Source organism: Hydra vulgaris, chromosome 01, assembly GCF_038396675.1.
Source record: "Hydra vulgaris chromosome 01, alternate assembly HydraT2T_AEP".
Lineage (NCBI taxonomy): Eukaryota > Metazoa > Cnidaria > Hydrozoa > Anthoathecata > Hydridae > Hydra > Hydra vulgaris.
In genome coordinates this window covers 44954389-45026477 of record NC_088920.1, presented here as the reverse complement: position 1 = coordinate 45026477, position 72089 = coordinate 44954389, and the positions used below count along the sequence as shown (strand labels likewise).

The window sequence follows — 72089 nt, the reverse complement described above, 5'->3', positions numbered from 1 at the left end:
CTTGTACTGTTTTTCTTCTAACCAAAACACCACATTGGTGAAGAAGTATTATTGCCCGCACACAGAATGCGCTGGTTGTTCGAAAAATCACTTGTATTATTTTTCCTCTAAACACAACCGTGCTTTAGCTATCCGATGATGCATTTAGATCGCTTTGGGAAAAAATGTCACTTGTATGCTTTTTCCTCTGAGCCCCTCAATTCATATTACTGCAAGCACAAGAAAAGCAGCTCATTTATTAAATGGTATGACTATACATGCTTTTGCAGGAATAAAAACTGGAGTGAAAGGTTTAGATTATTATATGCAACATATGCATCCTGATGTTAAAAAACGTTGGTTGGAAACTGATGTTTTAATTATTGACAAAATTTCAATGATTAACGCTCAAACATTTGATATGTTACTTTGGATAGCTTGTAGAGTTAAACAATGCAACGATGAACTTTTTGGAGGAATACAAGTTATTGCTTGTAGAGATTTTCTTCAATTGTCTCCAGTCAAAGGTGAATTTGTTTTTAAATCCTTAATATGGCAACAATACATGATATAGGTTCTTGTTTTAACAGAATGTTTTAGACAAAAAAAAGATGCAAAATTTTTTGAAGCTTTAAACGAAATACGTTTTGTTAAAGTATCAGATCAAACTATTGATTATTTCATAACTCGTCATTTTAATAAAGATGAAAATAATAAAATTAAATACACAAGATTATTTTTTTTAAATATAGAAGTTGATGTTTATAATGCCATAAAAATGACTGATATAAGAAACGAAGAATGCTGGTTTCATGCTAAAGATGTTATTAAAAATCCAAACAATCAATTTACATTTCAAATTCCTGCAGCTATTCATCGTAAAATAAATGCTGTTGTTATGCTTTGAGAAATATCAATGTAGAAGAAGGTTTGTGTAATGGTACAGTGGGTACAATCACTTTAATAGAAAATAATGCTGCTTGAGTTAATATGAATGGAATATGTTAATATGTTAGTTAATATGAGAAGTTAAAATTGAAACCGTAAAAGAATTTAGATTGTTCTCACGCCATTGTAGCTTCAAGAGTATGGTTACCTTTACGATTAGCTTTTTCTTTTACAGTTCATAAAGCTCAAGGAAGTACAATGAACAAAGCAGTTATTAATTTTGATTCTAATGCTTTTAATAATACTCTTTATTATGTATCTTTATCACAAGTTTGTAATATTAACGATGTTTATATATTCATAATAACGAATAAGAATTACAAAAAATATTTAAAAATATAACTATTAATTTAAATGTATAAGAATTTTATAAAAAATACATGTAATTTTTTTTTTTTTTGCTATAAAAAATGAATTTCAAGTACAAAACTGAGGAAAGTAAATTTAGTAACAACAGTGTGTATAGAAAACAATTTTATTACATCGAAGATGGTTGTAAAGATGAAGATATAGTTGAAGAATTGGAACTTAATGCAAAAATTCAAAGTTCTGATGAAATTGTTTTTCATGTGGAACAAAAAACATTATAAGAGTTTGAAGTGAAAATGAAAAATACTACTACTTTTGGGATGTGTTTCAAACTTTTTTAATTGGTTATGACATTGTTAGTTTATGTTCAAAATCGATTGAAGATGGCTATTGTAAAATAATGAAACGTTGTTACAATTCTTCTGTTTATTTTATAAAACCTTTAGAAGGTCAAACCAATTTACGTTTTATTCAAGATGCAAATCTTCGTGGAGTTTTAAATATTTTGGAAAACGATAGCGGATGGAGACTCATACAATTATGTAATTTTAAAGTCAAATCACTGAGCAATTTAATCGAAAGATCAATGATGAAATTACGAAATTATAAATTGTTTGGTTATAAAAGAAAAATGGAACTGAGTGAAGACGCAATTAAAAAAAGAGAGAATACAATAAAAAAAGATATGGAAAACTTAAAAATAACGAAGAGTGGTTACAAAAAAGAAGAGAAAATGAGAAAAAGAATTATGAAAAAAATCAAAAAATAATTTTGTACAAAAAATATCTAAAAAATATTAAATAAAATTGATGTAGACGAATGGTTTGGAGAATTGTATAGACCTCATTCTCTAAAGCCATGGAAAAAGTCAGAAAAAAATCTTTCTTATACCAAATTGTCTTATGAACAAAAATAAAAAATGTTTCCGGATAATAGTATTTTATTTAAACCTGGTTTATGCTTTTATTCTGCTTTTCTTATATATTTGTTGGTTCGAGAATGGAATGTGTGCACGATTAAAGAATGGAATCAAAAATTTTTGTAAAAAAATATCACCGATTTGCAATCTAAGGAAAATATTTTACAACTCCTTTTTAAAAATTAAGACGAAGAAAATATTATAGCTTGGAAAAATGTTTTGCGAGATATAAAAGAAAAATCTGAAAATATGTCTTTTCAAACTTTGTTAGATTTGTGTCACACTTTTGCTTACAAAAATACTTTTGATTGCATCAATATTAAAATTTTTTCTATCAATCAAAATTATAGAAAAATTCGTTTATTACATTCTAAATTAAAATCTCAATATAAAAGTACTCTTACTAAATTGTTAAAAGTAGTATATGAAAGTGCAAACATTACTAAAGACGATCAAGATTCTCAAAGAGTTTTTATCAATGATGACGAAAAAAATAAAGCAGTTATTAATTTAAAAAGTTAAAATCCTTTATGCACCATTTGTAGATATCTAGCAGATAAAATTCGCTTTTATGATATTTATAAAAATAAATTTTCTTGTATGACTCCTCAAGAAAATGAACGATTAAATCATAGTCAATTTTTTTATGAATACAATGATAAACGAATTCAAGTTGTTAATATGATGTTTCAAAGAGTAAATCACTTGGAATTGTTTATGCTGCTCCCCGACGTACAAAATTATTTACTTTCAAATGATTCTGAAAAAATAAAACAAGATTTATTAAAAGTATCGAGTTTATAGTATATCTGTTGTAGATGGTGGGAAAAATTTGAATACATGTCAGCTTTAAATGGTTTATTAAGTGATTATGTCAGATTAAACAGTGATGATCTTATTGAATATGAAACAATTCGGTTCACTAATCATGAATGAAAATCAATTACAAATATGGTTTGAAAATGACAACATTGAATTGTTAGAAGATCATTACTTTCTAATAAAACTATTTATCAACGAAATATCAATACCTAGTCAATATAAATATGGTCAAATCAATGATCCTATTATTTTTTTCTATCCAATGAAAAAATTTAAACAACCTTCACACGAGTTATGGTTTTATTGCATGTTGGTCACCTTTAATAAAAAATTTGAAAAAAAAGACATTGTTAAAAGACCTAATTCTAGATGAAAAAAATAGACAAGATGTTTTAAAAGAATGCGATACTTTACTCCATTGTTTTGAAGATTATCTAGTCATTGACCATGATCATTTTTCAGGACAAGTATTCGGTTTAGCTCATGATTATTGCAATAAAAATATAGGAAGATATAGTCATCAATTGTCTTGTCCTGTTTTCGCTCACAATGCTTCTTTTGACAACGGTATTATGATTGTAGAAGGTTTAAAAAAAAATTAGATGAATTAGAAATATCGCAGCATGGAAGATGTTTTTGTTATATCTAAAAATGTCAGCAAAGTCAATATTATTTGTATTGGTAAACAAATTATAATTGTTGACAGTTTGAAAATTTTAAATTATTCTTCAGAACAAGCGAGTATCATGTTGTCTAAAAAAGCTCAAAATCAAATTGTCAACACCATGTTGCATTATTTACGACGTTTTTATCCTGAAATTAATAATTTAACTAACTATCAAGAGTTTAAAAGTTGCTTTATTAAAAAAACATTATTTCCTTCCTCACAATTAACAGATGAACTTTTAAATATTGAATATAAAACTATTCCACCTATTGAATTATTTGCTCAAAAGAGTTTAATGAAATCAAAAAATTTACAAGAGGAAATTAAAAAAATAAAAGACGCTTATGAAGGTGGTCAAAAATTGTGGAATTTTTTAAATTTGAAAATTTTAAAATCTTTATTACATATTTTTACTATGTAAGATATAGTGGTTTTGGGATCTGTAATGGTGGATTTTGATGAAAGAACATTTGAATTTAATAAATTTCATATTATTGATCATGTTAGCATTTTTAGTTATACAAGCAAATTAAATTCTACAAAAAGTTTGATTCGAATTCAATATCCTCCAACAGACGAACATCAAAAAATGATTGATAAAAGTATTCGAGGTGGCATGTCAACCAAGGGTACACAAAAATACGCCATTGATACAGATTACTTTGAAGCTAAAATAAAAGAACTTGAATTAAACAATAACATATTAAGAGGTTGCTTGTTTTTTATGTATGAAAGCGGGCAATATGGAGGAGCTCAATTAAAACCTTTACCTTTTCATATGATATATTCTTTTGATTTGGAATGCATCACTTTTGATGATGTTGTTCAAAAATATCATCGTGTAAATTTAAACGGTTTTTCAACAAGCGCTTTAGTTCGTTGTCAAATTACTCTGAGACCAGAATATCAAGATCGAGTAGGAGGCTTTTGACCTATGGTAGAAAAAGAAATAATATCATTACAAGATTGTTCTCCTACTGAAATTGTATCTAAACGTTATTTAAAAAATAATGGAAAATATAATATAAAAAAAGACAAAACGATTAAAGTAGCCATGAAATTAAGTTCACATGAAACATGTGGATTTTTCGACACTTTAATATGGTTAACTACATGTTGCGGGTGTGTTGTTAAAAAAATTTACGAAGTATTACCTCTTTGGCGATATCTATTAGCTCGAAAAATGGTAAAAGAAAATATGGAAAAAAGAAAAGAAGCTATTAAAAAGGGAGACAAAGTAGTAGATGCTTCTTGCAAATTACAAATTAACGGACATTACGGGACATTAAGTCAGCAAATTGCACAAAAGCTAAATATTGTTTTTATGAACACGAAGAAAAAGCTTTTCAAAACATCATTGGAAATTTTCAAAATATTCGCAACGTTTTAATTCGAGAAGGGCAAAGTGATGAAAATATCAAATTATTATTTTCTTTTTATTTTCAAAATTTATTATACAACGGACAAGTGTATAGCGGTGTTGAACCCGAAAGGTATAAATTGGACGTTTTTAAAGTAAAGTATGTTTAGATTATTACGAGTCTGCTGATTTTAATTATGATGATTCTTTTAAAGAAAATCTTCTCAATTTGATTAGCGATGTCAAAACTAAAAGTATTTTATTTCATGATGAAAACAATCATCAAGAAATGAAAGATGTCTTTTAACTTTTGAAAACAAAAGATTAAACAAAAAATTTAACAAAATAATTAACAAATCTTTACGTATAGTGGCTTCGCAAATTTTATCTTATGCTAAACTCAACGTAGGGCGTTTTAGTTGGGAATTGGGTGAAGTATTACTAAATCATGGACCTGAAAAACATTTAATAGTGACAGATACTGATTCTGGTTGCTTTTTTATTACACAAAAAAAGACATTACTGATTTTAATTTTCGTAATAAAGTAAAAAAATTGGATTTATTTTTCAAAAATGGGTCAACAATGGATGAATTATTCCAATTACAAAAAGACTCATTGTTTTTATTCGATTCTTTATGCTAAAGAAACGGATCATTTTCAAAACGAAATACCACCTTACTATTACATTGTTCAAGCCTTTGCTATGGGACCAATATGTTTTAGCGTTCACAGTAGAAACGGTGATGAAGAAAAAGAAGTTAATTGTAAAAACAGAGCTAAAGGAGTGCCTAATTCTAAATTGTTATTTTCAAATTATGTTAACGGTTTTAATACTTTTGCAGCTGAAAGATTATTTAGAGAATTGCCTTATCCATTGGTTAAAGAAAAACAACCCATTCAACAAAATAGAATGAGTGTTAATTTTAAACAAGTCAAAATAGAGACACATGTTATTGATTTTTTAAAAAAGTTTACACTAAAAAATTATGTCTTTAACGATAGTATCATGACAGAAAGTAAGGATCATTATCGTTTACAGGCGATACGTGAAGCTAATTTAAAAGTGTTACCTGATTTTGAAAAATTTTGTAGTGATGAACACAAACAAACATTATTTCAAATTGAAAAAAATATTATAAAAGAATATCATAAAATTTTTTTATCGTTATCATACAATGACATGGTTTAATTGTAAAGTTTTGATACCTTTATTATACGATATTAAAAATAATATAAGTTTGTAAAATTTTTTTTGTAAATAAAAAAAATGGAGTTTTGTTTTTTTGATCAAAAATTAACAACCATACAACTCGAAAACAAGTTAAAAGAAGTAGGTTTAAAAAACTTTTATTTAGTAGAAAATACAGAAAACGAAGTTCGATATTTTCAGGATAAAGAAGGATTTTATACTTCTCGTTTAATTTTATTCACTCTTCATAACTCGCGTCCGTTAATCCCTGAAGAATTTTTAAGTTGTTGTACTGAATGTTTACTTGAATATTTAAGTCTTGTATGTCATCTAGACTGTTATGAAGAGGATTGTGAATATTGTGAAGATTTTAATAGAATACATTATAGTTGATCTTGTCTTATAGAGAGAAAAAAAAAGAATCATAATTTAATAGAAGACACTATGTTCGTAACAGAAACAGCAAGATGATTAGGTCGAGATTGGAAACCCTGTGGAAGACATTTGAAAAGTGGACGAATATCAACTCGATCATATTGATGAAGATTATAGATATGTCGAAAAAAAATGTTTTCAAATGTTAAAAAAATGGAGTCGTAACGGAACAATGGAACAATTACTTTACGCTATGGAAAGCATACCAAGAATGGATATTAAAAAAGTCATTTTAGACTGCTTTTTAAAAAAAAAAATTTTTTAATAAATAGATATAAATAAAAGTTTTTTTTTATTTCAATAAAAAAATGAAAGAAAAAGAAGAAAAAACAGTTGAACAAAAACTAGAATCTACAGAAAAACCTTTAGAAACACCTTTAGAAAAAAAAGTTGACAGATCCATAACTGAAATATTAAACGAAAGAGGTTTTCATAGTTTTTATTTAAAAGGAAAATCAAATGAACCTGAATTAAAAGACGAAGAAACTAATTCACAAGTCAAATTTAATACTTTTAAACCTACTCAAGATGTGTATCCTGAAATTACAATTATTACAGGACCTACTAAAAGCGGATAATCTACTATGGCGAGAGAATTATTACAATACGGAAAATTTCCTGATGCTGAAATGTTATTTGTAATACAAATGAGAGAACCTAGAGAATTTCAACACAAAACATGGCGTGATATTATTAATTCCACTAAAAATAATTTGGAAGCTTATGATATCTTAACAGTAAACATTCCAGAAAACTTAGATTCAGTTATACAGAGAGCTAGTAGTTTTTCAAAAGATAAATATGGTGTTCAAAATAGTGATCATCGATTATTAAAAACGATACTTTTGTTTGACGACATTAGTGCTTTTTGTTTAAAAAGTCAACAATATACTAGCGCATGTTCTAGCGGATCTCATTACGGAGTGGGCACTATTACCGTTTTTCATTCAGTTCCTTCTAAAGCGAGTCAATGTTGGAACAATTTAGTCTCCCATTACAAACGTATTATTTCTTTTGACAACAATAGCGAAATTGAAAAGTTATTTAAAAGTGATTTTCCTTCTGCTGGTAAAATGCATCACGTCATAAGCGATTTGGTAAATAAAGAAACATCTAATCAACACGGTCATTTGGCTTTACTTAAAAGAAATTGTTCGGTTGCACGCTTAAGAACACAGATTACAAGTAAAAAGCAAGAAGTGTTTATCCCAGTAGACGCTCAAGGTAAATATGACTCTGATTATAAAGACATAAGCGTTAACAAAAAAATTGTTAGTTTTCAATCATTTACCTATGTCAAAGCTCAAAATTTGAAAAACTATTATTATCTAAAATCTCATCATAACAATTATAATCAAGAGAAGGAGAATAAACCCAACGAAGAAGATAAAAACAATATAAATAAGGAAAAAGAAAATCCGATAAAAAAAAGAAAATAGCGTGAAAAGGAAAGAGCTACACTTTTACTCGAAGAAATTAAAAGACAAAAAAGATATGGATTGTGCGAATCTACAGACGAATCTTCAGATAGCCGAAGAGAATTCATTTTAGATTCTGAATGATTGGAAAAGCGAGGAACTTTTACGCATTTTACAAAATGATGACGAGTTATGCAATCAAATAAACAAAACAAGTAAACGTCAAGCTATGAGACAAAAGTTGGCTGTTTGAGGGCAAATTTTAATTCCTGAAATGAACAGAAGAAATGATGATGATGAAAATGAAATAAAATATGGATCAAAGAAACTTTGACGCGTTTTAAAGCTGTAAAATGTTAAAATGCGAACTTTTATCAGGTCACGAAAGATTACAAATAAAAAATGCTTTTCAAGAATATGTTTGCATAGAAAATAAACTCTTTGTCAAAGAATATTTATACCCATATTCAAATTTTAACGAAAACGGTAATGTCATCATGAAAAAAAAAAAATTGAAAGATAAAAATCAAGCTATATCTGACTTCGTTTATCACAATTACAACGTTTTAAAAGAATATTTCAATTCTACTCGTTTTAAACTTTATCACGAAATTATAAATTATTATTCTAATAAATTCATCTCATTTGACACTTATCATTCTACAAAAACTGGTAATGATTTGTTAAGGCAACAATTTGATGTTGATTATTATCAAAAAGAATTATATTATCAAAATAATTTGTCTTTTTTTGAAACATGAATAGATATAAACCTTATCACTTAAATGATTCTCCTTTAATAACTTTGCGAAAATTGTTATCCCAAAATGCTTTTTAATATAGATATTTATAATAAAAAATTATTGCAATTGGATGAACAATAAAACGCAGAAACAAACCCTGAATCTGAAAAAACAAAGAGAACAGATTTGTCTCAACTCATCGAAAGATATGATATACCATCCTCTCTTGTTTATGCAGATCCCACCAATGTTGAAAATCAAATTGCAAGCGAAATCAGCTTTCAACAATATTCAAATTGTTTACTACCTCTAGATACTATGCTCAACAGCGAAATAGCTGCTAGTTTAATAAGTGATCAAGAAAAATGGAAAACTTATCTCAACGTTGGAGGAGATGCATACGCTTTTAAAACCATTTAAATGTAAATAAACAAAGCGAATTCAACAATCAAGTAGATCAAAGAAATATAAGCGAATCATTAAGAATGATGAGAAATTTAAAAAAGTTTCCTATTTAAGATAATACTCTAGATGCAACACCTCCTTTCTCTATTCCATCTACATAAAACGCCTTACCACGCTCTGCCACTTTAAACACGATTCAATCGCCTCATTAAAAAATTAATAATTTGACGCCTCTCAGTAAATTTTTTAATTTTAACGAAACACCCAACACAGCTAAAGTTTTACAAGAACTTTAAAAAAAATGAACCACTGAAAAAAATCCCCAATTTAGGTAAACAATTAGTCGATATGTGTAAAAATCAAGTCAATTATCAATTTAGATCTCATCAAATTTCTTTACGCGTTTATAAACCTAGAAACAAAAAAGCCACTTTGAACCATTTAAAAATTTATATTTTATATTTAGCCAATGTTGTGGATGTAGAGGAATCCTTAGCAAGTATTATTAACAACGTAGCCCAGTTTGATTTTGAAAAAATAAATGATCCAAAACAATATTCTTTTTACACTAACGAATTTTTATTTCATAGGCAACATGAGAATAGTAGCCGATTATTATCAAATAAGACAACTTACTTTTGCCAAATTATGAAATTTTATTAAAAAATACAACATTCCCCTTCGAAACGAAACTAAATTAACAGCTGATGGTGTTTATGCTAGCGCTCTATCTCGCGCTTCTTACACTGTTATGACTTCTGGTTATATAGAAAGCGAATCACTCTCTGATAAAAGTTTCGCAGGAGAGAGATCTTTTGATACATTATTAGAAACAAAAGACATTATTAATCAAAGATGTATACAATATGGTGAAATGTTTCGAGGATTCAAATACGATATCTTAAGAGAATATATTCAAAATAATAGTTATTTATTATCCAATAAATACGTTTACGATCGAATGAAAAATAATTATGACATGAACGCTGTATCTAACAGAGCCAATGGTGAAAATATGCTGTACTTGACATCTAAAACTATTTTTAATAATGTACCCTGCCCAGTAGGCACAGCGACGTGACAAAAACGTGAATTTCACGTTATTTTGGCACGTGACAATTAGGTGACTTTTAGGTCCCCATGAAATGACCAATTCACGTGATTTATGGACGTGTTTTTCACGTTACTTTTGGCACATGATATTTAGGTGACTTTTTGGTCCCCATAAACTGTCCAAAAGACGTGCTTTTTACGTTAGTTTTGGCACGTAATATTTAAGCAATAATTATGCTTTATAATTACAATTATAAGTGTTGGGATTCGTGTAAAGAAAAAAAATTTATCGTCGAGGAAATATTTAATACGTATTAAAATACATGGTTATATTAGTCAGTATATTAGTTCTTGACATAAAAATTTTTAATTTGTAATAAAAGCTGCACTTTTGTTAAAATATCCTCCTTATATCCAATAAGTAATAAGTACGAAGTCGTAGATCTGCAACTTACGAAGAGCACGCTTCAAACTTATATATCTATTCTTCCATAAAAGCACGCTTCAAACATAATCTAACGAATCAGTCGATATTTTCTTCTATAAGAGCACGCATCAAACTTTATCTAATAAATCAGATTTAGCTGAAAAGAAACGAATAAAATTTTAAATAATAATATGATTATTTAATAATTATCTTAAATCACAAACTTTTAAAACAAACCTTACTTTGAGAGTTGCTAGCTACTTTTGGCAACAAGATTTTCTAGTGTGTTATTTGTTTTCTTTTATCTAAATCATTCAATAATTTTAAGAAAACAATACTACATACAGTGTAAAAAAATAAAAGTCATTTGCCTTCTAATTTTATACTCTGATTGCTAAAAAAGTAAATAAGTATTTAATAAAAAAAGATGTAACAAAAAAGTCGACAGATGATTATAAAAAAAGAAGTACATAATAAAAAATACAAGTTTAAAAAAATATTTTTTATCTATATATATCTAATATCTATCTATAGATTTATCTATATCTATATCTATATAAAGTTAATAACTGATGGGCGTGATTAGAAAAAGACCTGTACTCACCTTATGTGATAACATCTGTGTACTATGTGATAACATGATAATTTGTTTTCTTTGTTTTCCATCTTCTTATATTTGCATCTGTTTCTGCATTAACTTGTTCATACATTAACTCACTAGATGCAAAGGTGACAGCCCACAAAGTTGCTTTAAATGAGTAATCTACAAAGTTTTGAACAGCATTAAATGTCATTTTAGAATGCACACAAAAATTAAAACAATTTATAAAAATGTAATAGTTATCACATAACCACAAAGCATTATAGTGGGGATTTTATATCATGATTTTCCTTATCCATGGTCAGATTTTCACCTTGAGGCTCCTTTTGCAGTGGAAACATTCACCACAGCTAAGGAGCCTGATCTACCCCTAATTATATATAATATATTAAGTATAAAACTAAAAATATGTATAATAAAGTATTGTCAAATTAGGTCACCAATAAATACAGAGTGCTAAAAATTCAACTCAGAATCAAGTTGCATTCACCAACAAGATATGAATTAAATCAAATTCTTGCTACAGAGTGCGATCACAAAGAAGACAAAGAGAGGGAAAAGTGAAATTTCTCAAACTTTATAAGTTAAAAGGTTATTGGGTCTTACTACAGAATGATATTCCTAGGCAATAACATAACAATACCATTGGGTCTTCCTAGTCAATAATATTTTATGCAGAACTTATTATTTGTCATGTAGCTAAATAAATTTAATATTAAATAAGTTATAATAACTTATTTATTATCAAATTAATTACATTGACAAATTTGACAGTCTAAAATAATATACAATATGGTAGAAAGTATACCTTGTAGTAGGGTTTGATCTTTTGTGTGTTGCAATATGAGAATTATCTGCCATAACGTTACACAATTTTGAACTAAGCTTTATAATATATTTATTAAACCTAAATTGATAAAACTTAGTTATAAGATAATATGTTTGGATAAAATATTATATATGTGACATTTTGTTCTTGTCAAAAATGCATTGCGACGTTATAAAATATCTTACGCCCTACTTTTTAAATTAATTATTATAAAATTACAATGCAAAATAATTACATTATTATAAAAGTAAAAATTAAAAGTAATTACAATAATGAATATATAAACTACATATTTCATGTAATCATTATATTTAAAATATCCGGAAAATTGTTTACGGAAAATATCCTGAAAAAATTCAGAATATTTCCCCCCTCATTTTCCCCTTAATTTTGCATTCAGCCAAGTTGTTTCTCAACTTTTTAAAAACTTTTCTTAATTTTTGTATGAATGATGACTAAAACAACATAATAACAAATAGATGAATAATATATACTTGTTATATGTTGTAATAAAAGTTGTATGTATGGAACTTGTAATATAAGTTGTATGTATGGAAAACATTTCGGATATTTGGAAAATAAATAGATAAATTTCAGAATAATATCTGGTATTCCGGGAATATCCCGAATAAGATAATCCCTGAAACTAAATTATAAAAAAATAGTAAATAAAGAATATCTTTCCAAGTTTCTAATCACAGGTTTTTATTATGAATAAAAAAAGTTCCAAAATACACAATATTTTGGCAACGTAACATTCACATTTTAATCAAGTAAAATTGTCACCTGGACAAGGTCACCTAAAATATACATGATTGAAACATGAAGAAGGAAACGGGGTAAGAGCAGGCATCAAACTTTATCTAATGAATAAGTCGATATTTTCTCCAATAATAGCTTACAACACCAAATTTAGCTCAAAAGAAACAAATAATAACTTAAATAATAGTATGAATATTAAATAATCATCTTAAATCACAAATTTTTAACACAAATCTTACATGGTGAGTCACCAACTGTTTTGGCAACAAGATGTTCTGGTGCTATTTCTTTGATCTAAATCATTAAACAATTTTTAAAAAAGCAATGCTATACTTGAGAGAAACTTGCTTTACATATTGGAAGGTCGTCAACATTGAAAGATAAGTAAAATGCAGTTGCAAATACAATAGCATCATAATCATCTTTTTGTGGGGAAAACATCGAACAAATCCGCGTTAATAACCTGTTTTATATTGTACATAATAACAATAGTAATAAAAGTCATATAATATATATAATTATAATTTCATATAACTCGAATATATATATATATTAATCATATAATATTTAAATAATATAAAAAAAGGAAATAAATAAGTATAAACCCTTTTTAACAAGTAAGCACGAGATCAAGATGTCATATATTTTAAAAAGATAAAGTATTTAATAATAATATATACATATATCAATAATAAATAACATAACACATTTATTTATTGATATTATCTTGGATAAATTCTTTAACCTTGTTGATAAAAACCAAATAAAGAAAGAAAATCTATTTTGGGTTTTTATCTAAACGACTCTTGAGTAATAATGCAGAAGTTCTAGAGACATTATTATTGCTCAAGAATCAAGAATAAGTTCTGCTAGAACTTATAATTTGTCCATGTAGCTTACTTAATTTGATATTAAATTCGTTATAACATAACTTATTTCGTACTAAATTAAGTAAGCAAAATGGACAAATTCGCCAGTCTTAAATATTATATCATAAAGTAGAAAAAAGGCATACCTTGTATTTGAGTTTAATCTTATTTGTGTGGCAAATAGGGACGGCAAATAGGGTACTAATTTATTTAACTTAATTTGATATAATTTAGATATTAGATATTACAACTTAGAATATATTGTTCTTTTTAGTTCTGTTTTAAATGCATTGCGTTAAAAGATATTATATAGACCAATTTTTTTTTTTTTAATTATGATAATACTACAATAAAAATTAATTATATTATCATAGAAGTAACTAATTATAACTAATATAATGAATACAAAAACTATACTATAAAAAAATAATTAATATAATAAAAAATATTATTTCACATTTCTTATGCCAGTTTTTTTTTTTAAAATAAAAAAAGTTCCGAAAGACGAGATATTTTAGCACGTAACTTTCACGTGACTTTCAAGTAAAATAGAAACCTGGACGAAGTCACCTAAAATACACGTGATTGAAACGTGAATAAAACGTTGCGTGCCTACTGGGTGGCTACCTTTAAGAGATGTAACATTAGTAGTCATTTTAAAAGAAGATATAGAACAAACTTGTGCTAAAAGGGGTTTGTCTGCTTTTTAAGAAAGCATTAAATCCAATTCAAATCAGTTTTAAAATAAGGAAAATACAATCAAAGAAAAAGTTTTACTTGACGTGTTAATGATAATGCGTGCAATGTATAATTCTCAACTTGCTCGTTTAAATTCTCTTTTATTATCTGATAAAAAATGTTTTGAAATGGATTCTAATAATATAAAAATTTTGCCATTTCTTTAAATTTACTTACCAATTTTAAAAAACGAAAATTATTAACTCATCCATTAACAATCGCCTCGTTATTACATATTCCTACACCCAAAAAAGAACCACGAGCATCTACTTCATATACACGATTGGAAACGAAAAAAGAAGAAGAAAACACTACACTGCCTGAAATTAGTAAACCTGAAACTACTACTACTACTACTCCTGAATTATTAGGCGCAACTGCCTTACCTGAATCAACAGATACTACAGCTAAACCAATAGGTGCTTGCACTTCAACTGATACTAACGAAACTCCAATATTGACTACAAAAGCTCGTTAAGAATTCAGAAAAAAAACAATAGAGACTAGATCAATAGCGAAAGAAAGAAGAAATAAAATATCCCGACTTTTAAAAAATGGACAACGTCTTTTGATAACCTTATAGAAGATCAACTGACCAGAATATCAGGTCGTTTGTTTGGTTTAACAGACGTACACAAAATTAAAAAAGTCTTACTTCAATTTGACGCTTTTAAAAAAAATTCCAACAGATTTAAAATTTTATGAACAAATAAAAGACTTTTATAAAGTTCCTTCTATGCCAAATGGAATATTTCAATAATAGCTTGGTCACATGTCACTTTACTTTTTAAAAAAACAACAGATGCCAACGTTTAAAAACAAGCACCTAGAAAACCCAATGTTTAAGAGAATCATTAATTTTCATACGACAGTCCTCGTCAATATTTTCAAGCTGGTATGGCTGAAATGGGTAGTTTTAAGTGAAATTTTGCTCCCCATTGTCCTGAATTTTGTTTAGTTGGGTTTTTTAATAACAAAATGGACCAATGGTGTAAAGAGCAAAATATTTATCATTTTTCGTTCTAAAAGTTATGGAAAAGCTTATTTGGCTGAATCGGCGATCAGACGTTTAAAATTACTTTATCAAAAGTTAAGAAAGCAAGGCGAACGGCAAAAAAACAATTGGAGTTTCATATCAAAGATATGGAACAAAAATTAAACGAAAAAGAAAAAGTAACCAGCGGAATCAGTCCTGAAGATTTGGACGTCGATGACGCCAAAGGTAAAGCGCTTCGTTTAATCGATCAATACCGCAACGCTAAATGTCGAGGGAACAACTTTTCTTCCAACATGTTACACCGTGTAGAAAAAGAATACAGAAATTAAAAACTGAAAATATATAAACCTTTATCTATTGGAACTGAACGTTTTTTGAAAAAATATAAAATAGATGCCAAAGACAACTTTAGCAAATAGGCAACTCGTAATCATCCATATTGGGACACTTCAAAAAAAGTAATTATTATAAAGTCTCTAAAAGCTCCAACCCTTCAGTAGAAGGTTATTTACCCGTTTATATTTATAAAGTTGGAGTAGTAGGCGATTTAAATACGACATACAAAGTAAGACGAGAAGATTTATTACCTTTTAACGAAGAAGATAAAGACATTTACTATAAAAACTTTAACGAATATGTTGATGCTTTTTAAAACCATTGAAAAAAAGCTGCAAGATAAAAAGAAAAAAAGAAAAAATTAACAATTTATCATTTGATGATGTATTAGATGTAAATAAATATAATTGTAGTACCTGTTATTTTAGCGAAATTAAAAATAAAAATGAAGCTAGCGTGCATTATAATGGGTTGAACGATTTTAGTTTACCCTTGTCCCCTAACGATATAAACAAACCTACATTTAAAAATAATACCATTATGAATTTAATGAGCATGGATGTTCCTACTAATTTAACTCGAGTAGACGAAAACATATCGTTGCCAGAATACAATTACGGTTTAAGAATGTAATCCAAACCTGCTATAAAAAAATGTTGACAGATATTCAAAATGACATAATTACTAATCCTACCAGAAAAATAGATCAATTTTATCTAGTCACCAAAATTGTTATTTTGTATGCAAATCATATACCCTTACCAGGTGACACGTTTCCTTGTTACGACATATTAGATATGGAAAACATGGACGATTTTCAACTGAGAAATATGTAAAGCTTATATTCAACAAGCGGTAAACTCTTTGAAACTAATTCACTTAGTGCCTATCAAGACGATTTTTTCATTAGAAACTTGGAACTTTATAAATCAAAATTAAATAGAGTTTTTACCTTTTCAGACTTTTTTTCAAGTTCTGATAATAAAGATGACAAAATTTCGAAATACTTAAATCCAAAATATTTATTTGATCCTTTTACTGAACTTCGATACAATACCAATTTATTAAGTTTCCTTTACCTTGATAAAATTTAGTATAGACATTACCAACAATGTTCAAGAAAATTTATTTAACGTCAATACGATAGTTAGTGGTAGAACCGATTATAATTTGTTATGGTATTACAAAAAAGGAAACGAATAATCAACTAATCCTCTTTTTTACAAACTATTCGTTTTACTTTGAATCCTCTAAATAAAAATTGAAACGAAAGAGGTTTATCTTATTTTGTTTTTTTTTCAAATAAAACAACTGCAAGTGTATACATTATAGAAGATTTTACAAAATTATTACAAAACGACTATATTACTACTAAATCTACATACAACAACATATTCAATGTTTTATTAAATACTCACACTAGCAAAAACTATTTAATTTATGAAAAACATCCACTTTTAAGCGCGACACAAATAGCAGCTATTTCACCCAAAAGACAAGTGATACTAAACGGTATAGAAGAATTCTTTGCTGGACCTTTATAATGAGCAACACCAACACAATACCACTAGAAGGTAACATTTATAACTTAGAAACTAATCTTAACGATTTAAACATACACTACAATGTTAATATTCATATCAATGCTTTATGGAAAATTTGGAACGATCATGTTGATGTTAAAAATCCCTTTCTTCCCGGAGTTTATACCAATGAATAAATTGTGTAACCACAGTTTTCAGATACCATTAAGAAGCTTTTACAAGTGGTCCTGGAAATCTCTTAACAAAATTTGTCACCATTAGATCGTGCGATTTGACCGCTGAACCTACAGAATCAATGTCAAGTTTTTATCAACTTTATTTTCCTTTAACAAACAGAAGAAAATATTATCGTTATACTTTAAAACTATACCATTAGCTTCTTTAACTTTACCTTTTTTTAACGTCAACCAAGTGATATGGCCTGAACGAGAATTAAAAATGATGTTTTTACCGAAAGTATAAACATGACAAACAATTTACTCAATTTAAGTTTAAATAATATGACCTTTTGTGATCATACTTACGCAGGACCAGATTTTACTATATTTAACAAATATCTTACTAATAAAGCAAAAGGTGTGCCTTCATGTCTTCCTGATCCTATAGACGGAACATCAAATTATTATTATTACTTTTTTTCTTTACCATCATTCCAAAGAAAATTATCATCAATTAAAATTAGTACATTACTTATGAAAGGTCTATTAAAACTTCAAAGGAACAGTAATTCCTATTCAGATTATGATATCAGTTATACATGTAATAATGTACCCATAGGTACTCCTGAAATTCAAGGTAAAACGTTTCAAGTTTTACCTTTTTACTTACCTGATGATATTTATAAGTTGATGACAAGCAATTCCTCTTTAATTACTAAATATAACGCAGAAACCTTTATTGAAGTTTTACTATACTGCAAACAAATAAAACCCATTTTTTCACCTACTATTAAAGTAACTCTTGTCACTACAACTACTTTTGAAAGAGCTACTACACCGAGTTATAAAATATGGTTAAATAGTGTCAAAGCCGTTTTACAAGGAAATAATTCAATAGAATTGTTACATTATTCACTTCGCTCAACGGACAATTTATTTATCAAAAAAAGAGCGACTGTACTATTGTATAAACTTGGACAGACAGTTTGCCATTAAAAAATATCATTTTAAAAATGTATCAACCCATTGGAATTAACCCTATACCTTATACTTTACTTTTACAAAGAGATCAAAACAGTGTAGCTCAACAAATCAACCCCTTTACTATGCAAGTAGATCAAAATATGACAAACGCCATCACACTAGATTTTAAAATTCAGAAAAAGAGATTTTTAAGATGCACTCTTATTCAAATTAGTAATTTTAATAACAACATTTCCAATTTTCGAACACCTACAGACGCTTACATTTTTATTAAATGTGATCAAGCAGACAATTGTGGAATGTATATGAATAGAGCCAATGTTCCTGGAATTGTTGCTTTTTTTAATTTATTAGACTACATCAATCCTACTCAAGTCACTACCAATATTAATTTTATAAAAAACCGTAACACTTCTATTCAAGGGCAATTATACACCTTTGATATCAACAATGTAGAAGATAAATCTATACCTAAATCGTGTATGTTTTTTAATTTTTCATCATTTTTAATCACTATCCTTTGGCAGAAAAGGAAGACATTTTCATGAGTTAAAAGAAATGAGAAATCATTTATATTTATAAAATCGGGTTAAAATAGATAGTATTACTCTAATTATTAAATTGAGTTACTTCTTTTTTTTTATTAAAAAGGTCCATTTCATTCTGTTTCAATGTTCTACATCATTGATATGTAAAAACATCGTTAATATACAAAATGTTCTCAATTTACCTATAATTTCTGGCCTGTAATTTAAAAAAAAAATCAATAATGACAGTGACTTGCGTAGCGTTGTTATAGTCAGTTAAATTAAAATAGTCATCAATTCCTAATTCGTAAGCTCTCTTCATGTAGATGCTGCAATTTTGTGCTCGATCTCATTTGATGAAAATAAGCGAATTGCTTGGTGTCGGAAAATTGAAAAGGCTATTTTTAAAATTACTGGTTTATTTAAAATGCATCTTAAATAAAGTATACAATTTTTTTGTCTTTTAAAATCTTGATACATAGCATTGACAATAGCGTGCCTAATTTCTAAAGTAAATGGATTCGTCTTGTTAGTCCAACTATATTGATTTCTTTGCAAAAGTAAAGTAAAAGGAATCGCGTTGTTACTTTTAGTTAGATACAATTTTAAAATGATATTTTTTAGAGGAAGACTCTTGTTCCAAGTTTGTATAGTTAAACGGTCACTTTTTTAATAAATACATTGACCACTAAGTGAAGTTATACAACATACCATTTCTTTAAGATCTTTTCCTTGTAATATAGATTTAGCTCCAGTATACCATGTTTTATAAGCGGTTATTAATGCTCTTTCAAAAGATACTGTAGTTACAAGGGATACTTAAAGCGTCGGCAAAAAAAAGGGTTTGATTTGTTCGAAATAAAGAAGGGCTTCAATAAAAGTTTCAGCATTATATTTTGCAATCAAACTCAGATCACCAGTCATTATTTAATAAATGTCTTCTGCTAAAGAAAATGGTAAGACTTAAAAAGGAACTGTTTGTCCAATTTGATCATGAAAGGGCAAAATTGTATTTCCTTTCATTTTAAAATAGGGAGTTTATATTGAATTTATAAGCAAGCAATTTATTTGTATGGGTATGTTTCATATGCGGAATTGCAAAAGAGTAGGAAAGTAATCAAAAGATCAATCTTTCTAAATTTGTTCAGAATTTTAGTAAATAGCCTGAGTCCTCAGATGGGAATAATGCAATTATTTGCAATGATTATTGCTAAAGAATAGGTTAAGGTTTAAGACACCCTTGCAAATTCTGCAACAGTGCAAAATCAACATGAGCTCATTCTTTCTTAAGACTCAAAAATCTCTAATCAAGTTATTTTCTCTGTACTAAAAGATATGTATAAAACATCAAACAATAAAGAATTAATGCAGTAACAGGAAAATGTGCATTTATACGTTTCTATCTATTTATATTTACTAATAATTTTACAAAATATGTTTAAATTAAAGTCAAACATAACTGAATAGAACATTTGTCTTGGAAATATATCTTTTTTATATGGTAAAGCTCTTCATTTCGCTCTCTACACTGGAGATCTTTATCTGGAGATCTTATCTGAAGGTGTTCCTAAAATAAGCCCAAACCTATTTTAGGAATATCTTCAAACAAATTATTTACTATAAAAAAAATTGGATTTTTCCAATGCAACAATAATCAGTATAATGACTGAGATAAGTAAAGATTTGGGCCGTGGAGATTACAGTAATGTGTATGTACTTTAATTTACGTTTATTCATATTACTTATATATTTATAAATAACTCTCTACTTTTTTTGAGGCATTAGGTTCTATCAAACCTAATGCCTCAAAAAGTATTAAGAAAAAATCTTTCCTGTTAAATCACTTTTATGAAGTAGTTTCAGGCACCTTTCAACAAATCCACAACAATGGAAGCTCCAAGTTTGTTGATACAGTTCAGAGAGATGTTGTATTTATTCCTGACCGGGGAAATTAATAAAAGAGATTTGCAACAACAGAAAATTTAATCCCTACATTTGCCTAATAAGTGTTGGTATTGATGGGGGTCATGAAGTTACTTAAGTAAATAAGCTTAAATTAGTAGAAGCTAACCTAAAGCTTATTATTCGTTTACTGTGCATTTCTTTAAATTAAACACCAACTATTGTGTGTAATTACATGATAAATTATAGAAAGAGGTTGGTTTTTGTTATTTTACCAACATTTAACTTAATATTTATAGTTTTTTTTTATAAGACGTAATGCACAAAGAAAAGTATGCTTGATGCTGAGACGTAAATGCACAAAGAAAAGTATGCTTGATGTTATTGTGAAGGAGAAAAAGAAGACTAAAATGGAAACTTGAGGATTTTTTAAAGTTTGGCTAATTGGTGTCAGAAATTTATTATTATTTATTATTACTTATTTATTTCGTTCTCTGAAATAAGCTTTTGTCTATTGAATATAATTGAGAATAGTGAACTTTATAAGGACATTAAAAGCTATTAAAATGTTGTTTGACTTTAGCTAATCGAGGAGTCTGGAAAAACTCTTGTTATTGATATAGTCTCGCCACCCGAATTACACTTGATTGAATACTTTGTTACACAAATAATAGATGTTCTGCTGACTGAGGATTCAACTAAAAAGCTCTAAATTAGTAAAAGTGTAACGAGGCACTGCTACAATAGAGGAGGATTTGAATGACCTAACTGTCAAAAAGTACTTTCTTGTTTGGATAAACTCATAACTATAGCTCCTCTCCTGATATTACCTTGTATTGAGACTTTATGAAAGTTCAAAAAGAGTATGTAATTATTTAATTATTTTCCACTCATAAATTACTTATAATATATAAGAAATTATGTTCATAAATACATATTTATATATATATATATATATATATATATACATATATATATAAATATATATATATATATATATATATATATATATATCTATATATATATATATATATATATATATATATATATATATATATATATATATATATATATATATATATATATATATATATATATATATATACAGACGTCCCCCGGTTAACGAACTTAATTCGGAGTACGAACTAGTTCGTTATCCGAAAAGTTCGTTAACCGAAACGCGTTTTTCCATAGGCCGTTATTAAAAAATTTTTAATTGGTGGTTTTTGCCGAAATAATGGGGGAAAAAATTTAAAAAATTGTCCAACTTGATAAATAAAATAGGCAAAGGTGAAATGATTGAAACCTGAGATTTATGCACTTTTAAAAATTGAAACAAATTGAAATTGTGCATGAAAATTGCTTGTCAAAGTTTTAGAAAATACTAAAAATTGAACATGAACATTGCTTATTAAAAAATGAAAATTCAACAAGAAAATTGCTTGTCAAATTTTTACCAAAAATTTGAGAATTGAACTTGAAAAATGCTTGTCAAAATTTTACGAAAAAATTGAAAATTGAACATGAAAAATCCTTGTCCTGCGTTTTTTGCGGTCCCAGTTCGTTAACCGAGTTCCGGTTCGTTAACCGGGGGAGGATTTTGGGCAAAAAGCTTTCGGTTCGTTAACCGAAAGTTCGCTAACAGGGGGGTTCGTTAACCGGGGGACGACTGTATATATATATATATATATATATATATATATATATATATATATATATATATATATATATATATTTATTTATTAATAAGTATTTATGAACATAATTTCTAATATACCTTAAGTAATTATGTTCATATTATAAGTAATTATGTATCATAATTTCTTTAAATTTGTTTATTTTAGTGACATAGTGATATTTAGTGATATTTTTGGAGTAAAGCTTTTTTTGAATTCAGCAGAGCTATTTAGAACTTTGTCCAAGAAATGTGCAACTTGCATCAGTATCTGATCGAGTACACGACAACTTGCATCAGTATCTGATAGAATACACGTCAACTTGCATCAGTATCTGATAGAATACACGACAACTTGCATCAGTATCTGATAGAATACACGACAACTTGCATCAGTATTTGATAGAATACACGACAAACAAGATCTGTCTGAGTTAGAAATTTCCCACTAATAAGTTAACCTTATCGTGTTTCTTAAAAAAAATAATAAAGCCTTTGGAATTTTTTGTGAGCAAAACTGTGAAGCTTTTCCCAAAATTATTAAAAAGACGATGAAAAGATTATTTTTCATCGTCTTGTCAAATAAAACGGCCGTAACCTACTCAAGTATGTGAATAATTTATTATAAAGTAAAAAAATATTGCACTATTGTATTATAAAGCTGTAATCATGAGTAAAAAATGTTTGTAAAAAATATTACTATATATACTATATTTGTGTTTTTTTTGTTTCATTCGAGAGATATTTCAAGTTTTTAGATAGTTGCGATAGAGGCGGTTTCTGTGTTTTTTGATGTTTGAGAAAGCTAAGTTCCAGACATAAGATAAGCACCAAACAGTTATATATTTTTGTTTACGTCAGTTAAAGATGTTTTACAAATCATGGGAATGACTAGAGCGTGGGAACAAAAGCAAAAAATATTTTGCTCCCTCGCCCCAAACGTTAGAGTACCGAGTAAACAAATTTTTTTTTTACTATCCTTAACTAAAATCATTTTCAATAAAGAAATTCAAATTTCAGGTCAATATTCTACCAAATCTGATTTATTGAACATCAAATCAGAAATGGATGAAGAATGTGAACATTTAAGAAAATTAAAACATAAAGAAGAAATTCAAGATGAAAAACCTCCTAAAAAAATGAAAAAAAATGTACAAATAATTAAACCCAAATCTAAAATGCGAAAATATTCAAAATCTGAAAGCGAAAGTTCAGAAGCAGAAGAAATTGTTGAAAAAAAACCTAAAAAAAAATCAATACCTTCACATGTATGTTCACAATGCTTTCAAGAAGTAAACGCAGTTGACAAAATTCACGGATTATGTAGAAACTGTATCATTCAACAAATAGCCATTTTATCCAGTCGGCTTATGCAGAACGCCAATGAAAAAAAGAAAAAAAAATTAAATAAAAAAAGTTTAATTGAACTTGGTTACACTCGAGCTTTAAAAGACGTTAAAAACAAAAAATTACGATTTAAAAAAAATACATCAGAGTCAGATGATGAATAAATAGAAAAAAAAGTGTTTATAACTTTTTCTAAAAAAAAATGGCTTCAGCAGCTAAATATATGAGAGCAGGTGGTGGTAATTGTTATACACCCAATACAGACGGACATGTTACTCTTGAAGATGTTTTAGCAAAAGCAGACGATGAAAATCGTTTATTGCAAGAAGCAACAAGTGGTAATATAAGTGCAGAATATAATGCTATTTTAAATAAAAAATATCCAGGTTTTCAAACAGCTCAACCTCAAGATGAAGTCATTGCTGTCAATTATCAAAAATTTTCTTGCGATCTTAATTCTGATATGACTAATTTAATTACTTTTACTACAAAACTGAACAAATGGACAAATCCACAAGATTGGTACTTTGATTTTGATTTATTTCTTTATAAAAACTTAAGCACGCTAACAAAGTTTACAGCTGGAACGGACAATAATTTATTACAAAAAATCTGCGTAGTTGCAAACCTAATTAACGCTTTAATTAAAACTGTCAAATTTTATCCCAATTATCAAAAAAACAACACTACTTGCGCCAACAACGCTATAGCTAGTCGCGCTTTTGATCGTTTTAGAGCACTACTGTTTTATAAAAGTCATTTAAAAGCTTTTAGAGATTTAATCATCAATCCTAATTTAGATATACAGAAGAAGCGGATACTTCTGCCAACGCCATTATTTATGCTGAAACCAAAGCGCTTGTGCAATCTGCTGACCCTAATGGACTCATTAGACCGCTCGCTGCCGTAGGAAGCGGAGCTGCCGCATCATCTGCCAGTTATCAATTAGCACTCAGAGATAGATATAATGCTTTCTTAACTGGGGAAAAAGGTTGTAAATTTAGAGTACCTTTGAAATTATTATGTGAAGTTTAATAAATGAAAAAATATTTTGGAAAAAATAAACAAATTAGAGTGGAATTTTATATTGAAAATGATATGAATCAACTATTAGAATGGGTAAAACTTATTGTTGATGCCGACATAACAGCGCTTGCCAACGTGGGTTTAGCTATTAAAAACCCTATGATTTATCTCAATACTTATAAAATCAAACCGAGTTTACCGTTAGAAAGATCTTTATATATCAACAGTAAAAAAGATGAAGCTTATACTATACTACGATTTGCTCATTACGAACAAATTGTAACCAATGTAGAAAATGTCACCAAAGTCACTGTTAATTTAGGAAATATGAAAACAGCAGACATTGTGCCACATTTCATTATATTTTGCGTTAATTCTAAAAAAGAAAGCGATCACTTAAACAAAAATTGTTTTACACCGTGTGAAAGGGCATGTAATATGATTAAAAAAATTACTCCTTATAATTATAGAAGAACATTTGTTAATTCACCAGTTAACACTGTCGAATTTGATATGACAAAAGTCGACGATCAAGCACAAATTTGGAGAAGTTATGTTTCTTGGTGTAAAGGAAATATACCCTCCACTTTAAATATTATTAATTTTTCCGATTATTATAATTATAATAAAGTTTTTTGAAAAGTGTTGGTAATTATTTTAGTACTACTAACACTACAGAACCTATAGTTATTGACACTACTAGCGATTACAATTATGTCAACGATAAACCTCCAGCAGTTATTGCAGGATAATAATTCGTTTCAAATCACCGTGCAATTTGTAGAACAATTTTGAGGTATACTTACTATGTATCTTCAATATCCAGCTGCAATGGTACAAACTGGAGTAGTAAATGAAGAACAATTAACCTATGTTTCTAACAAATTTAAAGCATAATAATTGATCATATGACATTTTTATTTCTTATTAAATGAGCCGTATTTGATTCGTTTTTTTTTCTAAGCAAACGACTATTTATTTAAAAAAAAAATTAAAAAAAAATCAACAGCTTGTTATATTTTTTATAACCTTGTTATTGATGGCTCGCAGGCGTACAAAGAGAAGCGGTCATCGTCGTAAACATCGACAACATCATCATAGAGGTAAAGGAAAATTTTTAACGCGAGTTAAATTTTTTGCCAAACGTTTACTTAGATCAGACGTAGGAGGTTACGCGCTAGATTATCTACATAAACAACGCAATGCGTAAAAAAGTTTGCTGTACCGCGTGTAAAATAAAAAAAAGCTCATGTAGATGACGAGGAGTATATTTACCACCATTACAAGGAGCAGGAAAAAAAAGAGGGTAAGGAAGAGTTCATTTACCACCTTTAAAAGGCGCTGGACGAAAACGCGTGCTTAGAAAGTTTTTGCCAATATTAGCTGCAGTGGCTTCCCGTCTTGTGCCAGCTCTTTTACCTACGATTGGAAAGCTGTTTTGGGTGGTGCTATTTCAGATGGAGTTTCCTACGGAATCAATCAAATGCGAAAATACTTTTCTTATAATATATAAAATATTCTTTACAATGTTTTTTTTATTATTTTATTACAAATATATAGTCCCATCATTGATCCAAGTAAAATAAAAACAGCCAGTAGCGCTCCAAATAAATAACCTCCAACTAGAATAATAATAAAAAGACTTGAAAGCGCTAATATTGTCATTATTTTTTCTTTAAAATTTTTACCAAAGATTGAGTCGAAACGGTCGAATAAAATTGCCATGCGAGTCTTGCGTACCACCACGATCTATCGGTGGATCGGGTTTATAAAGTTGAACTACTGCCACCGTTGACGGAGTTTCAAATTGTTGTAATGGTTTGTTTTTTGTTTCCATTTATAATAACCTTATTTTGCTTATTTCATTCTTTATATACTTTTGGTCACGCTTCATTAAACAAATCAATTGACTTTATTTTATTTTTATCACGCAAGGGTGAACAAGACCATATATAAAAACACATTAGTAAAAATTTTTAATAAAGATTTATTATCATATAAAAAATAATTTTCTGTAAAATTAACTTTATTAAAGATTAAAAATACTTTGTAACATTTTTCGTATTTTAATGGCTGAGTTGACCGTTAATGTGTTAAGGGACCGTTAGGGTGTTAAGGGGTTTGTTAGGGCGTTAAGGGACCGTTAGGGTGTTAAGGGGTCCGTTAAACAAATTCATTTGTAAAAATTTTTAATAAAGATTTAAAAATATCTCATACCATTTTTTTTATTACCGTTAGGGCGTTAAGGGACCGTTAGGGCGTTAAGGGGTTCGTTTAAGATAAAATTTTAAAGTATCTAAATAAAGATTTAAAAATATCTCATCACATTATTTTTGCTACCGGCGGGCGCTAAGGCCAAATGGCGATCAAGGCGCAAGGGCGAGTTGATAGACAGGAATCAAAAATTCAACATTTATATATCATCACCTAACAACATTTAATAACCAAACTTGCGCCAGTAATGCCGTTTAAAATTGCGCTTACGATTGATTCAAAGAGTTGTTAGTTCAAAAAGTTATTTAAAAGTTTTTAAACAAAGTTTTGAAAATTATTTCGTTGGACTTTTAACCCTTTGTCTGGAATTTCCAGCACAAATAATTCTAACAAGAAAAGGAGAAGATAAAAATTATGCATATGTACTTACCAAATATAAATCATCTTAAATATAACTTTAAAACAGTTTTATTTTGGTTAAAACAACCATCTTGAACACTTTTTTTTCTATGTAAGACGTATTTTATATTATACACAATAATATTATTATTTGTTATTTGAATTCTCTTCTCTCTAATCTCTATGAAATTCTTATATGGTAAGAAGAAGACGTTATCACTGTGGAAGAGGTAGAGGTAAAAGACATCATTGCGGTAAAGAAAGATTGTTTAGTAAAATAAAAACTTTTCTTAAACGCAATCTCAAATCACCTGTTGGAGGTTTAGCACTTGATTTTTTACCATAACAACACAATGTATAAAAAATGCGGTTTAGGAAAAGTTTATTTACCTCATTTAAGGATTGGGAGAATTTATTTACCGCCATTAAAAGGTGCTAACCGTAAAAGATCTAAAAGACGTTTAAAAAAACGCTTACGTGAAAAAATTATTTCATTATGAGCAGCTGCATTTTTCGCTCTTTTATCAATAATCGGAAAAGCTGCGTTAGAGGGGCAATTTTGGTGGGAACTTCTTGCGGCATAAATCAAAATCGTAAAAAAAATAATTGTATATTAATTTTTAACATTGAAAATAATATCACAACGGTATACAAACACTTGTTCTAAATTAAATTTTTCATATCACTTATAATAGTTAATACATTTTTCAGTCAAAGAAATGTATTTTTTTTTATATTTGTATTCAATATTGTCTTTCAATGAATTAAGTTCTTAAAAAATAATGTTAAGAACAAATATATCTTTAAAAATATCTTCTTTTTCCTCTTTAAAAAAGCAATTTACAAAATATTTCTTAGCTTTCTCTTTCTCTAGGCCCATTCGGATTAAATGATTTTTCTACTTTGGGTTGCTCCATTGGTTTTACAACTGCTATTAGTGTCGTTTTTTCAAATTGTTGTATTGGCTTATTTTCGATTCCATTTTTTTGTTAATGATTATGCTTTGTTCCTCACTATTCTTTTTTGTCCTCGACAATGTTTATTTTTGATATATATCCAAAAATCAGCCTAGCTTTATTTATATTTTACAACATTTGTTGTTTGGCTTGCATTGATTATTTTTTGCTTATTCTATAACTCTACAAAGAAATCAATTTGTAAATGAAACAAATTAAAACGACGCATTAAACAGGCGAAATAGAATTAATTATTTTTTTTAAGAAATATTTTTCTTGAATTCAACTCATTCATTGGCGTGGAAAAGGATTATTTTTTTTCTTTTTAACATTTTTCATTTACATTGCCTTTTGAACAGCAGATTCAAAAACATTTTAGTAGGATTACTATTTTAAAAATAGTGTTTTGTTTTGGAAAATATGACGTTTAACCCTTGAGAAATGGATTAAAAAACATTTTACTAGAATTATTATTTTAAAAGTAGGTTTTTTAAAAGTAATATGAGACTTAACCCATCATATTCAAGGAACAATCTTATTTAAGATAATGTCATTTTGAACCAGTCCTAAACAAGGTAATGTCATTTTGAACCAATCCTATATAAGTTGGATGATTGCAATTTGAACCAATCCTAATCGAGTTGTCACCTATAACTAGAATCAAGTTGTTTAAATGTGACGGATATTGGATGTCGAGGTGATGAATGTAACATAGTAACAAAATTTAACATTTATCAGTTATCATATTTTGCATCGGACCCCCTCTCAGTACTAGTGAAATCAAGCAATCCGAGACCACGATCTCATTAGTCTAAACAAAAAAAACAGTTCTGACAGAATTTATTACAATATCGGTCAAGTTATCAAGAGAAACAAGATATTTTTTATTAAAAGAGCTAAGTTTGAGTGTAATTCGTTTTTATGTTTGAATTTATTTGAATAGACTTTGTAACGGATCAGTGATGCAACGTTAAAGAGATGGTAAATACATTCTACCCATTGCTCAAAATAAATTCTAAGACTTTTTTTTGTATCTATTAAGTACACATACCGCTAAAAGATCTTGCACAACATAATCTTAAAAGGCTGCTTGATGTGCAAGCTCATGTGCTAATTACAAAGCTTAAGGAATTAACTAAACTGACGTTTAGATATAAGGCTGGTTTTTATGGTGCTACAGAGCATAGAATTTACAAACAGGTAAGAAAAATGAAAACAATGAACAAATCTAGGGAATGAAGAGTGCTTGCACATTATTTGCAGAGTACCGTTCGAATCAGTGGAGTTTATAATTATAAAAAGATGTAATATCACCCAAAATGTATGCACTGCATCGATTTAGAGATTTAAAGTTGACATAAAAGGTGCTGAAGATGTTTTAAAAGATAACAATAATTTGGGTATGCATGAGATGCATTCCATTAAAAACTAATTAAAAAGCGTTCCGTTTTGGAATTTATACGCTTTTTTAAATAATCACTTTGCAGAAGAAACTTCAACTCAGTGGCGGATCCAACCTTTTTTGATGTTATAGATACTTAAAACCAAACATAGAGTAAACTTCAAACATTTATATGTTTATACTTGTGTCAAAAAAAGGAAGTTGTGTAAAAATATTGGAATGATTAGAGGCTGGGATTAAAAAAGCCCATAACTTTTTCCCCCTGCTTAAAATGTAAGTGGAGCAAATTCAAAAACTTTTTTTTTACTAATCTTAACTATAATCATATCAATTTATATATTTCAATATTTATGGAAATATCCTTTAGCGTCCAAGTATTATAGCATTATTAATTTTGTAACCCTTTTAATTTGAGAAGAGTTAAAACTTTAAATGGTTGTCGTTTTTGAACGCAAGAAGTAGTTGCACGAAATTTGAAACTCCTTATTGAAAATGAATTTAGTTTCGAATAAAGAAAAAAAATAATTTGTTAACTCGTTACTCTAATGTTTGGGGTAGGGGGAAAAGTTTTTGATAGATTATTTAAACATATAAGTAATTGTGTCAGCTTTCTTAAATACCAAAAGACACAAAGTACGAGCCTCTCTTAAATATATAAAAATACCTATGTATTTTTTCAAACTTTATCTTAAACGGGAAAAAGATCTTAGTATAAAGAAGCTTATTATGCTAAATGCGGATTCAGGGTTTATTTTGGAGATAGATTCTCTATCTTCTGAAGTTTTTTTAAAATGTAAAATATAACATCATTTAAAAAAGATTAAAGATAAGTTTGTCATTAATGCCGATTCATAGATGATATGTAAAAATGTAAATATATATATATAAACTTAAATAAAATACAATATTAAACAACTTTAAAATAAAGGATATATTTCTCAAAACATGGAAGATTCGTGGAATATTGGAAGAAGATTAATACATAAAATAGGCATATGACAGGATACTGGTGTATTGGAGATTTTAAATTTATTTCACGCGAATTTTGCTCAAACAATGGCATGCACAAAAAAGTGTAAGAATTGTGATAATAATCATTAAGGACGCTGAAAGGTTGATATGCATTGTTAATTCTTTTTTGATAGGTACAGACATTGGTTCCTTCAAAAATAAAATTGCTGAAATTTATATTATTTAAATTCAAGTTGAATAAATTTTTAGGTAAATTATTATTGATGCTTTCGGTAAAATTTAAAAATGTCCGACATTGATAATTCTCATTTAGACAAAATGATATCGCTTACGTTAGAATACGGTATGGATAAGGATGATAGAGGTATATTTTTTAATGTAAATTGATAACATTTTCTTTCAATTGTATTTGTGAAAAAATGTTGATAAAAACAGCAAAACAGCTCCGTTGGTTCGGCGCTCGGGTTATAACCTCTTTCAGACCAAAGTTATCGAGTAGTAATAGTCAAAGCGTTTGTTACTAAAGACACAAAAAACCTTTGTTATTAAAGACACCAAAAAAACTTCATTATTATTTACTCTGCTGTGTAGAAACCTTTAAAGTCAGTAACGTTAACCAAATCGTTCCAAATTTTCCATAACGGGTATATATTGTTTAATACAATTTAATATATTAAATATTATTAAACAATATATTAAAATTAATATGTTAAACATTGATAGTGTTATAATATTAATAGACGGGTAAATATTGATAGATATTTTTTTATTGACGAAAATCTAAATTGGATTAAACATATCGCCTATTTAGGTAGTAAAATATCTAAAAGTATTGGAAAAATATACCGATCACGCCATTAATTGAAAAGCCGCTAATCAAACAAATCTACCATAGCTTTGTTCAAGGTTATTTAAATTTTGGTAATACAGCATGGGGTAGTACCTGTTAAAGCAAAAACAAGAACCTCTCTATTGTAAACAGAAGCATACTATACAAGTAATTAATTTTAAAAATAAAAAATACCACAAAGCCTCTTTTTGAACAGATATCTTCACTAACATTGTTTGAAATAAACATATATAATGTTCTAAGTCGTATGTAAAATAGCAAAATGCAAAAAACTCCTTCAATTTTTTATAGTCTTTATAAATAAAAGCTAGAGTATAAATACCTGTTGCGTACAAATAGTACCCTTTTAGAGCCTTCCTGCAAAACTAAGCTTGAGCAATTTAAAGTTACTTATCGTGCACTTCATATCTGGAACAAGTTTTTGTTACTTAATCAAAATATTATTTACTTTGAAAACTTAAATGGCTTTAAAAAAACTATTATAAAGAGTATTTAAAGTGTAAAAATTTACTTACTAATTTTTTCTAAATTTGTTCACTGCTAGCTTCTTATATAAACTCTTCTTTTTTTAATATACTTAAATGTATTTTTCAAACATTGTGTTAGCAATAAACGTGGTAATATTAGGAAAAAGTAACGATATATGTTCGTATAATTGTTATCATACATTTTAATACAATTATAATGACACAATTAAACGTAAACATTTTGAAAATATATTTATTTTTCTATATGTATATATATATATATATATATATATATATATATATATATATATATATATATATATATATATATATATATATATATATATATATATATATATATATATATATATATATATATGACAATGTAAAGCGGTTCTTGATGATAAGACCTTTTGGTCTGCTGCAAGTTTCCCGCTTTTTCTTAAAGTTCTTATTACAGAAGTTTGTTTATTATTTATGTTTGTGATTTTTTATATTTACATTTATATTCAATCTTAACAAACCTTTATTATGGAACCTTAAAAATGTATACAAAAATGGAACAAAAATAAAATTAAAAATTAAAAAATAAAATAAAATAGTAAAAATTTTACTACTAATCATATTTTCGACATTAATTACAGAAATTTTTTATAGAAATTATTTTTAATAAAAAAAGCAATTTGCCATGGCACTATATGTTTGCTTTTTTCCGCTTTTTTACCCTCAGGTTTAGGTAATACTTTATCAATATAAAATCCAAATCAACACTTAAAATGTTAACATTTGAAGTGTCCATGACTAACGGTCCATTTATTGCAAATTGTTTAACTAGTTTTCGTCCATAGTTAGGCATTACCATAATATGAATAAAGGGACAATCTGGTCTTACTATATTATTTAAAATGACTTCTCTAACTGGACTTAAAGTAGGCATGTCACTCGCTGTCACTAGCAGGTAGTTTACAAGGATTAGAAAACTTTTGCTGGTTTGAGGGGATAATGAAAAATTGTACAAATTGTTGTGTAATGATTTTTCCTTTAAGTAATCATATTGTATTTATTTAGTAGAACTTTTACGACAAAGTTAGCAGATGATGTTGGATTTGGAAAAAATCCAAAATAAGATAATCCTTGTTCATTTGATTTAGCTCCAATAGTTGATCGTATAGGATAAAGACAAGAAGGATAGTTCTTATAATTATACCGTACAAAATTATAATTAGGAGCAGAGATGTCTGAACAACTTTTCAAATATTTCTTAACGCTGTTATTTGCATCTATCTGAGATAAATGTTAAAGTCAAATAAACATTTCAAATTGAAATATTTATTAGTTGTAATTTTATTACTTTTATTGTAATAACTTGAAAGAAAGTTTTTAAAAATGAGTTTTCTGTTTAAAGATGTCTTGAAATTTTCAAGACATCTTGTTAAAAGATCATCCTGATAAGTGCTTGCTGTGCTTGTGCCATACATTTTCCTGATACTTAATAATCTTTTCATAGCATTCAAAGAAAGCAGCTTATATTTTAAGCGTCTGATATGTCATAACATGGAATTAGATCACCTGGTAAAACGGTAAAATCAGAACATAAAATAATTTTTTTAGATGCAAGATAAAATTAAATCTTTTGATTGGGGTTAGTTTTCATGTCATTTTCAATGTCTAATAACATTTGTTTTTATAAGGTTTGGATTTCATTCTATAACCATAGCTGTATTTCTGTGAATGAAACATTTTTTTCTACGCGTGTTAATTTGGTAGGCAATTCCATAAACATTAAATTTATAAAGGCGTAATTTTTAAAACTAGGATGATTGGTATCGTTAATAGCCAAGGAAAGAGAAAACTCATTTAAAACGTTATAATGCTCGTCTTTCTTTTGTGGCTTTTTTTATGTGAGATAATTTTCAATTCTGTTCTTTTTCCTTTTCGTAAATCGTATGTTTCAAGTGTTGAAGTTGTTAAAGCAGTAGGTTCTGCAAAATCTTTTAACAGGAAATTCTTCAGTTTCCTCTTCTTTGGATGTAAAAAGTGAAGCTATGAATTCAGGAATTTCTTCTTTAGGAGTAGTTACGGATTCAGGCGTAAGAAGCTAGAAAATATTTTAAATTATTTTGATGTAGAAGCATCAAAACTTGATGTAGTTTCATTTGTATAAGGTTTTTTAAACAAATCTAGTTTGGTATTACATTAACTACTCTTAAATAAATTTCAAATTCTAAAACATTTAATAATGTTTATAAAAGTATTAAACATTTTAGTAGTTGGTAAAAAGTTTTGGTAATTGAGCGAGTTTATTTTTGTCGCATAGCTTGAAGTTTTGATTTTTGTTTCTTCATAATCTTGATTTAAGAGTTGCAAAAGTTCGTCGCTGTCCCAATCATACGGTAAAAGTAGAAGCTTTTCATTCTATTCATGCGAATCGTCAGTAGATGATTTGCAAAGTGTCTAACGTTTTCTTCGTTTAATTTCTCTAAGTAAAAATTTATTCTTCTTGCTTTCGCTCTTTTTTTTTTCTTTTCTTTTTATTTTTGCTATCACTATTTATATTGTTCTTCTTTTCTATGTTAGTCTACTCCACTTTTTCTTGTTCGTAAGCATTGTGATGAGAATTACAAAATAAATTTTCGTAAGTGTCATTACAATTTATTAGCTTTCAAGCTTTTCCCTACGTTAAAGCTAAAAATAAATGCTTAGCTTTAACGTTGGGAAAAGCTTGAAAGGTAACAGTTTTTTTGTGTTATCGCTCATGGTTTTGTAATCAAAACCCAATTTTCCTTGAGCGTGAACAGGAAGAAATACATTTTGCTCTTTATAATGATTGACCTGTGTTCTTTATCTAGCAATAGAGCTATTTCTTTTATATATAGCTGTGTTTTCGAGTTTGTTCGATGTTTCTTTATTTAGAAAATCAGTAATAGTATGATGTAATTCGCTGGCGCATCACTTGTAAATTGTTGAATTTTAAGACAAAACGCGCTTTTATCTTCAAGCAAAATAACTTTTTTTAGTGAACGCTGATTGCTGTATTGAATACCAAATTTGTCTTTTGAAAAACTTACAATGCGTTGAATAAGTCCGTCGAAACTTTCAATACTGTCTACTGTTAAATTTTGATAACCCTCCAAATTATTTTTAGAAGACTTGATAATTTTTGCAAATTCTTGCCAAATTTTTAATTGCGGTCAACTGGTTCTCTTATTTTAATAATAAATATCATTTCAGCATCGGTATACTTTTTTAATTGTATGAGTTCGTGGGACTTTCCGCTATTTCCACAACACCGTATAAACAAAAAGTTTCAAATTCCTTTTCTTTTAAAAATTCAATTAGAGATCTTGAACCTCTTTTTTCGAAAAAGTTCTTTTTTGCTAGTTGTATTTTTGTTCGTCTTTTTCTTCCATTTTTATAAAAGAAAAAGTATATAAAAAGTTTTTTAAATATATTTTTTTAAATTTAAAAAAAATGGGATTATTTATAATGAATTGTAATAAACGTTAATAATGTCTTTAATATCTTAAAGCTGTATTTTATCGATAGCTTGAAACAACTGTTCCATTGAAGGTGTTTTCCGTTTCCAATTTTTAAACATGAGAAATGCTAGATTAGGCGTCAACTGTCAATCTATTTCTACTAAATCAAGTTCGTATTCACCTAATCCAAGATATTTTCATCAAATTTTCCAATGTTTTTTTTTTGTTATTTAGGTGCCCCACGAAGACCTAACGGTCTTGTCACAGAGCACCGCGGAAGTGCATTTAACTAGGAAGTTCACGCCTCTTTCCTACCGTTACGCAAATATGTGTCCAGAATTCGTTTCGAACCTTGATCTCCTGCTTCTAAAGCAAGCCCTCTAACAATTGTGCCACTTCCGCACAATGTTAATCTTTTGACAAAAATCCAATATAAAAACTTCTGCTTTCACATAAATTTTCACAAGGTGCACTATTTTTTTTTTTATCTAATAAAAATAAATGATTACAACCAATTACATTTATAATTAACTAATAAAAAAATTAAAAATTCACGACAAAATACTTCTATTTCACTATAAGTTTTCCATTCTTTTATAATTTTTTTATCAATATCTAACACTTTTTGATTATGCTCGTCGCTAAAAACATTTTTCATATCTGGTAATACTTTTAAATTGGCCAGTAGAGTTTGTTTTAAATGCCAACGATCGCGTATTTCAGTGAGCAAGTTATTATAAAAAACGTAGTTTTTTTGTGTAAATGTACCTCCACACTGAGGTTAGTGATTATTATTAGTTACGGTTTTAAAACTTAAAGTCATTCAATTTTATTTGATGGTTCGCATATCACTTAGTATTTTATTCGGTAAATGTCTAAATATTTTTCCTGCTCTGTAAATATTAAAACAATCGACGTAATCAGAAAATAAAAGTTTTTAATTAGGTACCCCTTTAGCTCTAATTTTATGATATTTTATAATTTTATGATTTTCCTTGAACGCTATGAATGGGTAAAATTTAGGTTCTTTATTTTGTTCTTTCCTTTAATTATAAAAAACAACTAGAATCAGCGCCTGCTGCTAATAAGTATTTTTTTGCGTCGTGATTTTGTAATACTTTTCCCAGTTCCCATGCAAAGCGTCCCGCACTGAGTTGAGCATTTTTTTTTTTTTGCTTCATGCTTTCTTTGTTAACAGACGTGTTTTTGCTGTGTAAGAATTAATAAAAAAAAAAAAAAGTTTTAAGTTTTTAGTATTTAATTATTTTTAAAAATCGTAATTACTATTCAAATTCACTGTTTACACTATTTACATTAGACCAATTACTATGGCAGTTTCTATAAAAAAACATCGAAAAACTAATGATAAGCATGTTAGAGGAATAGAGAAAGTCTATTTTAAAAGAAACAGAAAAACTTTTTAAAGAACAAGAAATTAACTTTGCCAAAATCACTTGTGCAAATATGAAAATAATAACAGAAAGACTAGGAAAAATTGAAAGCGATTTGAACAACGACAAAATAATAATGAAAGGTTAAAAATAATGTTAAAAGATATCAGTGAATTAAAAGAGAGTATTGATTTCCAAGAGGAGATTTAAATGAAAAGGATATCAGAAACTAACAAACACATAAACGAAGTTAAAAAACTATACAATGAAAAAACACTTCTGGATTCGAATAACGAATCAAATTTTTTGAAAGATATAAAAAAAAAGTTAGTAGATCTCGAAAACCGATCCCTAAGAAACAATTTGCGAATAGATGGTGTTAAAGAACTACCTGATGAATTTTGGGAAGATAGTACAAAATTTGCTAAAAAAATATTTTCTGCAAAACTCCAAATTAATAAAGAAATTATAATCGAAAGAGCGCACAGATAAGGGTCAATTGTTTTAAAACTTTTAAATTTCAACGATAAAAAGGTAATTCTGCTAAACTCAAAAGAACTACGCGGAACAGGTGTGTTTATTAACGAAGACTTTGCAAAGGAAACAATGGAAAAGCGTAAAAAACTCTGGGATGAAATAATTAAATTGAGAAAAGAAGGTAAATATGCAATTCTCAAGTTCGATTCTATTTTTTGTAGAGATCATAAAAAATAATTTTTTTAATTTTTTTTTACATACAGTGTTAAGAAAGTTCCTCTAATTTATAACGCAATTAAAATGTCTGAACAAATGATTTTAAATCGTTGAGTTGTAATTTTTCAGAAATGAGACACTTCGCATCTGATGAAAAATTTGATCTAGATATTAATTATTTCAATGACATTATTGCGGATTGTTCTTATTACTATCCTATCAAATTAAAAGAGTTTTTTTATAAATATACAAAAAGCAATAATTTTGATCAACTAAGAGTTCTTCATATAAATATTAGAAGCCTACACCGCAATTATGAAAATCTTCTCATTTTGTTACAAGAAACCAACAATTTTTTTATATAATTTGTTTAACCGAAAGCTGGATAACTAAAAAAGATTTAAATACTACTTTAAATTTTAATCTGCCTTTTTTTGATTTAATTTCTCAAGAGAGACTTATCAATAAACGCGGTGGAGGAGTTCTTGTTTATGTAAAGAAAAATATTGGGCATTATATTAGGAATGATTTATGCGTTTCTGACGGCGACAAAGAAATTTTAACTATTGAAATTCTAAACAATCAATCACAAAACTTTTTACTGAGCTGTTGCTATAGGCCCCCAAATGGTGTGGCCGAGAACATGAGCATGTATTTTGAAGAAAACCTTTTCAAAATAGGCGTTCTTGAAAAAAAAGAATTTTATTGTAGGGGATTTCAATTGCTTCCATTACTTTACGGACATTAAAGTTAAAAAATTTTATGATTCTATTTTTGAAATGGGAGCCATTCCTTTAATAAATCGCACTACTAGAGTAACTCCTAAATCGGCTGCTCTAATTGATAACATTCTAACAACTGATATTTTTAACAGTGACTTAAGTAAAGGTATCTTAAAAACAGACATATCTGGCCATTTCCCTATCTTTTTTATCATAAACTTCAACTCTAAAATTATGACCAAAACTATCATAAAAGTTAAATTACGCAGCTATAACCCAAAAAATGTCGCGCAATTTAAAACAAAATTATCATTACTACATTGGATGAACATCGACTTAAGTGATAACGCAAACAAACTTTACTATGATTTTTTAAATACATTTTACTCAGTTTATGATGCCAATTTTCCTTTACATGAAAAAAAATTAAATCAAAAAAACATTAATTCTCCCCGGATTACCAAAATTTTAAAAAAATCATCAAAAGTTAAGCAGAAACTATACATAAAATATCTACAAAACAAATCATTCGCCAATAAGAAAATATATAAAGACTACAAAAATCTTTTTGAAAAAGTTCGAAAAAACTTAAAAAAACATCACTATTCTAAAAGTCTCAATAAAGCCAAAATTACTTGTAAAACTCCTGGGAAATAATAAAAGAAATTATCGGTAAATCAAAGCCATGCTCAGGTTCCCTGCCACACATGATCAAAGTAGATAACAATAATACAATTAATTCTCAAACAATAGCTCACGAATTTGACAAATTCTTTGTTGAAATTGGCCCTAAACTATCTAAATTAATTCCTAACACTGAAGCATCATTTAAAAATTTTCTTGTACCGATAAATAATTGCATTCACTCAGATGAGTTATCTAAAGAGTTACTATTTGATGAGTTCGAAAAAGCCTTTAAAACACTAAAAAAAATAAAGCAGTTGGACCGGACGAAATCAATGGTAACGTAATTTTAGATTGCTTTGACCAATTAAAATGTATTCATTTTAAAGTCTTTAAATCATTAATCAAACAAGGAATCTTTCCTGATCAATTGAAAATCGCTAAAGTTATTCCACTATTTAAAGGTGGTGACAAATCTGACATTAGTAATTACCGGCTTATCTCTATCTTATCTATATTTCCAAAAATACTAGAAAGAATCATGTTCAATAGAGTATTTAATTATTTTAGTTTAAATAATTTATTATACAACAATCAGTTTGGCTTTAAGAAGAATAACTTAACCGAGCATGCAATTATTTAGTTGGTACGTGAGATTTCCAATTCTTTTGAAAAATCCTTATTAACATTAGGAATGTTTATCAATCTTTCAAAAGCATTTGATACTGTGGATCATGATATTTTGCTTTATAAACATAATTATTACGGAATAAATGAAAGAGTTAGTAAATGGTTTTAAAGTTATTTATCCAACAGAAAACAATTTGTTTCTTGTAATGAACTTAATCATACACAGTTTTTAAATGTTTCCTGACGTGTTTCGCAAGGTTTCATCTTAGGCCCTCTTTTGTTCTTAATATATATCAACGACTTGCATAAAGCATTAAATCTTCTAAGTATTATGTTCGCTGATGACACTTATTTCTCTATAACAGTGACATCTACCTACTATTCTCCGTTATGAACAAAGAACTTCAAAACATATCTAAATGGTTTAAAAGTAACAAATTAACATTAAATGTAAACAAAACAAAATGGATTTTTTTCAACTCGCTCTCCAAAAAACGTTCTCTATTACAAAATTTAGCAAAAATTTTTATTGACCATAATGAAATAAAAAGAGATTCTGAAACTAAATACCTGGGGGTTTTCATTGACGAGAACATCACATGGAAACATCATATTAACTATGTCTGCTCAAAAGTTTCAAAAAGTATTTGAATTCTATATAAGGCGCGTACTCATTTAGATAAAAATAATTTAACTAAACTTTATTATTCTTTTATTCATAGTTATATAAGTTATGCAGTTATTGCCTAATGGTAGTACTGATTAAAGCAAGTTACAATGTCTCCGCCGTCAAAAACATGCGATCCGTGTAATAAATTTTGCGGATCGGTTCTCAAATTCCTCAGCATTTTTTAATCAAATAATAATCCTCGATATTTATCAACTAAACGTATATATAAATTTATATTTTGTTTATATGTGGAAATATGATTTATCTCCTTTAATTTCTAAAGACCTTTTTATTTTGAAACCTTTAAGCAAGTTTAACATAAGAAATAATAACTATTTAAATGAACCACTCTGTTGAACAAAATTCGATCAATTCTGTATCACTTATCGTGCAGTTCATCTTTGCAAAAAAATTATTTTGCCTAACTTCGGCTTACCCCTAACTTACCCCTAGCTTTTGTTTTTACGTTGTTTGCTACTTTAAATATATACTCTTTAAATAACTGTGATACTTTAAATTTTCGACACATAAGTTATAATGCATACTTTTTTCTCAAAAATATCTAATTTATATTTTTCTAATCCAAGACAGAAATATTCATTGTCTTGATCGAGTAAGTTTTCGAAATGAAAAGGAAAAAGAGTTTTAATTTTTTTATTAGTATAACCCTCTTGAAGTTAAGCTAAACGCGCTTCTTCTAAATGATATATGATAATTTGAAGCGCTTTTCTTTATGATTCATATAAGTTAGCGTTTTATTAAGTGTTGGATTTTTAGCTAAAATTCTAAAATGACCGTTTGTAAGTAGTTTCTAAATCGCATCGTTTACTTTATGGCCATTTTTAACGGCTTCTTTTTGCTTTTTAATATTTTTTCTACCCATTTTTTCGGCGAGCGGATAACGCCAAACGGGTATAATATTATTATGATTTTCGACAATGCATCCGCCATTTTGTGTTAACCATATTAAAGTGTCTATTGATTTCACAGTTTCGTGCGAGCTAAAATTCATATTAAGTTTACATGTTTTATTTTTTTGCATAGTATATTGTCTTTCTCTATTTTTTTGTTAAAACGTGTTTAGCGACAATTTGAGCGGAAAATAATATTTTAAAGAAATAACTTATTTTTTGAACACGTGGAAAAAAATCTCCTACGCAATCTTGGGATCCGTATTTCATGTAAGTTTGACAATGAACTAAAGTACTCGTTGAAAATTCGTGAGGATTAATACAACGATATTTGTCAATGACTTGATTCGAGTTCTCACATTAGAGATTAAACGAATACTTGATTTAGAAGGTGAGAGTTTTTTATTTTAAAACCTCCATATTGTTCCTTTTTGTCGAGAAAAAAGACTTTAATTTTACTTTTAAAACTGAGTTCGTTTTTTTTTAAAAAAAACCATTGTCGATGTCTAAGCCTCGCGAACCGTTAAAAGACATACCTTCGCAAATACTTTGTTCAATCATGTATTGATAATCTTTACTCGAAGGTTAACAAATTTAAATTGAACTTTAGGTTAAATTGAGCTTGCTAGCATATCCAAAAATGCTCATATTACCTCACAAGTGAAATTTTGTCGAATGGTAAGTTCAATCATTAAAATCAATCATGACCGCGTCTAAAACAGCAGTATCTAAAACGGCATATATTTGTAATAATGCTCTAAATGTCTTTTAAATTTAAAAAAATTCATAATAATGTTATTGTAAGCGTCGTTGTTTTTTGTTAACTTGTCTTGTAATGAATTTTGGTTTTATTAAAATGTTTTGTGCAAAAATTTAATTAGGAGCAATTCTTTTATAGTCGAATATAAAATATTACTTGTAGTATTTAAGAGTAAGAAAATAGAAGTTTTTATGAAAACCGTTTTGAAATTCTTTATTTCCCTTAAATTCAAAAATTTGTGTTTAATAAGAATGTAAACATTCCATCATGGTATCAATAATTCATTCTGTCCTTTTTTCGACAACATGAAGCTTGCTTGTTCCAACGAGCAATTTAAAACTCTCATTGCATCAACAGATACTTATTTTGCTTGTACTTTGTGCAATAACAAATAAATCCTCTAAAGTCTGTATTTAATAAAAGCTTTAAACGGTTTTTCTTTTAAATCGCTAATTAATTTGATTTTCGTTAATACGTTTTTTAAAAAAGTAATTAAAAAGTACTCTTTTTTAACAACTCGATAAGATCCCTTTTAAATCACTGTGCTAACCGCTGTTCGTTCATTACAAATTGAGCTAAACATTTTATATGCTATTTTATTTCAAAGAGCTTATTCTCACAATAAATCGCTCAATAAACCGTTTTTAGTTTAATATCATTTGAACTTATCCCACCAAGGACAACAAATATCATTAAGGCAGGAAATTTGAAACAAATCCTTTTTTTTATTTTTTATAAGGAGTTGAAAGTAAATAATGCTGTATTCTTGGTTTTAACATGAACAATTCGCGTTTGCTCATTCTTTGAAGTAGGTAATGTACAAGTTGAAGACGCTGATCATTATAAAAATTGTATGACGTAATGATTTAAGGCTTCTTTTTCTTCTACAGATAAATTTTGATACTTGTAATAATGAAGTTCGCTTCGATTTATTTTATCGACAGGATAACGACAAACTGAACAGAGTCGATTTCTTCTTGCCATAATTCTATTCCTTCTTGCATGCTCAAATTTAAGTTTGATAACGCGGTAAACATATCCTATAAGTATAAAGAACCAAAGTGTCAGTTACTACAAATAAATCATGTACTCGGAATTCTATTTTTTCTTTCCAACATTTTCATCAAGAGTATCCAGTTTTTTTCCTCAAGGGTTTCGATGTTTTTTATGTAACAAAGAAACAGATTGAAGAATACTGTGTGAGAGTAATGTTAACGGGTTTGTTTTTAAATTTTCTATAGTATTCTCATCATAAAATACCCACTGCGTTTTAGTTTGTCCTCGTTTGATTACACCAAAACACTCACTGTCTAATTTTTCGGTTACTTTTGATCACTACGTTATGATAAAAATAAGAAAAAAGAGATAAAGATTTGACTTGTTTAGTGGAAACACTATCAGATGGATTAATACTCGTTTTATAATCATAGGTAATAAAAAGAAAAGAAATTTCGACTTGCATTCATAAAACATTCTTGAGATTCATAATAATGACGAGTATTTGTATAAATTTTTTTCTAGCTTTGTAATAACCTTCGCATTGATGTTTTTAGGTTACTGTTATGTAAGCAAATTTTTGACTACAATCAGAACAATGATAAAATTGGCTATAATTGTTGTAAAGCGCTACAGGACGTTTTTTCACCATGCAAACAGCTTGATAACGACCGTTTTTTTTGAAAAAATAGTAGTTATCAAGCTTTTATGGTGCTGACTGCTTTTCTACTTTCGTTAGCGAACTTTCTTTCTTCTTCGTTTAAAAGTTCGTAAAGAGGGTTTTGTTCGTGTTTTGTAATATTTCTACTCTCATAATCAACTTTGAGCAATTCACAAATGGTGCTTTGTATTGAGATTTCATTTTATTAAGTAATGCTCGCACGTTATTATTTTTTTTGTTCTAACTTTAACATCAATTCGATCAAAAGTACTTCCATAAGGAAAATATTGACATACTTCTAATAAATCTTAAAATGTCACGTTTTTTGTTTTTTCTTTTAAGTTTTAAAATGTATTTTTCAATTGTTGTTCAAAGTCTGGATTTTCAAAATGAAGTAGCCTAATATTTTCTTCCAATTACAAATCTTGTCCATTTTTTTCCAACACGCTTGTGTTCTAATCTTTAGTATTATGAACATTTCAATGACGTATCAGTAAAAAAATAAGAAAAGCAAAATGAAAACAATAACCTGGTTCAAATAAAATAACTTAATCTGAAAACATTTTACGTATTTCGTAATCTGCTCAAACTTAATCTTTTTTCCATTGTATTAATTCACAAAAACGAGACAATTCACCAAAATATTCACAGTCACGATATACAATTTTTTCTCTCTTGTGTTTTGGAGTTCTCCAAGCATTTGATATTTTTCTTCTGATATTTTCATTTTGAATTTCAATCGAGCTTTTTCACTATTATTCTCGCCTTTTTTCTATTTCTTCTGGTGTTTCATTTTTTATATTTTTTTGCATATTATATTTCAAGCGCGCTTTTTCTCTTTTTAAAAGTAATTGTTCTGGTGTTAAATCAGACCTTTGTTTGTAACCACTTAAATCATATTTTCTTAATTTTTTATATTGACTTTTCATTTAAATTGCTTAAACTTTTTATTTTAAAATAGCATGAACGAATAATACGCCAAAAAATAATGTTTTCTAAAATATTCATTGCTCCTTGATAGTTACCATTTTTTAAATACTGTAAATTAACAGGTTCTTCTAATGGTTTAATATGACACACTATAGAATTAAAATAGCGTTTTACTGTCTTACAATAACCATCTTCAACGGATTTGGCACTGAGAGTTTTAAAATTGAATCCATTTAACAAATTTATAAACAAATCTTGAAAAGATATTGCAAATGCTATTTCTTTTAAAAAACCAGTTTCTGGCATTAAATCAACATCGTTATAGATTTCGTTTGGATATTTGCTTATTCAATTCTTTCTCTTCAATCACATTTCCGTTTTTATAACCATCCTCCATATTATAAAAAGTCTCTCTGTAAACAATTTCGTTTACAAATTTTTCTCGTGTTTCATGCAACTTATAAGTCATTTTTTATTATGAAAATCTAAAAAAATGTACAGCATATTGAAACTTTTTATTAAAAAAAAAGTAAATAGTTTTTAAAAAATGTTTATAAGAAAAGAAAAAACAAATGTCATTTTATTTAGCAAAGTTTTATTAAATCTTTTTAAAAAAGTTTAAAAAAAATACAAACCCACAAGCAATCTTAGCCATTTCAATAAAGTAAAAAATATGTATTTATAAACGACAATAACTTTTATTTTTTAAAAACAATCACAAATCCAAAAGCAATACTCTCCGATTTTAAAAAACTTCAACTATCTTTCGCTCTGAAATATTATCGCTCTTCCCAAACTTACCTTACCCTCGGTCCGTAAACGGATTATGGCACATCTTTAGGAGCTGAACTTGTCTTTGCGGGCCTTGGTAATTTGGCTTCTGTATGGCAAGTAGCCGGTGGAAGATAAATCATAATATCAGTTTAAATCAACTGTTTGAACTGAGTACATTAACTAGGTGACTTAATTAACAGTACATCTTGCACCTTTTAACATCGCTATTTTCCTAACACGGCTACTTCTGTCTTTCACTCTAATATATCTTCGTTCTTCTCAAATTCACTTTACTCTTGGTCTCTAGAGCAGAATATGACGCTCCTTATAGAGATGAACTGATCTTTGTGGGCCTTAAAAATGTGGCCTCCATGTGGCAATTAACTGGAGGAGGATAAACCACCAGTAATAAATATAAACTAATACCAGAGTTTATATCAAGTGAATGAAAAGTTTATAAAAAAAGTACAGTATATTAAAATTTCTTTCAAAAATAAAGCAGATCGTTCTTATAAAAATGATTTGAATATTTTGCAATTTTTGGCGGATCATTGTTTTCAACATATAGAAGAACAATAAGCTACCTTATTTAACTTATATTAAAGTTTTGAATATTACTATCCTTTTTGTCAATATGTCTTTTGCAATTCGCCATATTATAACTCTTTGCTTTAATGATTTGGATACACTTACAACCCAACGAGAAGACTATAAAATGTAATGACTTTAGTAATACAGTTAAATAATTTGGTAGCATTGATCCGTCAAAATTATTTTAGGAAAATTCAAGTTCATATAGAAGTTTATGTAAAATTTACATTAACGACTAACGTTGAAAAAGCACTTGTAGAGTACAATACATTCAAAGACATGTATGTGCCAGTATCTCTATTACTTCTGAATAAACTACAATAAAAGACCTGCTTCGGTTCTAAATAAAGAAACAGATGCTACCATGTCTTTTTAACTTGTGTATACTCATAAATTATACTTGATTCTTCCTGCTTTATCCGGTAATACTAAAAGAAGCTTCAGTAGGTTAAGGATTATCAAAAATTGTCTACGCATAAAAATGTCAACTAAACGTCTTTCTGGAATGGCATTAATTTTAATTGAACGTGAGCTTGCTGAGCGATTGACTTTGAACTGTCAACAAAATGTTTTGTTTAAATAAACTAGTAGGAGTGTAAAGTTCCTTTTTTAACACTTGATTTCATGTAATAGATTAATAATATTTTTTAATAACTCAACCATTGCATTAATATTTAATGTTTTTTATTAAAGATAATTGTGAACTAAAAATATTAGGTAAACTAACTATTAGATTAATTAATTTCTTAGATATACGTAAAAATGTAAGTATAATACGTAAGATACATACCTAGTGGGTACACGCCTTTCGGGGGACATCGGTCGAACGTTTCACAGACGTCCAGAAGTCCGTAAGACATCCAAAAGACGTCCACCGAACAACGCATACCCACTAGGTACATAAAACGTACGAACATATCATACGTAAGATGGGTATGATACGTGTATGAGGACGTGCGATAAAAGATAAGCATTGATAAAAAATGAGTCATAAGCGTGATCCTCGAAAAATTACCCTTTTAATGTGCAATCTGTCACCCCCTTATACTCAACCCAAGTCGCATCGTACTCAGTCTCCTTGTCCACTTCCCTTTCCCCCACGACGCAAACATCAATCAACCACTTTTATAAATAAAGTAATAAGTAATTTGATAATCATTCTTGTTAACTTAAGTTACCATCTAAATTTAAAAAGATATTTCGATTACGCACAAACAGCGTCCAAATTTATGAACATGCGTCAAATTTTAATTATAAAAAAAAAAAAAAACATGTTTTATAAAATATATAGTTATAAATTATAAGGTTGTATTTGTTGTGGTTACATATAACTTTAGCGACTATATATATTAAAGATAAACCACGCAAATATGGAGTAGTTCACTCCAAATTAAATTGGCTGCAATGTTATTTACAAAATCGTAAACAAGGAGTACCGTATGACTTAACATGTTTCCCATTTGAATCAATAAGTTGCGGAGTTCCTCAAGGATCAATACTTGGACCTCTGATATTTCTAATTTATATTAATGATACTTATTTGTCTTCAAAAATACTTAATTCTATTATTTTTGCTGATAACACAAATGTTTTCTTTTCTGATTCAAAAATAAAAAAATATTTTTTATATAGTAAACACAGAATTAAAATATGTTAATGAGTGGTTTATAGTAAATAAACTTTCATTAAATATTTAAAAAACGAAATAAATTTTATTTGCTTAACCATCTAAATCCGAGAACCTTCTACTTAAATTATCTGAACTTACAATTAACAATACTAAATTAAAAAGAGTTTTCTCAATAAAAGTACTCAGAATAAATTTCGATGAACATTTAAATTGGAAAAGCCAAATAAAGCTAGTTGAGAACAAAGATTAAAAACTCAGGGTATTATGTGCAAGAAAAAACATCCTTTGAACAAACTTTTTATTTTCATTTATTCATTGTCATATTAATTATTGTAATATTGCCTGGGCAAGCAATCATTCATCTTTCCTAAAAATTATTTAAACAAAACAAACGCAAGCAAGTCGATTAGTTTTGGGCGCAGATAAATACGAAAGTGCCGAGCTGTTACTCAAGGAAATAAATGCTCTAAACGTATACAAACTAAATATATACCATAACTTCTTATTTATGTATAAACTTCAGAAAGATATGATTCCAATATATTTTTTTAAAGTTTCACTCGAATTAATCTTAAATATGAAACAAGACACTCAATGAGTAATTACAACATCCAACTAACATCACTCAAAAAGTCTTTCTTCTCGACTATATGCCGAGGACCACGCTTGTGAATTCGCTTCTTGACTATAATATCTTTATTTTTTTATATATATATATATGAAAAAAATTAAATCTATTGATACATTTAAAAGAACAATAAAAAAACACTTACTAAGTTTAAACATTACGTACATTCTCTCATTTTTTTAAGAAATTGAAATAATTTTGTATTTCTTATTTTTAATGTGTTTTATTTATTTTTAAAATTGTATTAAATATGTATACGCATATGTCCCAATTTTTAATTTTTCAAAGTTTTTTTTTTTTCTTTTTTTTCAACTTTGTTTATTTTTTTATTCTTCTTTTTAATTTTTAATTTTTTTTTCTAACTTTAAATTCTTTTCAACCTTTAAATTTTTCTTTTTATCAAACTTATTAATTTCACTTTTTATATAATATCGGAAGTTGTAACATTTTATTGCATTTTTCTGTATTTCATGAAGAGGCTTAATGATAAGACATTTTGGCTTCAACTTGCCCCAGTCAGTTTGTAATTGTATATATATATATAAATATATATCTATACATATATCTATATATATATATATATATACATATATTTATATATATGTATATATATATATATATATATATTTATATATGCATTTATATATATATATGTATATACATGTGTATATATGTTTTTATATACATATATACATACATATACATATACATATATATATATATATATATATATATATATATATATATATATATATATATATATACATATGATTATATAAATTTAATCATATGTATATATATATATATATATATATATATATATATATATATATATATATATATATACATATGATTAAATTTATAGATAACATTGTAAAATGTGTATAATTACAAAAAAATAACAATCTTAATAAAAAAAAACACAAATATACATAGAAATATACATAGAAAGCAAAAACACATAAAAAATTTATACAGAGCAAAAAGCAAGTGTCAATATGCAAATATAAGATTGATTGTTTGAATTTGTTTAACACATGTTACATTACATATAGAAAGACATATTATCGCATGAAAAAAATTATTATTATTGCATATAGAAATATTTATACATAACTACATTACATTGGATGCAGAAGTTTAAATTTTTTTTAAATGCTTATTTCCGCCTATTTAAAACATTAAACGGGATTATTATTTAATGAATCATATAGTAAAAAATCTTGCAAATCAGTGGTAAATAATATAAATCATAGAGATCCTAAATAATGAGCAGAAAAAAACGTCACTTTTTTTGAAATAAACCATTTAGCGTGCATCCAGGGAGAGTAAAGTGATAAACGATCACCATTTTTTGCATGTATAAGAACATTTATTGCTCCTGTATCAAAACTAGAACTCCATTTTGTTGATGCTATGACTTCATTATTTTTACAAAGATGAAAGCTGGTTAACTTCACTGGTTGCCTATAATCTAGCTGCATCTAGATATAATATATAAAAATTGCGTCATTTTTTATTTAAATATATACTAGAATTAAAAAGTATTTTGTAAAAAGCTAGTTTTTCACAAAGCATTTTTTAACAGAAGTCGAAAATAATAAAAAGAAGTCATATTAAAATTCAAACTTTTGGCCCAAAGATAAATTTAAAAAAAATCAAGTATTTGGCGCAACGCATAAAATAAATTACCAACCTGCAAAACCTTAATCAAACATCTACGCGAAATTGCTGGAAAAAATACTATTCTGACTTGCTCTAAAAGCACAAACATGATATAATCTAAATACAATATATAAAGTCCAGCAAATAATAGAAATAATCACAAAGAAAATGAAAACTAATGCCATCTCCTTGCCACATACAATAATCTTGAAAAAACCAAAAATAATAATAAATAAACATCTAGCTACTTCAATTCTTCCACTTTTCTCAGTTTCTCAATTTTTACAATTAAATATTTTACATTCAAAAACTTTAGATAGAATAACCGTAACCGAGTCTATACATATCTTATGATGCAAGTAAATGAGTATGCATATCTTATTAACAATAAGTCGAATTATGAAAAAAGTTTAGATTTGAAGTAAACAATTCAACTGATCAACCCCTATTATTCAATTTACGCACAAAATTTTGAATGTTGTAAAAACGTCTCAATTAAAAGTTTTTTTTTGACTCTGTCAATCATATAACCTTATATTTAGTTGGTTTAAGAACTATTTTCCTTTTGCAAGCAGCATGATTACAATTAAAACTCCTCCTCTTAGATATTATTGAATATAACATGTGGTGTTAGACAAAAATCCATTCTATTACTAATCTACGTTAAAATCTGCGCAAATCATCTAAAATTGCTTTTATCTCTTTAAAATACAAATTTACTTTTCAATAGCATGACAAATAAGTTTAAAAAAGTCATAGATTTGTTTAAATTAGTTAAATTATAACTAAACATAGATCATACTAAGGGTACACTTTTCCAACCACGCTCAAAAGTAAACAATAATTTATGTCTGAATTTTTCATCGACAAAACAATCATTTAAATAGAAAAAGTTTTAAAACTATAACTATCGATAAAAATCTATCTTTTCAAAATCATATAGAAAGTACCTCCTCTAAAGTTCTTAAATCGATAGTTATTATAAACAAAGCTGCAAACTTATAAAACAAACAATGTTTAACGCAATTATATATATTTATAAGAGGTGCACGGGATTTTATATCCGGTATATTTCAATGAAGTAAAACCCTGGAACATGTTTGAACTAAGCGTATAGAACAATTTATGCTTTACGCTCAAGTATGAAAAAAATATGATTTAGGCACTGATAATTATTTCGATGCTCCTATTTGGCAAAGTAAATATGGTCATGTGGATCTTATCGTAGACCATCTATGAAATATAATAACTATACAAAATATCAATTTTTTCAATAACTTGGCTTATACTTCCTTTAAATATAATTAAAAATATATAAATTTCACTGGAAAACATTTTTATATATTTGTAACCAATTTATCTCCTTAATATTATTTAAGCTTCTTAATGTTCCAAACATTACTACGGAAACTTTAAAATTATATTAATTATTTCTATAACCTTATTGTGCTAATTGACTTTCTAAAAGTTTTTGTATTAATTTTTGTAAGCTCTCTCTTTTATGTTATTGTAAAAGATTGATATCGTAAAAAAAAGAAAAGTTCCCAGCTTATAGCGTATGCGACAAATGGATGCAGCTCTTACAATCTATTGCAATCTATTGCAATTTCTTTGTTGCCATTTGTGACTTTTACCAGTATTAAAATAATTAGAAACGAATATCCAATCAATGTCCGAAAAAATATCCGAAAAATAACAAACAACCTTTTAAAACCAGAACACATGGTTAATAATTCATTTAGTATTGTTTTTATTTCTTGTTAGAATAGTTATTTTGTTAAGTATTTACGCACACACACGTAACTCAACATAAAAATTTTTTTTTTTTAAAACAAAACATATTAAAAGATAAACTATACCTGAGCATTAATTTGATAAAATCCATCAACGTGAATTGTTAAATACGAATCGTTTCGTAATGATATCATTCCAGATTTTTTTAGTACCGTCCAAATGAAAAATGTACCTATAATCGAATAAAACGTTTTTTACTAATCTGAATCAAACATACTAAATGGATTGTTAGCGTATATAGTAGGGTGGGCCATGTTTTTAGTTTTTCTGATTTTTGCATCGTTACTAGTCGGAAAAGTTGCTACACCACGTAATATGACTACCTGAAAAATATTTACTTTTTTTAATTTAGTTGAAAGACGGCGACTTTTGCTTATAATACATGGGTATGAGATTCAGTGTTATTCGCTTACATATCACCTGAAAATAAGTAAAAACACCTAAATAAATGTAAAGAATAAAAACTACATTTTTATACTAAAAATGAATGTGAAAATGCAAAATCCTTATATAGAGTCCTTTTTACTGTCAAATTTTGGATATTTAAGTTTCGATTTTGTAGCAGAAACAAACTTTCCTTGACATTTTTTGTAGGTTGTGACGATCTTGTATACTCTAGAGACATCTTTTACTAGACATTTTAACATTTTGAGAATGGCATGGAATATCAGGAACTTGTTGAGTGCCATTTGTAACATTAACAGGTCTTCATGGTTTACTTCAAATAAAATTGGAGGATGAGATATATCAACATTTGAGCAGTCGATCATTTCTAAATATGAGGAAGCGGAGAAATTGAAAGAAATCTTTTGGTGAGAGAAAACACTTTCCCCATAATTATTCTCTTTTCTTCTACATGCAATAATTTTCTTTACTGCATCGACCGCTTTTTTATTGTCTTTCTCTTTGATGGCTAAAACACTTTAAGGATGAGCGAAATAAGAGTTTCTTTGCAATTAGTCTGGGCAGTTTCCATTATATAAGGATGATTAAAACTATGAACACATTTCATATTCATAAACAAATTCTGTACTCCTTCAACGTATTTTTATTTTTTCTTGATTAAAACTAACAGAAACAGTAAACTTCGATGATTTAATCAACAATTTAACAAACTTATTGTTGGTTTTTTTAAATCGACAAGTATACCGAAGCAAGCGATTGGTATTGAGTGAGCCACCTGGCATAAATATGATATCCTGGAGGAGTATTTTTAAAAAACTTCTTCGTTTCTACATTTAAATCTTGGAATCCTCGGATAACAGCATTGCATGCTTTAATTAAGTATTTCTGATCTTTACTGAGATCATGAATGACGTCATCAGACATCTCAATGAGTACTCCATTTACACTGGCAATGTCAACTACCAGTAAAAAATGAACATCAAAAGATAGTTGTTCACCAAGAATGACTTTGAATACATTAAGACCAGATGTAATGCCATGAAGTGCAATGGAAAAGGTTGGGAGGTAAGGATGTTTGTACGAGTTTTAAGTAAACGAATGATACCATTTTTCCAGCCCATGTTTACATTGGTTCCATCACAAATAACACTTTTTAAAGTCACAGGAGAATTTCTGGCATTTAAAACTGAAATGATTTCTTTTGCAACATCGACTGCTCTATGTGGACAATCGACTGCTCTTTGTGGACAAATGTGATGAAATAATAGGCTGTTAGGATATAAGCAGATAACGTAATGACCTTTTTAAATTGAGGTGACCCTGCTAACTTTACCAGCTTGTTCCACTAACCTTAGGTTTTTGTCTATACGGCCATCAAAATCGATTCCAATGATTTCAGTGGCTAATTTTGCATGCTCTTTGACATCATTTTGTTGCCAAAAGTTTCCTTGTCTTCTGCTAGATCTAATATGTATTGTGGTGAATCGATTGGCATATCTTTCAAGCAAGAGTTTACGATTTTGCATGCATATCGGTTGTTAATTCCCTTTCGTTTTATTATTTGACAGAAATACATTTCGATATTTGCGATCATGTCCAATATGTGAGCTGTTTTCTGAATCAGTAGCTTCGCCATATTTCTCATTATCATCACAACATTTGCTTTTTTTATCGCTCTTGCAGGAAAAAGGGATTGTTGATGACGAAGCTTGGCATGTTTCTTCATTCTTTTTTTCAATGTGTATTTGCAGTTTTTTACAAACTTTCTGCTTTTGGAGTTGTTCTGTGTCTTCTTAGCCAATGTGCATTTTGCGACTACTCTTTTGATTAAGCCAAAAATCTCATTCCATAAAAGTAATGTTAATGGAACATCGGCAGTTTGACCGGTCCCTAATACCATGATAAACACATTTGCAAGGACAAATTTCAAATAATTTCGTGAACAAACCAAGTTGGCTCTGAAACGTAAAAAAATATCTCTTCTCATCAACATACTTTCTCTTTGTATCTATTTGTATCAGTAATCAATTTATCCAAGCTTTACAGAATGCTGTTATGTAAAATTGTTAGCAAATCCGCCCTCAACCATTTGTTTACCAAATCATCAGCTACTATTTATGTCTCTGATCAATGAGTCTTAGGGTTGCGAGAATATCTTTGCGTGTCTTATGTACAGATAATGCTAAAAGACTTCTGGTTTTGTCAGCAATTGACGTTCTGGAAATTTACAAGGTTGGTCATACACTGAGTGGTTTGTGTCACTTTAATTTTAATACACTTTTTCTTCAAGTTCATTATATAATCTAAAAAGAGTAAGAATAAAAACACATTCAAAATCTACATTTACAATAAATAATTTTTAAAAAGTCATGTTCTCTCGTGAACGTAAATATCAAGTGCCAACAAATCAATACACAAACATTCAAACAATTTTATAATGCGTTAAACTTTAACATTAACAATCAAAACATATTTAAATTATGCATATTTTAATACTAATATTGCAATATGCATTCAGAACACTCATAAAATTGTGAGTGTTGTATTATTGCAATTTTATATTGAAAAACAACTATCTGATAGTCGTTGATTTTATCACGTTCATTACATAAAATCTTAATTCACCAATCTTAAACAATAGTGAGTAACAAAGTTACTGTGAGTAACAGTGAGTAACAGTGTATACTGTGAGTACTGTGTATATAGTAACAGAGTATACTGTGAGTACTGTGAGTAACAGTGAGTGATTTAGTAAAAATAAAAATAGTAATAGGATCAATGTCAAATATGGATATATTTATTTAAATAAAATTTGAATTATTAGTATAATCGAACTACGTAGAAAAGAGTTATTTAAAAAACTTAAACAAGTTGCCCCCTAAGATGTTAAAGGAAGTTCGAATTTTTATCGTTTTCTTATCATTTTTATATTATAGCAACTATTTGTAATAATGACAATAAATTTATAAAAAAAATTTGACTTACCCTTATATATAGTGTTTTTTTAGACTTTTTTAAAATTCTTAGTTCCCGCAACTACAAAAATACAATAATTTGCAAGAATGACAACAAATCCAGCAAACACTGCACGTACAAAGAACGTAAAATGTACGTTCAGTTTACGTTCTGAACTTCCTAGACAATTTTGGAACCAAAATATTTTGTTTTGGTCAACGTGGAACGTTCAAAAGACGTCTGAATTACATTCTGAAGTTACATTCTGAATTACATTCTTTTTATAAATGAAACACTGATCAAACAAATATGTAAACTAAAATTAAAATCTGGTTTTATAAGTATCGGACAAAAATGTTTCATTTTATGTTTAACTTTTCGTAGATATTTAGTTTGGTAGTTGTTAAATGCGTGCACCATTTTTTATTTTAACTTAAAATAATAATAACTAACGGTTTCATAAAGAGTTGTCTGAAATAGATTAGACTGTTTGAAATAGATTAGATTGTAATTTACTAATTTAATTATTATTACATTAATAGATTATTTCTTAGACTTTATTTAACAATGTGAATCATCTTTAGTTTTAGTATATATAAAGTAATGACTTTAAAAAAATTTTTTTGACTATATTTATTCTTTTATAAACATAATTGTATCAAAAACTGTATTTATAGTTTTTGTTAAAACTATAAATACAGTCAAAATAAACTGGAAAATAAAAATGTTTTGCCCAAAAATTGTAAAGATAATAAATTAACAATATTACTAAGTAATAATTACCTTTAATCAACCATATTGTTAAAAAAAACACTATTAGTATTCAATACTTTTTAGAAATGTTGTTGTTATTGCCAAACTGTTGTTATTGCTCGTTTCGAACCTGGATCTCCTGCTTCTGAAGCGAGCGGTCTAACCACTGCGCCACAGCCGCACCAAAGTTAAATTTATTTTTTTTTACATTTTATTTCTTTCAAAAGGATTTTTAATAGTAGAATATGCATTATGTATGCAATTTATATTGTCATTGTAAATACAATGACAATATAAATTGATATAGAATGATGTTTTAATAATAATAAAACTTTTAATTATTCTAACATTTAAATCGATAATAGATATTAGTATATAGAATGTGGCACGAACTTGATATTTTGCAGGTCTTTAAATACGATCTTTAAATGATAAGGTTGATTATGAGCTTTAAATGATAAAAATAGACTTTTTTAATTTTAATAATCTTACTATAAAACTAATTGATGTGTATAAATTTGTGAAAAAAACTCAATATTTTGCAAGTTGTATAGTTATATATATATAACTATATATATATATATATATATATATATATATATATATATATATATATATATATATATATATATATATATATATATATATATATATATATATATATATATATATATATATATATATATATATATATATATATAGTTATATCAAACGGGGCTAAATCATTTAGTGAAGTCTATATTGCTGTTGGGAGCTTTTTAAAGAATCTGTACAACATCTTAATCAAGCGTTGACCACTTCCCTAGCACAAAAGAGTCTTTCAAAAATGATTTTTTCTTGATCCTAATTGACACAATTAAATTATCTTTAGAAGACAGAATGAACAAGTTCTTCAAAAACGAGTCAAAGTAAAGATTTCTAATTGACCCGAAAAAACTACCCCAAAAAACAAACTTAAAGAGGATTAGAAAATATATATATATATATATATATATATATATATATATATATATATATATATATATATATATATATCTTTATAGTAAATTGGTAAGTGGTGTAAGTATTTAAGTATCGCTGGCAGCACAAAAAGTTTCTATACGCAACTATTACTGGAGGGAGGGGGCGCCACAACTACCTTTGCCCCATGCGCTAACAAACCTAGGGACGGCCTTGTATGTATATATATATATATATATGTATATTTATATATATATATATATATATATATATATATATATATATATATATATATTTATATAGATATATATATATATATATATATATATATATATATATATATATATATATATATATATATATATATATATATGAGTTTATTTTGTTTGTTTATTTGCATGAAAAATATATTTTAAATTTTTTAATATCATTTTCATTAAGAAATAAAACAGCAAGACTTTTAATAGTTGCGTGGCTTAAACAGCAAAACCATTTAAGCCACAAAACTATGTAACCAAAGATTATAAAACTGCTAAAAAAAATTTCTTTAAATTAAAAGATTTTTTAATGTTAATTCATTCATGCATCTTATTTATACTTGAATGTACCCGTTTTTTTTTTTTTTTATTTCATTCTTTGTTTCGAATTTGACTACACTTTGTTTATAAACTTTCAAAAAATTTTCATCGCGTACATGGTTCGCAAGCCCTAATCCTTGATAGGCTTATATCAGTACTTATAAAAACTTGTAGAATAAGATCACTTATATGCTCACAATATGTATTTAAATATGGTAATTAAATTTGGATAATATTTTAATCATACTTTTAATTTATTTTATTAACTTTTAAGGTTTCTCAATTGACATGAGTGGGAGAAATCGGTTTAAAATGATTTGAATGCTATCATGGTATACAGGCAAGGATTGAAGAAAAGGAAAAAGAAAATTTACAACCACTGGTCATTTTAAATATACAAAAGGTGAGCAATGAATGTAATTTTATAGCTATTGGATTTTATATGACTGAAATATTTTCGTTAACAGTAAGTAGCAGATCGTTAAGCAGTAATACATAGCTCATTTCCTTCTATTCATTGTTTGCAAATATATTTGCGGTCGTTTTTCATTTTAATTTACCTTTTTCATTTATGTCTTTCCTAACTGCTGACAAATATTTAAATATGAATTTTTATTGTGGGTGTCTTTTAGTTAGCTGACTTTTTGGCAATTAAATTAAAAGCAAAGTTTCTTTACTTTGCTTTTAAATTAAATTTTAGATTTTAGATTTCCTAAAACATGCCCTATCATTGACAGACACTTTTGTGATAAACTTTATTTCTTTAGATACTATAGTTGGTGACGAATTTAGTGGCATATTAAATCGAGCTAATAAATAATGTTTTTTTAATTGTACTTATATATTTATATTGTCAATTATATTTGTATTTTTTTTGTTGTAAAAATTTGTGTCAATACTTAGATTTAATTATTTATGCAATAACTTTATTATTATCCTAATGAGGGTTGCCACACGTGTCGAATCCTTAAACAGGTGTATTTAAAATTTAGGCCCTGTTGGTAAAAAAAAGACTCCATTTCTTATACCAAGACCCCATTTTTATAGTTGTTAGATATGGAGTAGGTATTAGAATGAACTGAATAAAACAAAACGTTGAATGAACGAACAAAATTTAGACATCAGATTGCTTCTATTGTGAACCTCCAAATGGACCAGTTTTGACGTCTTTGGACGTATTAAGGGCGTCAGTGTGCCCATTAGGAACATAACCAATTTTTAACAAAAGTATTTTTCTTAATAACGTTTTAATCAGCTAGATTATTTCTTCACGTGTATAATTTGTGAAATGTCTTGTGACATGTGCTGATATTTGTTGCCAATTTTCAAATATTTTTCTCGAATAATGCTGTAATGCCAAAATCCAAAACAAATCTTCTTTGTTTATAATTTAAACTTCTGAGAATGCTTGTTGAATATTATTGAGCCAGAAATATATGATCACACTTTTTATATTAAAGGTTTTCCATTATGTGACAGCAAGTTTAATAAGATCACAAGTCTTGTTAACATTCGAGTTGTTAAAAGTTTCAGGGCAGTTAAGAAGAGCATTGTAAGAATGTCAGAAAAATACTTTTGCTTTCTGAGCTCATTATTTTGTATGTTTAATTTAGATTGTATTCATATATACGTGGGCAAAAGTCAAAAAACAAAAGAGTTCCATCTCTAGTAAACCAAGATTTTCCATAAAATGTTAGAGTTAGTTGCCTTTGCTTGGCTATATGACTCTCTTACTGATTTTAAAGTTAAATGTATTTGATTACATAAAGTTTTTATTTGTTTACAGGTTTATACAACATTTTTAAAGGAAATTTAGGACCATCAAGCATACAATTTGTATTACAAGTCATTATAACATCTAAAACACATTTTAAAAGAGAATTCATTTCATTGCTTTTTCAAAAATAGCAACTTCCTGATACAATAACATTTTTGACTTTTACTCACTGCAACCTCCTGATGAATACATAATAGGTTGCAGGCAAATAGCTTCAATATATAACAAATTATCAGGGTATTAAATTATTAAACTATTATGTATAAAGTTGTTTTAAAACATTATAAACTGACTATTGCTACAGTTGCAACAATCGATTGGCCATTTTATTTAACTCCCAGTCCAATTTTGGGCTGATACGATGCAAAGTGTTTGATATTTTTCAAAAATTTATGGGCTAGTAAGACTAAACCCGTTAAAAACATAGGTTTTTCGGTAAAGCTTTTCATTTTTCCGAATAAAATATTTCCGCAACTTAGTCAATAGGGTAGGTCATGTTTTTTGAATTTATTGTCACTATTACAAAAAGTTGCTATAGTATGAAAATAATAAGAAAACAAAGCTTGACATCTTTAGCGGCAACTTTTGCCTAAACTTTTTAAATAACTCTTTTTAACGTTGTTTGAATTCACCAATAATTTCATAAGAATATTTCAAATTTTATTAAAATAACTTCACCCATATTTAACATTGATCCTATTTCTTATTTTATCACTCACTGTTCCATTGTTTAAGATTGGCGAATTATAATTTCACGTGTTAGATGTCACGCAAAGAAGCGTGTTAAAATTCATGCATGTGGTAAAATCGATAATTATACATTGAAAAGCAACTCGATATTTGTTTTTCAATATATAATTGTGATAATGCAACATTTACAATATTGTGAGCGTTCTGAATGCATATTGCGATATTATTATTATTGAAATATGCATACTTTAAATATGTTTTGATTGTTAATGTTAAAGTTTAACCCATTGTAGAGCTGTTTGAATGTTTGTGTATTGATTTATTGGCACTTGATATTACGTTTGCGAGAGAACATGACTATTTTTAATTTATTTTTTGTAAATATGGAATTCGAGTAGTTTTTTTATTTATATTCTTTTTAGATTACATAATGAACTTGGAAAAAAATCTTATCAAAATCAGAAGTGACATAGAATACTCGGCATGTGAAGATACTTATGCAGATTTTAAATTTCGGAAAAAAATATTGAAAATTACAAAAGTTATGGCCATGCAAATTTTACAACAGCTTTCCCCCGAAAATAAATGAGGGGGTGTAAACTTTGTACGGTCATAACTTTTGTAAACTTTAATATTTCTTTACAAAGCTTAAAATCTATGATAAATTTTAACTTAATTTAAGATAGTAAAGTTGAAAATTTTACTACATCAATGCCTGCACTTTTGGGCGGAGGAGGGCGGGGAAGGGGAAGCAGGTTGCCGCCATCCCAAATATTTGCGAGGCCTCCTCGTTTGGCATAGTTATGAACATACTTAAGTTTGGACTTGGCACAATGTGTGAAAGGGTCCTATCTGAAACATCAAAAAAAGCCCATATATATATATATATATATATATATATATATATGTAATTAGTAAAAAACACTTATCTAACTTTTTTTTTCAACTTTAAGTCTCACCATTGCTGGATCATCAGGAAGAAAACTCTTCCTGATGATCCAGCAATGGTGAAACTTAAAGTTGAAGAGTAAAGTTAGATAAGTGTTTTTTACTAATTTATTATTGCTCTGTTATTTTAGAACATTGAGTACTCTATTTTTAAAATACACTAACATAATTTACTAACATATTTTCTCGCAGAAAGCAAAACAGTTCTGCGGTGGAAAATGCCCTTTCTGAATCTACGCTTGTTGGTAGATATCTCCGAGTACAACTGCTTTCAAAAAAAACATTTCTTTTGATAATTTAGAAGTCAGAGTTTTGCCTAACCTTGACAAAGAGTTTCTGGATGTTGATAAAAAAAAACTTTTTCGAAGGCTTTAATTAGTTACTCATTTATAGTTTTCGGTATTTCATTATCTTTGCTTTTCGGTATTTCAACATCTTCACTTACTAAATCTTCAACGTTGTCCAAGGAAATTGCATTGCATTATAATCAAATGCAATGCAATTATAATCTAATGCAAAATACTTTTTTTTTGTAATAACATTTATTTTAAAATCTAGTAAATGAATAAATATTATTCATAGTTTTTTGTTTAATTTGATATAGTATATATTGTAGACTTTTTATAATAGTAAACTTAACTGCCCTTAATTAAACACAGACATAAGAATACGAGTTTATTTCATCGTTGTTGTTAAAACCTGTTGTTTTACTTTTAACCAGCTGATAGCTTTTCGCAAGGTTTAACGAAGAGATGTGAATACGACTGCAGATAAATAACAATGATTGAAACACAGTTAACTCTTCATACTAATGCGGCGTCTGTATTTTTGCATTGGTGTAACCAGAGGCAATTTTAATGGTTTCTATCAACTAATTTTTGTTGCAATAGTTCTCTAATGGTTGTAAAAGCGTTAAAGAAACCATCATTTTTAACAAGACCTAATTTGTTCAAGTAATTTTAAAATTTTATTTGCATACCTTAAAAAGCTCATTTATATTCTTTTTAATAGTAATGTTACTCCGTTCATCAACAGTTATGCTGAACTTTTCACAACACTTTTTCAAAATCAAAGATTTCGAAAACAGCTTTCGTTTTTTATCTCATAGAACGCAGTTGTTATTTTTGCGACTATTTATGATTTCATTTTTTGGCTTTAAGAAATCTGGTTTTAGAATAAACTTGCATCGAATTTTGTAATAGCTTATGGTACATTTTGCTTCATTAGCTAAATTGGCTAAGATTTTGAAAAATACATCCAGACAGCACAAAGCTCTGCTGTCTGGATTTATTTTTTAAAATCTTTTGACATGTTGTTATATAGTACTTGACTTTTATGCGTTTTAAAGATGAATATATCATGAATAAAATTGCATTACTTACTAATCGTTAAAACTTATATAGAATGTGGATTAAAAATGCTTCAGTTACAAAATTTCGCTTCAGCATCGCTTTAGCCAATTAAAATAAAACATTTAGGCTATTAAAATTATTACCAAGTGTTAAAAAAAATGCTAAACTTTTTTTTTTTGTTGTTTTAAACTAATAAGATTTGCAGGTTGCAATTTTTATTAAGTTCAAAGTAATAAAATTTTGAATTCTTCTAGCTAATATTTCTTGTACGTAAATTTTAATATGTTGTAAAACATAAAAACAGTAGCGTACTTACTAGCTTTTTTTTTTTGTAATATTTCAATTTTAATGGTTTAGATCGTCATCAGACGTAAAGAATAATTACAAAAACTTTTCATATAAAAACCGTTACAAAATCGAGTACATTGAAAAGCATACAGAAGGTTATGCAACGATGACGTTAATAAAAATTACCTTCTGGTTCTTTAAAATTTTCTTAAATAGCGGTCTCCAACTATAGGATTTCTCAAACCAATATTTTTGGGTGTATCCAGTGAAATATGCAGCCGTGTCACAGTGTTTTTAGTGCTTGCTTTAGAAGTAAGAGATCTAGTTTTCGAAACGAGCTCTAGGTATATTTCGCATTATCGGTAAGTAAGATGGCGTTAGCTATATAGTTAAATGCTTATCCACGGTGTTCTGTGACAAGACCGTAAGACCCTCTACAAAAATAATTTAATGAAAAAAATAAAAGTATACACCGTGACGATTTTTGCAATATTGAGTTGCTCTAGTAGCATACCAGTTGCCGTTCGTGCTATTTATTTGGCATTAGATGCTTCTTTGCAAAATTATCTTTTTTGTTTCCCCGACATAAATTTTACCATAAAAACACGTACGCTTGTGCTTCCAATGGTTTCTTTTTGGTATTAATTTAGATTTGCTGTTGTTTCTAATTTTATTGATTAGGTGCCCCAAGAAGACCTAACAGTCTTGTCACAGAGCACCGCGGAAATGCATTTAAATACGAAGTTCACGCCTCCTTCCTTACCGTGACGCAAAAATATGTCCAGAGTTTGTTTCGAACCTAGATCTCCTGCTTCTAAAGCAAGCTCTCTAACCACTGCGGCACGGCTGCTTGTTGTAAAAATAACTTTGACATTATATGTTTTGAGTAGCTTTAGTCCAAATTTTGGTAGGCAAGACAGTTTAATGATTAAGTTTTTTTTTTTTACGACTTTAATGTTAGGCCTGATTATTTGTGACCGCCTTCATCAAATATATCTGTTAAAAATTGAATACTGTCGTTAATGTATTAATTCGAGCAAATAATTTGGTTGCTCATGATTCGAAGTCTTTAAAAACTCCATTAAAAATACCAGGATTGATATTTGAGTTGGATTTTATTTCTTTATAATTTCTTATTTTAGACCTTTAAAATCTTAATGAGAACTATTTGTGTTTATGTTATATTAATATCAAAAAATTAACTTCTCTCTGTTCATTTTCAACCTCTAGCGAGTAGAGAAAACTTGAAGTCTTGTTGATTTAATAAAACGAAAAGTTTATTATGTTTTGCAATTAAATCAAATAAAAATGAATTTCATCAACATACCTTCTATAAAAATTTATTTTATAAAAGATACGTTAATTAAGTGCATTGACTTAAAAATAGTTTTATTAATTGGTGGATGTCAAGTGTTAACTTGATTCTTGTTTTTTGTATATATTTACTCGTATTTAATAATTATTAATGCTTATTCTAACAAAATTTAAAATTGAATGATGCATCAGTAATAACAAAAAATATAATTTACCATCAATATCATATTTTATTGGAACTAAGTTTGAGTTAAGATTCTGAGTTAAGTTTGACAAACTCTGATTTTTCGGACCTAACACAATGATTTCATTGACCTAAAAAATAGGTTTATAATGTTTCAGTTTATAAACATAAACTTAATTTAAACTGAATTATAAAAATGATTTAAAACTATAAAATGTGAAACAAAAAATTGTTAAAAATAAATGTGATAAATCAATGGTTATATAATTTGAAGTAAAATAGTTATATGGGATATATTTTTGGAGACTTTACCAGAAGTAAAATGAACTCCCTATTTGGTTTGGGCGGGTGGGTTAGAGTGGGGATGGTTTGTGTAGGCACATAAAATTTAAGTATAAACAAGAAATGGGAAGCAAAATAACTACTTTGCATACTTCAGGGAAAATGTCAAACAAATATTATCAGCAATAAAACTGTCAAAATAAAAACTTCAAACTAGTAATGTCAACAATATAAAAACTCTATACCAATTTTGAAACTAGCCGTCAAGTAATTATTGATATCAAAGTCTATTATAAATAAAAATAAAAAGTAAAAAAAGTAGATCAAGCTATACGTGGAAAGTACCAAACTCTACTAAACTTACTTTTTACTGGTGTACTACTGTAAATATTTTGTTAAAAAATAACTATAATGTCTGTTTGGTCGATAATAAGATTCGCCGCATACGTTTTACACTGTTAAAGTTCATTAACTTACCTTATTACGATTCAGATTTTTTTGCAAAAGTTGTAAAGTATTTTGTAATTCTGACAAAATTTCATTTGCAATGTAAACACGCAATTGCACTTGATAAATCCATACACAAATACCACCTTGTAATAACAATAAAGAAAGAAAAAATACATTTTTAGGGTTGAAAAGAGTCGATTTTTCTTTTAATGAAAAATACATGTTTTTTGAAATATATCGCATCTGGCTAACATAAAATGTGTTAGAAATGAAAATAATTATATTCAACAAGAGGTCTATTGAATTTTACTTTCGCGATAAGTTTTACTTTCGAAACTTTCATATTGGTTTTATGTTTCATATTGTATTAAATTTCATAGCAAAATTCAACGTTTTATACAATATTTTCTAAACCTAAAACAATCTGACTTTTCAGATTATCACTTTTCAAAAAAAATGAGTAATGGGGGTGCGCGTGCGAGTTCCTGAAAAATATATGTAAGACAATTTTGAAGTGAAATCTAGGATCGAGAGCAAACAAAGATATTAAAAATTACAAAATTAGAAAAAAATTTGGTAATAAAATCTTTACGGAAAAAGAAGAGAAGGTGTCAGGGTTGGGTTAGGGTGAGGATGGGGTTAGGTTTAGGATTAGGGTTAGGATGAAATAGAATAGAAAAAAAACTTTTGACCTGAACGGACATGCTTTTGTAAGCTAAATTAAAAATGACTAAATTTACCGTTTCTCAAATTAAAGACCTGTTAAATATGCATGAGGATACTTTATTAAAAATATTTAACGAGAAGTTTAATAAAACGGAAATTAGGCTATTAAATTTTCAAGAAGTAAATACAAAACTAAAAAAATGAACTAAGGAAATTGGTGGAGTTTCTTAGCGAGAAATATGAATCAATTGTTCAAGCACTTTCTGAATTAAAAAAAAGCCAAACTTGTCATCAAACCAAAATGATATAACAAACGTTGTTGTCAAAAGACAAACGAGCTGAGTTGGAAGGCAGGAGCAGAAGAAATAACTTAAGGTTTACGGGAATTGAGGGAGACAATAACGAAACGTGGGAACTGAGCGAGGAAAAGATTCAAAACGCTTTAAAGACAAAACTTGGATTTAAAGGTATTAGGCCGGGTGATTAAATATGAGCATTCGCTTTTACTTATTAATTGGTCAGCTTTGCATGAATAAAAACGTTAGAAGTTTTTCTTTTGTTTTTATTTACGTAAAGTCAAGGAATTTGCTCAGTAATTGTTCAGCTTTACGTGAACAAAAACTAGACAAAATTGGCTCAAGATTTTATTCACGTAAAGCTGACTAATTACTGAGTCAAAGCAATTGCTTATTTTTATTTACCCGGCCTATTAGTGAAATTAAACGAACGTACAGGACGGGGAAAAAAAGTAGCGATGGAAAAAAGTCCAACAAAACCATAATAGTTAAATTTTTGAACTACAAAGACAAAAAAAACTGCGTTGAATAACCATGTTCAGTTAAAATTGTGGAACGATCAATTTTACGTAAACGAAGTCTATTGCGAAGGAACTTTAAAATTGCGAAAACAGTTATTTAAAGAAGCAGAAGATTTGAGAGCCAAAGGTATATATGCCAAAGTTGTATATAATAAACTTGCAACGCGCGACTTTTTTAAAATTATTTTATCTTAGAGTTATTGATTTTATCTTTATTATTACTTATTTTAATATTATTTGTTTTTAAATATTAAAGTGGATTCAAATCGCTATAAGAATTAGATATTTTTCAACTCAAAAGAAAACCTTAAAAATCTTTGCAGTAGTTTTGACGCAAATCTGACTATTTTTAATGTATTATGTATAACTGGAACTTGGTGTAGTTCTGATGACTCAAATTTAGATATATCTTTAAATATATAATAAATATGTTTCAATAATTGAAATATTGATCAATAAAACTAAAAACATTGTGATTAAATTAAAACTTTTAGTACATGATGATGTTATAAATAAAAGTAACCACGAAAAGAAATTAGTTAACATATTAGGTGATCTGAATTTAAGTTGCTTTAATATTTGTAAATAGATCAGTTCCACTAATAAACAAACCAACTCGAATTACTCAAACAACAATTTCCTTAATTGATGACATTATAACCAACGATACTTTAATTCATTCGCTTGAAAAAGGCATTATTAAAAGTGACATTTCTGATCATTTTCCTATTTTCTTTTCAATAAATATTAATGCAAAAATTTTATAAAATATTTTTTTAAAAATTATTTAAAAAACGAATTTTTCATAATAAAATCCTAGAATCTTTTAAATATCAACTTTCTTTAGTCAATTACGATATTATTAACTTTTCTGAAACATTAATTTCATATACAAATCTTTTTTTTTTTATTTTTTATAAAATTTATGACACCAAGTAGAAATAAATTACAAACATAAAAAAATTAAATCGCCACGGATTACTAAGGGTATTCTAAAGTGTTCTAAAATTAAACATAAACTTTATATTATATATTTAAAATCAAAACAACTCGGGGTAAGACCATATATAAAAACTACCAGTAAGCAACCCGTCAAACGGGTTATTAGTAATTAAATCATTAATAACAACAAAAACACATTAATAACTTGATATATTATATAAAAAATTAAATGCAAATTTATCTATAAATAATATTTTAAGTTTGACTCTCCATCAACAATATAACTGCTTATAGTTAACGACATAAAGACTGCATTAACATCAGTTAAGTTTCTTTTAAAACCTGTCACAACAAAGCGAGTACCAGGAAAGGAATGTCAAGTAAAGTCTGTCATTACCTAAAAAGAAAATGGAAAAAAGAATTACAATTTTTAATTACAAATTATTATTTGCATTTTATTGTTAATATAATTAAAATAATAATATAACAGAAAATGTATAGAATAAAAAAGTAGCTAAAACAGCCTAGTTCTATTAACACAAAACACAGTAACAATAGCATATAGCATAAGATATTTGAAAGCACACATTAATACGTGTCTCAATTTATTTGCATTTTTATCGACTTCTGTCAACTGACTCTACATACGTGTATACGCAGGTTTTTGTAGGTTGAGCTATGCGAAACGATTTAATTTAGTCGATTTTTAATTTAAATTAACTAAGAAATGCGACCCTCTCCTAACCCCGTGAATCAAATACACCTCCGCCAAAACTTTAACATAAAATTGTTTATTTCTACTTTTAAATTATATATATATATATATATATATATATATATATATATATATATATATATATATATATATATATATATATATATATATATATATATATATATATATATCACGGCTGTTTCACACAATGTAAATTTGGGCATTTCATCACGAGTTTAGCAAAAAAAGCTTTCGCATAAAAAGTATTAAAAAAATTCCGCATATAAAGTATATAAAAGTTCAATAACTTTAAAGTAATACTTTTTTTTTTCTATAAAAGCTTTTATGTTTAAATAAAAACAATATGATAGATCTATCTTTCCTTGTTAAATAGATATTTGCATGAAACGGAATAAAGTTAAGCATTGTTGAAATATTTTATATGATTTTGGATCACTTTTCTGTTTTTGGCGATTTTTACGGAAAACTTTTCTTGGGCCAACTAAGATTTGATAACATAGCTACATGGTTGATGGTTGAAATTTGGAATACTTAGCAATGAATGTCTATTCTATCAGATTCCTACGTAATCCGTGTAATTTTTTTTTACTATAACTCAATTTTTAAAGCATTTAAACGTTTAAATTTATTTCTTTTAAATATAAAATATTAATTTTTTGATGGATGAAGTAAGTTAGTGAAATTTCAACCTTTTATGCAGATAAAGATATAAAAATTACTTTATGTACCTCTTGCTATGTTATCAAATATGTTTTTAAACTTGGCATGTTTTATAACCTATTTTTTTAGTTTTACGCTTAGACTTGTGTTGACATTTCTAAGCGATGATGTAACTTTATTCCGTTACTTCCCAATCTATTTACTAACGAATTTTATTGAAACAACTGTTTCGTCGAGACAAATTTTGGAGGTATAAAATAAACAAAGTTACGCAAAGTTATTTTCCAAGATATTAACTAAAAAAAATTATTTATGACAATCCACAAAAACGAGTTATCAAATTATTTAAATTGCCTATCTTATGTATATTTATAAAAAATGTGTTATTTTTCAAGAAATTATTATACGTTGGAAAGCAAAAATAATTCGAAATTTTTAATCTTTTTTTTTTTTTTTAAATCTTTTTTAAGAAAAGTTTTTTTAACAAAAAAAAAGTTTTGATAAAATTTTGCGATATTTTTCTTCCGCCTACTATTATAGTGCCTGTATCCGTTCACATTTGATGTAAATAAAATAAATTTGTTTTATAATTAGTCTGACTATGTTTATATTACATATAAGTCAACAGAAATATTATTTTTTTAATTACTTTTGCTAAAAAGTGCCATTAAAGTTTCGAAACTCAGCCAAGTTCGTCATTTTAAGTGTTTATTTAAAAATCAGAGCAAGCTGTAATTAATTCATTAGCTATTAAAATATAAAACATTTAATTCGTGTTCATAATCTTTTTACAGAACGAAATTATCTTAAATATTTCAAAAGTTATGCAAATTTTAGTAACACCCCTTGAGCAATTATTTTGAAAAAATAACAAGAAGCCACTTTGAAACAGCCGTGATATATAAATATATATATGTATATATATATATATATATATATATATATATATATATATATATATATATATATATATATATATATATATATATATATATATATATATATATATATATATATATATATATATATATATATATATATATATATATATATATATATATATATATACGTAAGTGTATATATATGAATAAAGAAAATATCTTTATATTATCATGTATAATATTGTATACTTAAAAGAGTGCTAAATAGATAAACTAGAGCTATATAATTTATGTTACTGTTACCTACAGTACCAGGAATTAGCTAAATGCTATGTTTATAATATAGTTTAATATTGCAACTCTGAGTTTCATTTGTTAACACAATCATCAGGCAAGTAGCCTGAGTGCATCATAAAGTTAGTTAGCCTAGAGATATATAAAGTAGATTATTGTAGCTATTTTTAGTTGTTAGTCAGGTTTGTAGCAAGCTTTGAAATTTTTTAATAAGTATTTATTTTCGTGGAGACACTTTGATATAATTTTGGTTCTTTTATTTAACAATTCCTCAGGCTTTGGATAAGATATTTACTCACATAGACAGCTTTTGTAATATATTTCATCATTTTATATATATTTTTATATCAATTTTAATTTTTTTATTTTTTAATATGTAAATTATGCACATTATCACATAAAAAAAATATTTTAAACAACATTAAACATATAACTATTAACAACTATTAGCTAACTAAAACCAAATCAATAATATTATTAACCTAACTACTAATCAATTTCCGTCCCATAACGATCCAAAATACAAATATAAATCGTAACGTCCACTAAACAAATCGTAGCAAAATTAAACTTTAACAACTTGCCTGATGATTGTGACAACACATGAAACTCAGAATTGTAATAATAAATTACGTTATAAACATTAGCATTTAGCTAATTCCTGGTACTGCAGGTAACAGTAACATATATACTATATATATACATTTAAACAACTTTAAAATGTGTTCTACAAAATAGAGTGCTCAACGTTCTTAACAGAACAGAGCAATTATATAGTAGTAGAAAATCAATTTTTTTCATTTTACACTGTGTTTCATCAAAAAAGATTCATCAAAAAACCACTTTGAAAACATGAAAACAACATAATATAAACATATATATTAACTATAAAGTACAATATATTTATTTCACTTTACATAACATATACAAACACCTCATAACAGTTATATACACATTAGAAAAAATAGATTTTATACTATTAAAAAAACAGATTTTCTAAAACATTTATACTACTAGGTTCGCGTAAATGCGGATTTTACGAAACCGTTTTTTTCGGCCAAATTCTGTGATACGCTTTTTCAAGTTTGTTGAAAAGTTTCATGGTATGAACTTGTTTTACTCTGTTATTTTTTAGAAATATATATCAACATAGATATTTTTTGAATACTAGAATTATGGAACTTTAATTTTGTATGGATTTTTTGATACAAAATTTTATTTATTTATGAATTTGATTGTTATTAAAAATTTGCACGTTTTTTGGACATCAAGTATATATCGAAGAAAATGCTGGTTTCTTTTTTCTAATATATTCTCTCACCTTTGATAACCTTTTTTCTTACTACCTACCAAATTTCATTGAAAAAAAAGCATAATTAGACACCTTAACATTATACTCTAATTAGATAACTTTTTAAGCTTCAATAATGCGATACACTCGCAGTGTGGAGGGGTCGAATGTACGAGTTATAACAGTAATGATGTTGGATATAGATTATTTAATTGTACTAAATAGTTGTAATTTAGTTAGCAATTTTAATGTCATTATATTTACCATTATTTGAATATATTATTTTTTATTTATAAAAATTAAACTTTTTTTTACTGCTATCATGGGGTCAAAAACTAAGTTTGTGGACAGTAAGCATTTTTTTGAATTTTGCAATAAACCTTTTTTAAGCCATATATCAAGTTTGCCTAATATTGTGTTATCATCAGGCTTCTCAGATGTTTCATATACCAATATGAATGTTTTATCTCCTTTAACTTGTTGAACATCAACATCTGCAGGTTATAGTGAATGAGACGTAACTAAACATCTATTTAGAGAAAAATTATGCCCTATAAAACAAAAATGAAAAGGTAGGTTATCTTACTTGTTTTCTCGGTTTACTAACTCTTACATAGAATGTCGAAACAAAATAGCATTATTAAAAACTGAACTAAACAGCATGCCAAATCAATTACGTGTTCTATAACAAAATGTTAAACAAAAAGAAAAAATAATTAAAGCTTTAAGGACAGAAATACTAGATCTGAAAAAACACAAACAAAAAAATAAAATTACATTGAGCAGATTCGTCACTTTAAAGCTTAAAAAAAAGGCTTTTAAATTAAATGAAAAGCATAAATTAAGGCAACTCAAATCTAAGCATAATGCTGCTGCTTTTTACAAGTAACAGGGTAATTGCTAGTTTGGAGAATGATTTGCTCCAGATTAAGGAGGAAAGAAATATAATTATGCCAGAAGATGAAAAAACATATTTATTACAAATAAGAATAAGAATTTATGATATTTTGTTGTGTAATATAACCAACAGGTAACATTCCATATCTAATGAGCAAAATAGGGTATTATATGGGTGTTATTTTTAAT

At 27.4% G+C, this 72089-nt stretch overlaps 2 protein-coding genes and 1 long non-coding RNA gene across 5 annotated transcripts; 1 reads left to right on the top strand and 2 right to left on the bottom strand.

The window, feature by feature from the left end:
• The first annotated feature begins 247 nt into the window (after positions 1-247).
• On the top strand, positions 248-1517 carry LOC136074442 (uncharacterized). Its single transcript, XM_065786758.1, has 4 exons — positions 248-506; positions 570-857; positions 1037-1197; positions 1350-1517. The coding sequence occupies exons 1-4, from the start codon at positions 248-250 to the stop codon at positions 1515-1517; spliced, it is 876 nt and encodes a 291-aa protein (XP_065642830.1).
• A 9064-nt stretch (positions 1518-10581) lies between these two features.
• On the bottom strand, positions 10582-14008 carry LOC136075365 (uncharacterized). Of its 2 annotated transcripts, none has more exons than XR_010635868.1 (7): positions 13884-14008; positions 13108-13162; positions 12893-13022; positions 12086-12752; positions 11281-11439; positions 10919-10981; positions 10582-10833 (listed from the first exon to the last, which is right to left on the bottom strand). It is a non-coding gene; the product is annotated as an uncharacterized LOC136075365 (long non-coding RNA). The 2 variants fall into 2 exon arrangements; XR_010635867.1 differs by having other exon boundaries at positions 12086-12184; positions 13884-14004.
• A 35224-nt stretch (positions 14009-49232) lies between these two features.
• Positions 49233-64985, bottom strand: LOC136075364 (uncharacterized). 2 transcript variants are annotated; one of them, XM_065788314.1, is made up of 5 exons: positions 64744-64985; positions 64016-64115; positions 51846-51952; positions 50018-50079; positions 49513-49805 (listed from the first exon to the last, which is right to left on the bottom strand). In XM_065788314.1, the coding sequence occupies exons 1-4, from the start codon at positions 64957-64959 to the stop codon at positions 50065-50067; spliced, it is 438 nt and encodes a 145-aa protein (XP_065644386.1). In that variant the 5' UTR covers positions 64960-64985; the 3' UTR covers positions 49513-49805; positions 50018-50064. The 2 variants fall into 2 exon arrangements, with proteins under 2 accessions (XP_065644385.1, XP_065644386.1); XM_065788313.1 differs by lacking the exon at positions 50018-50079 and having other exon boundaries at positions 49233-49805.
• Positions 64986-72089: the final 7104 nt, after the last annotated feature.

Bases quoted from the DNA above. Each gene is read 5' to 3' on its own strand.
- LOC136074442 (XM_065786758.1), top strand. From the start codon at position 248: ATGACTATACATGCTTTTGCAGGAATAAAAACTGGAGTGAAAGGTTTA. The intron at 507-569 runs GTGAATTTGTTT...TTGTTTTAACAG, and splicing joins TCAATTGTCTCCAGTCAAAG to AATGTTTTAGACAAAAAAAA. The intron at 1,198-1,349 runs GTTTGTAATATT...ATGAATTTCAAG, and splicing joins ATTATGTATCTTTATCACAA to TACAAAACTGAGGAAAGTAA.
- LOC136075364 (XM_065788313.1), bottom strand. From the start codon at position 64,959: ATGCGATATATTTCAAAAAACATGTATTTTTCATTAAAAGAAAAATCG. The intron at 64,116-64,743 runs GTAAGTTAATGA...CCTATTTTTTAG, and splicing joins AAAATCTGAATCGTAATAAG to GTCAATGAAATCATTGTGTT. The intron at 49,806-51,845 runs GTATAGTTTATC...TATTATATCTAG, and splicing joins TTTATCAAATTAATGCTCAG to ATGCAGCTAGATTATAGGCA.